General features: G+C 39.0%; 3 protein-coding genes across 3 annotated transcripts; all 3 read right to left on the bottom strand.

Annotated features, from left to right (window-relative positions):
- Nucleotides 1-221: 221 nt before the first annotated feature.
- On the bottom strand, nucleotides 222-27,932 carry pcsk7 (proprotein convertase subtilisin/kexin type 7). The gene is made up of 17 exons (XM_074680440.1): nucleotides 27,800-27,932; nucleotides 24,906-25,216; nucleotides 23,636-23,878; nucleotides 21,058-21,192; nucleotides 20,592-20,757; nucleotides 18,720-18,810; nucleotides 18,469-18,523; nucleotides 18,167-18,305; nucleotides 17,267-17,367; nucleotides 12,609-12,776; nucleotides 10,726-10,830; nucleotides 9,559-9,661; nucleotides 3,910-4,066; nucleotides 3,708-3,802; nucleotides 3,507-3,612; nucleotides 3,220-3,337; nucleotides 222-1,513 (listed from the first exon to the last, which is right to left on the bottom strand). The coding sequence occupies exons 2-17, from the start codon at nucleotides 25,155-25,157 to the stop codon at nucleotides 1,238-1,240; spliced, it is 2,310 nt and encodes a 769-aa protein (XP_074536541.1). The 5' UTR covers nucleotides 25,158-25,216; nucleotides 27,800-27,932; the 3' UTR covers nucleotides 222-1,237.
- A 1,907-nt stretch (nucleotides 27,933-29,839) lies between these two features.
- Nucleotides 29,840-49,074, bottom strand: bace1 (beta-secretase 1). Its single transcript, XM_074680040.1, has 9 exons — nucleotides 48,184-49,074; nucleotides 40,867-40,955; nucleotides 38,137-38,353; nucleotides 36,615-36,752; nucleotides 36,406-36,528; nucleotides 36,194-36,295; nucleotides 34,042-34,191; nucleotides 30,589-30,760; nucleotides 29,840-30,433 (listed from the first exon to the last, which is right to left on the bottom strand). The coding sequence occupies exons 1-9, from the start codon at nucleotides 48,514-48,516 to the stop codon at nucleotides 30,195-30,197; spliced, it is 1,563 nt and encodes a 520-aa protein (XP_074536141.1). The 5' UTR covers nucleotides 48,517-49,074; the 3' UTR covers nucleotides 29,840-30,194.
- Nucleotides 48,864-55,037, bottom strand: LOC141797805 (T-box transcription factor TBX1-like). Its single transcript, XM_074679490.1, has 9 exons — nucleotides 55,031-55,037; nucleotides 54,716-54,890; nucleotides 54,520-54,621; nucleotides 54,053-54,224; nucleotides 53,772-53,927; nucleotides 53,591-53,658; nucleotides 51,239-51,351; nucleotides 50,804-50,959; nucleotides 48,864-49,072 (listed from the first exon to the last, which is right to left on the bottom strand). The coding sequence occupies exons 1-9, from the start codon at nucleotides 55,035-55,037 to the stop codon at nucleotides 48,864-48,866; spliced, it is 1,158 nt and encodes a 385-aa protein (XP_074535591.1).
- Nucleotides 55,038-55,898: the final 861 nt, after the last annotated feature.

Here is a 55,898-nt window from a genome sequence, read left to right as displayed (position 1 = left end):
GAGTTTGAAGCCATGCTAGCTCACTGATTTCATAAAAATGAGTCCAGATCAAATATTTGCAAATGTAATGACATTCCAAATAACATTGGCTGTTTTTTCTGTGTGGCTAAAATGCTAATGCTAACAGGCTAAACTTCAATAGCAGATAGTTCATATTTAGAATGATGTCAGTATGCATTCACAAGTTTTGCTTCAAACCACCAACACTTTCTTTTTCCCACAACATGATTTTATTTCCATTCAGAACACCTGTGACTTGCACAGCAAAACACAGCTTCCAACATCTTCCCAAATGCCTTTACATAAAAAAATTAGATCTCTTTATTTTCATTCTTAAAAACACGTAAGAAATCATAAAACACAGTATAGATCTGTACAGCAGGCACACAATGTGTATATATTACACTTTATATAAAAATACATAAACAAGTTCCACACTTTGAAAACCCCACTTCAAGTTTTAAATCAGTAGTTTGTTGATAACCCACGGATAAAAATAAACCCCAACTTAAAAATAAGAAGCATAAAAATAACACCTCAGAGAATAAATCTGTTTCTTAAAATACATCAGCGCCCTCTGTCCTTAGTGTTTGAGGGCACTTTTTCATGGAAGACCTTGCATATTTCAAGCACACTCATGTCATAGCAAACACACAATGCACACACTCTCACACACACACAGCAGATTTTTACCTTTCTGTAGTGCACATCAGGTGATTATCTTTCCCTTAGTCGAGTTACTCTACAGGTGTCTGTATCCTGTTAGTGAGTACTTTTCAGAGGGACATATTAAAATACAGACCAGCGTGTTTACATGCTGTCTCTCATGGGAGTGTTCCTTTATCACAAGATATCAAACTGCTTAAGGTGCCTCTCAAATTATATGCAACCCTGACAGGAAATGTAACCCAACATCAGACAAATAATCCTCAATAGGAAGATTTACCTCCTCCTTTCTTTCTTTCCTTATGATGACAGTCGTTCAATGGATGGGAGTGTAAAAGCAAGCAGCACATTTGCCAGCATGGCACAAATGCAGATCTTCAAGGCAACAAGGCCACGATTGTGGGAATGCAGACTAGAAAAAAGACTTCACAGTCAACTCAGTCTGCAGTCCAGACTGAGACCCTCTCACCACCACAGGTAAGGTAGACCGGGGTCAGAGGCAGTACAGGAGTGTGGGTGTGAAGGAGTGATAGCCTGAGATGCCACAAGAGTTCAGTAACCTGGCTCAGTGCTATGTAGCTGTCCGCTCTCCATTTAAAAGTGCCACTTTGGCCTCAGAGTCCAGCACCGCATGCAGCTCCACCCCTGAGTCCCCATCTTCATCCTCCTCTTCCTCATTGTCAATTGCGTCCTCCGGTCCCCTCCCTCGGCGCCCTCTCTTGTTCCGGTGAGCGCCCCGTCTCCTGCCCATGCAGAAGAAGCCGCGCAGGTACACATGGGCCAGCGTGACCTCCAGGGTGTAGTAGAGAGACCAGAAGAGAGCGAAGCAGCCCAGCAAGAGCAGGAACTGGAGAGGAGGAAGAAAAGGAGGGTGAGAGGTTAATAACATCATTTGCCAACAGCTCGACGTGTGGATGCATCGCTAATGAAGAAAGAAATTACTTCTACTCCACCTTCCTGGATTAAATTGGGGGATAATGTAGGTAATTATGTCTTCACATGCAATTAAAAGAATGAGATCAGTTTAGCTAGAATCCACAATTTGATATCTCTGGGATCAATTAGCATGTCAGCTAAAAAGTCATCAAATCTACAATCAAATTAAGTCAGAGCTTTAAATATATTCATATTAAGTTATCTGTGCCAACTCTGAGATTTCCTCCAGACATTTAATAAAGTCTACAAATGTTCTCCTGAAGCCAAAAATGACAGAAACAGTCACTTTCCTGGATCCGGAATCCCTCTCTCAGGGTTAATAATTGTGTATAATCAGGCACCTGATTGGCAGCATCTGGGGGTACCAGAACGCTAATGCTGTGTTTACACGACACCAAAAATGGTCAAATCCGATAACATTTCATTGCATTTTGGCCTCGCGTTTCAATGAGACCGTGTTGCGTTTTGTCTGAAAATGGAAACTTTTGAAAACACTCTCCAGAGTTAAGAGTTTTCAAACCGCTACTCCATCCAGCCACGTATAAACACAGAGCAGAGCGTTTCAGGGTGAAACTCTGACGTCACCACATGCGCACTCGCAGTTTTAGATGAAGGTTGCACGTGCAGCCACAACTTCCAGTTAAGCCATTCCGGTCCAGTTGGTGGCGGTAATGCGCCTCAAGGTTGGATTGCCAACCGTCTCACGCAATAAAACGGCAGAAAAAGAAAGAACAACCACAACCACGATGGCTGATTTCCCAGTAGCATATATACACACATATATCCACATCGCCAACTACTGGCCAGGCATGGCCACTACATCATTGTGACCCGTCCTCTTGGAGTCGTATGAACGCGGATTGTTTTCACGCTGTTCTCATGTAGATGCGGGTGGCTTTTGGAAACGCCAAGGAAGAATCTTTTGCAGGAGTCTCTGTGTAAACGTGGCCTAGACCAACAGTCAACAGTGAAATCAGAATACGCTGGGGCTCCATTTAAAAGTGAAATAAACAGGCTTAGCGACATTATAAGAATTATCGCCAAGAAGTATTGTTGCAACAAAAAATAATCTACCAAACACAAATTGTTTTCTACTTTTTGTGCTCAGTTTACATAAAATGGAGCAGAATACTGCCCATTTTAGAAACTGAATTTTGGTTGTCATGATGGGGAAAAAAAAAGTAATAAAGTCACTCTAATAAGTACAAGAACATTGAAATCGAGCAAAAGAAGGCAAATCCCTTTGTTAGGCTCACAACTGTACAACATATGGCAACATTTACAATAAATCCTCCTTCAGCCTCCAAGAAAATGAGCTTACTGTAAGAGGAAAAGTCCAAATCCTGACTGTTGCATTTACTGTAAACGGTATTCAACGGTAAACTGAATCCAGTTTGTTTCATCTGACTTGTGGGAATATTTTTGACTCTGTTCTTTGTCTGTGGAGGAAGCAGTTCTGGGGATTTTGAGGGTGGACTTGTTTGACGAGGAGAGAAGAGGAGAGGAGAGGAGAGGAGAGGAGAGGAGAGGAGAGGAGAGGAGAGGAGAGGAGAGGAGAGGAGAGGAGAGGAGAGGAGAGGAGAGGAGAGAAGAGTAGAGAGGAGGTATTCAGTTTACCTTGAGGCTGTTGGAAGTGAAGGGGCTGATAATCTCTGAGGGGATGTCCAGGCCTGGTGGGCAGGGTAGAGAGAAGTTGCTGTCCAGATACTTGCCACTCATAGCTTCCTCTACCAGCCTGTCAATCAATGCATAAGCCAATAATATGTCAAGATTATGTGTCAAGTACTTTCTATTCAGATATTTTATATAAAAATGAAATATAAAAGTGTAAGAATACAGTAAAAGAAGCTCATTCCCAGAAAAAAGATGGCATGAGAAAGCATGAAAAGCCTGTCAAGTCTTACTTCTGTCTGTCTTTGACCTCTCTGAAAGTCATGGAGGAACCGTACAGAGTCAGAGCCCACTGCTTTAACACGCCCACGTCAGCACACTGTTTGGACGACGGCTCTTCTGCAGGAGAGGAGAGGAGAGGAGAGGGAGGGTCAGTGCAGCAGGGGAGGTTTACACAGTATTCAGAGGTGTCAGTTTGAGGACAGCTGCCTTACTGTGGTCTGATATCTTCAGCATGTACTGGCCTTCAGCTCTTTCTCCCCAGCAGCGCACGGTGGAGAAAGTCCAGTCCTGGTAGCCTGCAGGGTCTCTGTGGGTAAAACACAAAAATAAAACTTTGTTAGATTATTCAAATAATTAAAACACTAATCGTGTTCTGAGAATGAAATCGAGGCATGGGTTTATGTGTGTCTGTACCTGTCAATGGCGCGGCGTGCCCCGATGACTGAAGACATCCCACTGGGGCACACCAACACAACCTCCACGTTTCCTCGACAAGGGTGGGTGATCGTGACGGTGACAGCCACATGCTCCAGTGTTTCCATCCCAGAATGTTTGAGGTCAGACAAGGAGACTGAAGAAGAGGAGAGGAGAGAGCGCATCTTATTATGTGAGTGTGTAAGTATGTGTGTGTGTGTGTGTGTGTGTGTGTGTGTGTGTGTGTGTGTGTGTGTGTGTGTGTGTGTGTGTGTGTGTGTGTGTGGGACCATTTAACACCAGTTCATACAAGTCAGGAGTAGGAGTGTGTCCTGGGAGCTAGTCATGGGTGGGACTTTTTTTTCATCAAGTTATTTTTCAGGCTTGTTTTTCTTTAGTTGAAATCCACTAGACACAAAAATATTTGAAATAGTTATGAAATTACATATGTGGAAATATATCTGAGTGACAGCACCGCTTTGATACACAGAAACAATTTCTAGCAGGATCTAGAGTAAAAATGAAGCCACTTTTGCAAATAAGATGTTTGTTGAATTGCACAGGAAGTGACAGGGGAAGGGTTAGACCGCCAGCCAAGAAATACATCGAGGTAAGTCTAAAATTTAATCAGTTAGAAATATTCTGAAATTAAAAAAAAAATCCTCAGTCATTTTTATCTCCACCAGGCTCTGACTCTTTCTCCTTTACTTTCACTTCTTGAGGCTCTTATCAGCCGTTCAGCCTTCCTGACCACCTCACGTCCTCTGACTGGAAGTGTGCAGTAATTTCTCGGCATTTCCTGGATTCTGACTACTAATGAGCTGTGGTGTTCTCTAACCATGTACGGCTGCACACGTCCCCGGGGCAGGGAGGGACGCAAAGGGAGGACGGGGTGATGAGTGTAAACAGAGGTGTGGAGGGAAGGACAGATCATCAGATGAAGAGGAGGAGGAGGAGGAGGGTGGAGAGAGATGGTGAAGATATAAGACATGTAGAAAGTGAACATAAGTATAAGAGAAAATGAAACACAGGAGAGAGTTAGAGGGAAAGAAGAGGAAATAAAAAGATTTAGTGGAGTTGCTTCATCAAATACTGATGCTAGAAAAGCCCCCTGTGGATGCTCTGAGGCACAGGATGTGCATTTCAAAAGTCATCTGTGGGATGTCTGAAGGATTGTGTTCAACTTTTGGCGCACATCATTCATTCAATATGATATCCAAAGAATGAATAATGTGGCACAACTCTGGCTTAAGCTGAAGGTGGACTAGAGGTGAACTTTTCTTACTGATTAAACTCTACTGCAGGAAAATACAAGTCTTTTATCTCAACACACCCTAATCTGTCTTCTGTTAACTAGTCATGCTGCCATTGCTGTTTTCTCTGTGACAGCTTTTTAAGGTCAGTGGTCACTCAGAAAGCTGAGTCTGACGGCCACTGCTACACTGATGCTTACAACTAGCTGGTGAGCAAAGGCCCAGCAGAAAGAAGACAGCATGACGATTAGAGGTAGACCGATATATCGGCCGGCCGATATATCGGGCCGATATTTGGACATTTGTCTCTATCGGCCATCGGCCATATTTTCTTTTAAAAAGCCGATTTTTGATCCGTTGTATAAAATGACGCAATTTTTGATCAGGCACAAAAAAGATGAGCACCTCAAACTTGTGGAACCACTTGGATACATTACATACTTTTGTTCAAATTATATTAATAAGTTTAAATTTCTTTTTTGACATTTTAAGAAGAGTGTGAATGTTTACTACTGCTTGTTACATTGTGTGTTTACTCAGACAAAATATGTCATTGTTTTGAAAGCTGAATAAATGTTCAGAGGACTGGACACGACTTGTCGTAATAGATTTCTTTTAGTTGCTCAGAAATTGCTGTGTTTCACAAAAATGTGATAAATATATATTTATTTAACAATCGGCCTGAATATCAAATTGGAAAAATCGGCTATGCATATCGGCATCGGCTGCCCAAATTTGGAAAGCATCGGCATCGGCATCGGCCCCCAAAAAACCCATATCGGTCGACCTCTAATGACGATACAACTCGGGATAAGAAAACACACAAAGTGAATGTAATAAGCTAAATATGGCCTACATCTAGATTTTATTTCTATTTAAAAAAAAAACAATTGGCAAAAAAACATTATTTTTAATCAAACATAAATCAAAGTAATTATTGCTTGGGATGATTTAAAGATAATGCAGTCATGTAGTTTTCAATTTATGCATGTTGTAGCGTCATTGTTTTCACAATGCACCTATTAAGACTGTGGAAAAATGAGAAGAAAAAAAGAGGAATTTAACCAGGTGGATCATAAGCAGGAAGGAAAGGAAAGCTTCAAAATGCAAGAAGAAGAAGAAAAAGATCTTCTGGATCAGTACAGATTAATTATTTAGGGGGTCAAATACTTTGTTTTTTTGTCCCATAATCATCCAATCTAACCTCAGCTGAATGACTCACTGTGAACAATCCTGCCACGTCCACTAACCGGAGAGCCTCTTCTCCTTTCCCATCAGGAGGTCATAACAGTGAAAATAACTAAATGAAAATGGCATAAAAGCCAGATTACTGCACAGATTCTGACTTTTTGAGGCTATGGTCCTTAGAAATATCAACCGCCCCCGTCCATCCCTCTCCTTTTCCACCGCTGAAATTCTCATACATGCATTTATCACTTCCAGACTTGATTACAGCAATAGCATTTTTTACAGCCTCCCTTCGAATCTACTCAACAAACTGCAATGTATCCAAAACTCTGCTGCCAGTCTGCTCACATGACCACATGACCACATCACCCCTGTTTTCCAAAACCTTCACTCTGGCTCCCCATCAAATATCAAATTAATTTTAAAATCCTCCTCCTCACCTACAAAGCCCTCCACCAGGCTCATTCTTACATTTCCGACCTGCCCCCCAAACCTCCAATCCACTGAAGCCCATTTCCTCTCCCTACCTCCTGACACCAAGCACCGAACCTGGGGGGACCGAGCTTTTTCTGTCGCTGCCCCCACTCTCTGGAATGCTTTAATATAATATCACTACACATCCGTATCTGTCCTGACCTCCCCAGCTTTAAAACACTAACCAAAACCCACCTTTTTAAAAAAGCTTTTAATGAATGATTGTCTTTTAAATGCACTTTATTTTTCTGCTCTGCTTTTTTTCATTCATGTTTTGTGACTGTGTGTTGTTTTATATGCTGTTTTATCCATTGTAAAGTGTCTTTGAGTGTCTAGAAAGGCGCTTTTATAGATGAAATGTATTACTATTATTATTATTATTATTAACACTTGATCAGCCTGGTTGAATGCAGTTTCTAATAAATTACTAATCTCTGTGTCTCTTGCTTGTTTCTTCTTCTTTTTGCATTTTGAAGCTCTACTTGCAAACTGATAATAATCCATCATTGGGAAATACAATTTAGGGATGCACGATATTATTGGCACAATATCGGTATCAGCTGATAAAAGCTTAAAAACATGTTTATCGGTATCGGCAGATATGAAAATTTCTGCCGATATGCACAGCGGATAATGTGCTATTCAGTTAGGATTATCATTATTTTCCATCTGAAAAATAAGCTTCTTAAATAAATTGCAGCACTTTATTTATTTGCACTGCAGAGCTCTGTGTCTGTCACCAGGTTGTTACAGTAGCTCTAAAATAATCAAATGCAACTTGGTTATGTTTAAAAATGTATTGTACATTTAAAGTTCATGTGATCCAAAGAAATTATTTTTCTGTATTTCAATACTGAATGTCTTGAGTTTGAAAAAATAATACATTTCTTATTTATGGTAAGATAGAATGTTTTTTTGTCTTCCTTTATGTGTGTTTCTTAAACAAATAAAACCGTCACAATAAGAGTAACATATAAATGCCAGTACAGGATAGACTTAGCTTTCTTTACAGTGAAAAAAACAAACAAACTTGTGATTATCGGTATCGGTATCGGTATTGGTATCGGTATCGGCCAAAAGGGGTTTCGATATATCGGCATATCGGATATCTGCAAAAATCCAATATCGTGCATCCCTAATACAATTTCTTGTTATTTTCCCACAGTCTTAAGATTTTGTTCAGGAGTGTACTGTGAGCACTGTCTGCAGTACATGACACTGACACTCTCTTCTGAACAGAGTGAAGTTTGTTCAAAAACTGATTGACGCTACATGCTCCCTTAACTCTGTGTGGGGTTGTAGGGGAACTGCAGCTAACAGCATCTTTATGGTAGTTTATAATAGGCTTATCAGAGGAAAAAATAAAACAGAGGCAAAGTATTGTTTACATGTCATGCCTCTTGTGCTCCTGTGACCCCAGTATGCTGAGCAAAGATCACACGCTTGTCCAGCAATATCTCAACGTTATTTAGTTAAAACTTAAAAATAAACAACAACAAAAAGAAGCAGGCGTGAATTAAGAGATTGTATTTTGTGATGTTTTGTTTTGTAATGTTTGTATTTTTTCCATGAATAGAGAAAATGGGCCTTATACAATCCTTCTGAATGCAAATATGCAAACTTTAACTGTTCATCTGTACTAAATTTAAAGTTTCCGAAGAAAAATCAACAAAATCCCTCAGGGATGATGGTGGGGAACAATTTTGATCTGGACTCCTGAAAAAAATGTTGTGATCATAACCTCTGAACACACTTGGAAAAGCAAAAAGATTCAATGTTTTCTGAAGTTGTACATTCTGTCCTTCCTTGTGTGTTCTCCCTCAAAACCTTCAAAGAGCTTTCTTCTTACTTTCCCTTTATTACAACCCAAAGCATTGCCTCTTCAAAAGTATGACCTGATTGACGTACTCTTTTTTTTTATAACTAAAACACTCTGTAAATACATCATCTCCCAAAAAAGGATCAAAGGAAATTTCTCATGTGTGCATAAACACACGATTTATCTGTAGTAATGTGGGAAGCCAACAATCTGAAACGCTGATGAAGCAGAGCGTTAGCCAGAACACATAAAAACCACAGAAAACAAAGAGCACTGCTTAACTTTGTCAGTGACTAAAAGTCTTTGAGGAAAGGCCGAGTGAACCAAAGATTAGCAGGAAAAATATGTACTGCAGCTGATTGCTGGATAAGAACTTTGCTCTGCCCCCAAGAAACTCCTGTTGCATAAGACCACACAAACACACTTGTCTCTGGCTCTCCTCCTGACTGGGACCGGGCCATGAAAAAGTCCAACAGAGAATGAGGGAGGAGACAGAAAGAGTGAAGGAGTGAGAGGGAATAATTTCTGAGGTCACCATGAGTACAAGCAAAAGAGTGTAAGACAGGGGGAGACGGATCATATTTGCAGACAGACAAATATGAGAGAATTATGAGGTGAGATGTGGAAAAGAAACTGAAAAAAGGGAGAGGACTTGTCAAATAAAAACAGAGATCTGAGGAAAAAATAAAGAAGGAAAGGAAGAATAAAAAAAGGAGCTCTAGAAAAATCTCAAACAGTATTTGAATGTGGACGCAGGAACTCACAAACAGAAGAACGTTACCTAATATGGAGAAGCAGACTGACTGAAGAGCAGGCAGGCAGGGAGGGAGGGAGCGATGTGGTGCAGTATGTAAACTGGACAATCAGCTGTCCAACACAGAGCTGAGAGAGGGATAGAGGAACAGGCAGACTTACCTTTCCAGGTACGGATCAGCTGGTCAGGATACATTGGGATGGGGGCTTCCTCCTTTATCACTGAGCTCTGGTAGGACACGAGAAACGGCACAGACTCCCAGACCTGACAGGGTGAAAGGAGCAAAGGTTAGGGTCTAGTGCAGGGGTCTGCAACCTGCGGCTCTGGAGCCTCATGTGGCTCTTTGACTCCTTTGCAGTGGCTCCTTGTAGCTTTAAAAAAATATTATTGGAATTAAGATTTTTTTATTCTTCTTACAGACGGAATCAATGATTTAAGACATTGACACTAAACAAAATCATGATTTAACATTTTGTTGAGCTAAATATGCGTCACATCTGTCAATAAATCCTGCCACTGCTCTATTTCACCTCCTACAACATTAACAGCCCACCAACTTCCCATGCACCTGTGGCTAACCTCACATTTTACAGCCCTGGTAGGATAACTACATATCCAAAAAGACAAATCTGGAAGAAAATACAGATATCAATTCTGTGTGGATGGATTCATTTAACTGCCAATGAGCCTGCTTAGTGCATGCTTAATATGCGACAAGACATTAGCAAAAAAAACAAAAATGATGAGTTAAGTGACGCTATCAACATGCGCTATCATATTAAAGTATTATTGCAAAAATGTTGATGATTTTTGTATTTTTTCCCAATTTTTGTATAATTTCAAAATTATTTGAATTTTTGGTAATTTTCTTAAATTTTTGCAAATTTTTGATATCTCAAAAAAATTAAAATTTTGCAAATTTATGAAATTTCAACATCTTTTTTTATTTTTGGGGCAACATTTCAACCTGAAAATTTGTGCTATTTTTGCATTTTTTTTTTTATCCAAACACTTTGAAAGTTTTGCAAATTTTTGAAATACTTATAAAGTTATTGAAAACAATAAAAAAAGAGACATCACATGCGCAATTTAATAACAAATTACAAAAAAAATAATGTTTAGACAATTATTCACTAGATTTTCACTATGTATAGATTTTTGTACGGTAAATTTTCTTTAATGTGAAGACACAGTAGACTTAGTGGCTATGGAATGCCTTCAATTCAGGTGAACTGAGGCAAAATGGCTCCTGTGAAAGTAAAGTTTGCAGACTCCTGGTCTAGTGGTAACTTAAATCCAGTTTTAATAATCTTTATCAACGTACGTACCTTGGCAGCATTGACGAGTCTCCATGCATTGAGCAGGCCGAACCCGTGCTGGTGGCTGTGGTGGAAACCAGCTCCATTTTTCCCCCAGTCTGCACTTTTGTCACACTGTTTAACACATACAGGATAGCACATATGTGAGATTTACTTTTAGTATTGTTGTTAATAAAAACACATGTGTTCATCATGCATCGTCAACAGTCAGGCTCTGCCTCCATTTGTTTACAGTAAGTTCAGCTGAACCTACAGACTGAAACTACACATGGGGGTAATATTATGCTCCTTATTTAACTGATGCTTAAAAAAATAAATCTTCATTTCTAGAATCTGCACCAGCCTCAAAGTCTGTTTTGTTTTATTTTAGCTTCTATACAGAAAAATAACATCACTAATGTGTGCTCTACAGATATCACATGGTGAGGTGGTCTACAGTAAATGTTATGTACCAGGGCATTATTTAACATGACACAATAATCACATCATCAGTGCTGAGACAAGTTTTCATTTGATTGATTACTGGGCTGATTAGAAAAAAGAAATATTCATTTATCTTAATGAACTGCAAGTCAAAGCTTTAAACAAGAGTAAACAAAACTATTTAGAACAAAACTCATCAGATCAAAAACTTTACACTAGGGTGGCAGCAGCTGTAATTTCACAATTTCTTAAGCAAAACTAAAACAGCAAATACCAACTTTTCAGCAACAGGGCACAAAAATTGACCCAAACTGAAAGTTAATTGCAGGAGCTTTAACTGGAATAAGTGATATGCCATGAATAAACTTAGCTCAAATAGTAAGTAAATTTGTGTTTGGTGGGTTATTTCTCTGTTTTAACAAAGTTATTTGGCACCGTCGTAAAGCCTGTTTATTTCTCTTTTAAATGGGGCCACATTTGTAAGGGACATTCTTTGTGGGATGAGCAGCAGAGCTGGGTATGCTGGTTGCACCAGGAAAAATGTAACATATCTCTGTTATTGCCAAACAGCTCCCTCTGCTATTGACTGTTTTTGACCTGTGAGCATGAGCCCTGCCACAGGATTTAGTAGTTGTCTGCTCTATCAATGCAAAAAGATATTGAGATGTGCCAACCACATGCTCACAGATGCGATTACGGCTCATTTTCCACAAATGCAGCCAACATACTCAGCTCTGCTGCTTACCCCACAAATGCATGTTGCTTACTAATATAGCTTCATTTAAAGTAAAACGAACAGTCTTTCTTATGATATAAAGTTATTTCCAAGAAACACTGGTACAACAAAGAAATGATCTACCAAAGACTACTTTTTGTGGTAAGTTTATTTGTGGCTACTGAGCTTCTTGAGGACTTTGATTCTTCACTCTTTACATTTCTTAGCTCCTTTGTTGAGAAAGCAGCTGGAGAACCAGAACAGAAGTTGGGATTTCTAGACTCCAGATGGAGCCAGCTCTGCCATCTTAGCTAATTAAAAAAATTCAACCAAAGAATTATTATCAATCTAGTTTAACAGTCAATTTGAAACATTATTAGCGCTTCATTTTGCCATGTAGACCATTCGTTTTTCCATCACTCACAACTGCTACATATTCAGGGTCTCCTGCTGGCAGAGGAATAATCTGCTATTTGATAAGTGGTACACATGATTAAAAAAAGAAGAAGATACATAATCATTTGGTTGCAGTGAGCAAAGAAATGTTTTAAAGGCTGCCACAATCAAATATTTCCCCACTAAAATGTTAAAAGTGGTTGCCAAATGGCCTGTAACTGCTGACAGAAATACCTTCAACATGGCTCCTACATTCACCTCAAAGGTTATTCTGCAGAGTGTCTTAGAGTATGGATAACTGTCACAAGTTTCCAGGTGAGTATGTGTAACACATAACACATGATGCACCGAGGGCTACCTTTGTTGCAGTGAAGGTGATGATGTGCTGAACATCTCTCCAGCTGAGGCAGGGCCGAACCTGCAACATGAGGGCCACCATCCCTGCTGCCAGGGGGGCTGCAGCAGACGTGCCAGTGTGGCTCTCTGTACAGCCGGTCCCCTGCTGCAAAGACCAGTCTGATGTCACCTGCAGAGACAGAGAGAGGGGCTCAGAGGAGGGGACACAGCCTTGGAGACTTAGTACAAACAGTCTGATGGCGCAACAGCTCTGGCAGGAGGTCAGACACAAAGAGGTGCTCGAGGATCTATGTATACATTCCCCTGTGATTTAATACAATGCAACATAAACCTTTCACAGAGTATAATCAACACAATCTATTCACGTCTATCTGTAGCTGAAGTTGTTATAAAGGACAGGCTCCAGCTCCACACTGTTTGTGTACATTAAGGCATGGTGTGACAGGCGTTTAAAGGCAAAGAGAGGCTCAGTTTTACAGAGATGAAAGCAGGAAGACGGAGAAAGAATGAGGTAATAAAAGCAGAACAGTTCAAATGTAAATAGAGCATAGCAGCATAGATCAGCTTTAAATCTTGACAAGTAATGTGTCCTTAAAGCAAAGCAAGGATGAGGATTTATAGCAGAGATTGGATTTATATGCAAGAACAAAAAGGATTAATGTAGCAGCGTTTTACAGCTCTACATGTGTGGGATCCAGAGCAGTCAGATAAAAGGAGCATATGGACCTGAGATGTGCACCTCCTGCTGGTGCACACACAGTGACAGGCAGCAGAGAGCTGAGGATTTCCCAGTCCACTGCTTATATGTGTTTACATGCAGACAACCTGTGGAGATTTACAACAGCTGTTCAAGCTGCTGTACAGTGCTGTGTGTACACTGGGTTTATCAACAGAGGCCTGTTAAGGTCATTCAGAACAGCTGTAGACCCTTTTTATTCCCCTCCAATTAAGTTTTTGACATGACCCAGGTGGGTGGATGTATAAATCGAGCCCTGTAATAAGTGTTTGAAAGATGTCAGGAAGAACATCTGTTGAATAAGGGTGTTGAATTTTTTTTTTTTTTTTTCAGATTTTCTTTCAGGAACCAACAAAGTGTAGACTGATGTCACAATAAGCTTCTTGGGGAGTGTTTTCAGTTTAAAGAGGGGTTATTCTGTTTTTTTAAGGCTTTAAACTTCTCTCTGTTCCCCTGTGGTAACTTCACATGAGTTAAAGCCCCTCAAAAATATTTTTTTTTCTCACAGTGGTGTTTTGGAAAACCCTTATTTCAGCTTCTGTCTTACATGTTTTGTTTAAGCTGCTATCCCTTTAAGACTCCCCACTCCACAAATCTCTCTTCCCTCTGATTGGCCAGCGCTTTGGAGGCTTGATAAGGGTGCTATAGTGGAATTTAGTCTACGTCATCATGAAGATGTGCACGCATTTTGACTGCAGAAGCAGCGTTTAGCTCCATTCATTCATTCATTCAGTGTTACTGTTTTCGAAACACTAAAATCAGATGAATTAGCAGTATTCAAATGTACAGTTGTTCTGTGGTCAGTTTTTAGAAACGATACTACACAACAGAGGCAATGTCTATCAAGTTTTGAGGCTTACAGAGCAACCATTGTTTTGGAGTTAATAGCAACAATGTTAACTGATGACTCTCAGCTGAAGGTATCAGTGATTAACGGCAGAGAGTCACCAGTTAACAGGGTCACACTTTACACTGAAACACCAACAATGTCTGCGTGCGTGTAATTAAATGTGCTGTTTTTATCCAACCTCAGTTGACCAGGTTTGGCATTACAGTATAATATGAAATGATTAACCAGTCCATTAACCCTGAAATATACAACCATTAATGTTGTGATTTGGTGCAGTTCTCTGGACGTAGTTTCTGGTTCTTTTATCATGAACTGGGTCTCAGACTCAGCAGCCTGTGTGCTTTTTTTTGGTTTGGGAGGGTTTCTGATTTACTGACACGTTTACGTCCTGGTCTGTCACAGTCTGTTAAGTGTCCACGGATAATGCAGTCATGAGCATAGTGTGATAGTTGTGTGTTTAAATGCCTCTCTGGGTACATGCTGGATTTCTCTGCTAAAAAAACGTCTGTCTACCTGATATCTGTCCACTTGCTGATCTCTTCTGTCCACTCACTGCTATTCCACAAACCTGGGAGCAGTTTACCATCCGTCAAAGATATGATGTTATGCTAAAGAATGTGTTTTTTGGTGATTAACTCCCCACATCTGTTAACAAATCATTATACACAGTGCTTCTGCACCCAAGTTGTGCACGCATCAGCTGTTATTAATAAGAAAAATCATCTTTCTATAGGCAGCTGTAAGGCCTGCCCAGCAAACATGTTATGAACTAGTTAAGAGATCCTCATGTAATGACCTCATCCTTTCAGCACGTCTCGTGGTGATCCCACAAAGATGGTGTATTTTTAGAACAGCAGTTTACAGATGCAGGGATTTCTACATCATATCTAGATGTTTGGAAATCTGCACATTCTTAGTTTAAACACTAATCTACACCTGTTTTTAAAATAAACTCAAAGCTGCAGGTCGAGACACAGAGGAAGGATTTTTTTTTTAATTTCCTTCATGAAACAGAACTGATAATGATAAGTCAGTGTGGAGATTCCCACTCTCTGAGTAGAGGGGACTAAAGTTGTAGATCAACATATTCAAGTAGTTGCAAGTTTTGATTCTCAAATTAAATGCAAATCTATTGTATTAACCAGCCTCTAACTGCTTACAAAGGAGTCCAAAGTTATCTTGCTTTGAGGTTTCTTGCGATTTCTTTTGACTTGAACATCTGAAAAAAGCCACAGCTGATGCCACATTTCCAAAACTCAAAATTGAATATTCTAAAAATAATCCTTCAGTTTTCTGTTCCGTGTCTTTTCCAGGCTCTGCAGACTTAGATCACTTCAGTAAAATGCATTAGAGAAGGCAGCAGCTCTTGGTAAAGCCCAAGTGGCTACTTTCAAGTAATTTACTAATGGCCAGTGTGTGGTAAGAATTAGGCTGTGGGTTACCGGGGTTGGCTGCAGACGACAGGTCAGAGAGAGCCAACCCCGGTTAAGCTCTCCTCAGAAGGGCAATGACATCCCTTGTCCAAGCTGAGTTGCCATGGTGAAGTCCACAAATAGAGGCTAGTGGCTTCAATGGGCCCTCATTCATGTCATTATTCTTTGTTGTTTTGGATGGAAATAGCATCTGCTCCTTGTGATGTGGGGATGCTTTTTGACAAGCTTTCAGACATTTGTAACAATCACTAACATAAAAATTTTTACTTAAGGTTTATACAGTAGAATTTAAATATACAAATTCACTTTGAGGAGGTTGGGACACTGCGGGAAATGTTCACAAAAACAGGATTTGATGGTTTGCATATCATTTAAAGCATATTCAAATGAACAGAACAAAAGTGAAAACTAAACATTTTAACAGTTGAAACTGAAAAATTGTCATATCTGCTCACTTAGAATTAGATACTCTTCACATCAGTTTATTTAGTGTGGTCACAGGCCCAGAGAATTCATGAGCAGCCCTGGAACATGTGTACAAATGTTTCTCCTTTTATGATAAAGTATTGGTCTGCATGTAGATACAGAAACAAACTGTGGTAACAGACAATGCTTTTTACAGTGACTTCCACTACAGAGTCATGTCTATTTTTAAGATCATAGCCATCCAGTATCTGGGTTTTGAGCGCCTAGCCTGATTTAAACAAACATTTATCAGGATCTTTTAAACTCTTTAATAACACTTGTACTTCAGATTATGAAATCTCCAAATTCTTCTGATTTCAGGCTGAAGGAAATAATTCTAAAATTTTTAGAATATTTGCTTACAAACAACCTTTTTTTCTGAGACAAAGTGCCTCTCTGGAGCACCCTTTTGCTTACTCAGTCAATATGGTTCCCAATATGTGCTTACTCAACCTTAAGTAAGCACATAGTTTTTTTTTTTTCTAACATTTTTTAGTTTGATGACTTGTCCAGATGGGATACTACTTTTTAGCCAATATATGGATTAAATTATTTGAAATCCATTAAATTGGATTCAATTTGACTGATCAGCCTTTTTCGACTGACAGTTTAGTAACAGACTGCCTCCTTAGACAATAGATCTTACTTAAATTCAAACTTCACTTGTTTCAATCACTTTTTTGAAGCTTCAAATTAGCAGACCACTAACAATATTTGCAGCATTTCAAATTTCTAACATTTATAAAGTTTGAAGTTTCCTTCATTCCCTGTGATTGGATGAATTTCTGAGATTTCAGATGAGGGCAATTTTATCATTTCCTGTCTCCCTTCTTGTTATTTTTTTCTTCACATTCTCCAGCTAAACCATACTGCCTGTGTGTTTGAAGATAAGATATACTTAATTTATACTTCATTAATGATTCCGTTTTTTACACTCTGACCATGCTATACACACCCATATGCACAAACAGCACTTCTGCACAGATACATGCCGCACTGTCATCTGAGCAGTTGGGGGTCTGGTGCCTTGCTCAAGGGAATCCTCATCCTGAATTGCAATCTTGGTCCACACCTGGGCTTGAACCAGGGACCCACCAATCACCAAACTAAGTCCCTACAGACTGAGCTTCTGCCGCCCCATTGTATGTGTGTGTGTGTGTTTCAGTGTGACTTACAATGCTCCTCAGTTTGGTCCCTCCACTGCTGAAAGTGACAGCCAGCATGGACGCACACTCCTCAGCGTAGAAGGGCATCCTGCCATTCTCATCGACCGCTCCTGAAACACACACACACACGCATTAAGTGATAAATTCACGGTCCAGTCCCACACGTCAACACCACAGGCTGGACATAAGAAGGTGGATGTTGCCACTTGGATGTTAATCACTGGTTTGTGGCCTATTGGTTTCCAACCTTAAGGTTTGTATTTTGATCACTGCCTTGAATCTTTGGAGTTCAAACCGGAACCATGGTTGGTTAAGAGAATACCACACTGACCCTTTCTTAATGTCAGGGTCAGTATGAAGCAACTAATCATTTAAAGACAGCCATGACCCAAATATAGACTGCTTCACCCAAGATACAAACCATTATTTATCAATGAACCATGCCAGTGCATCACAAAATATTATCTTTCACTGATGTGTTTGTATTGCAGAAAACTCTGTGGGAACACTGAAGTGATATTAACCCAGAAACAGTCATCATTACAGAGTCCTCTTCCTCCTTCAGACTCTACCCCCTTCAGCTTTAACCAACCCAAATATTAAAGTTTGTGAATCACTTCCTACCCCAAAAAACCCAACCATGTAATCCAACATCCAGACACTTCCAAAAGAATGTCTGGACCTGGATGTTCTGAAGTTATCGTGAAAAAATGTCAGGAACTTATGTGTGAAAAGGTTATGGAGTCAGATGTCTTAGTGAAAACACTGGAGTCATCCAAATGTGGTCTTAAGAAAGAAGATTTCAAGCGTTTCCTTTTTGGACTCAGTCTTCAATCGAAAAAGGGAAATCTCCAGATCTTGTTTTTTTTTTGTTTTAGCTTATTGTCCTTATCCAAAACATGCTCCTACCAACTGTGATGGTGTAGATGGAGTTGGCGTATCCGTCATAGTTGCAGTTGTCGTTGTATTGACCTCCATTACCACTGGCAACCACAAAGATGCTGCCAAAGCCTTTCCTGCCTGCTATCACCCCGTGCTGCAGCGCTGCCTGTGGAATAAAAAAAACATAAACACATGAGGAGGGAAGTTTTTACTTTCTGAAAACAAGAACCGGTTAAAAAACTGGATGAGTTTCCTGCATGTCTGGTCTTCCTCAACTGGTCTGTTGTGGTGTGCTGCCCTCTGCAGGACGTAAAGGGGCTTTGACTTACTTTGCCCAGCGGATGTGGTCCATCCACAGTGTGTCCATCATCATCTGGACCCCAACTGAAGGAGACAAAAGTAAAAAAAGAAAACTGAGGCTGGATTTCGTTTGGCATTATGAAATTGTTTTTAAATCTCATAAATTTAATGGGGACATAGATTTATGGTTTTAAAAGACATAGGTGTGTCCACAACTGTGCCAGTGTTCTGTTTATCTCTGATTATTGACATGAATTATCTGACAACGTGACATCGTTACCTGCAGCTGTAGATGTCGTTGACCTGGTAGTGCTTGTTGAAGGCCACAGCTTCCAGGCTGTCAGTCAGGGGGCCGTCCAGGACTCTGATACCTGGACAGAAAACAACAAGTCAGAGATTTTACAACAGCTCTGACATACAGACACAGGATGCAGCTTCTTCTCCTGTTGCTGAAAGAAGTGAGGCCATAACACTGCTGGCATTTTACACTGATAACATTATGTGGTTGGTGGAGCCAAAATACTGATTCTTTCCCCTACTACTCATAGAAAGGAAGTGAAACAGAGGAATTGTAAAAGATCTTGTCAAAGAAATGTTGTTGATAATTATGCCATTTGTTACTGTGCTCTTTTCTTTGACAAATCATATATTTTGCTTTGGTTTTAAGTTTTGCTAAGTCAGATGATGTGTAATCATAGTTTAAAGTCAGTGTCTTTGATTGCCTCTGAATTTTCATATGAGAAGTTTAATATTTATGACTAAAAAGTCACAAGATTATTAAATACAATGCATATATACAATGAATATAAACCTTTTGTGTTTTGAAATAATTCAGTTGCAGCCAGGGCTAGACATTAACTTTTTTGCTCACCAGCCACTGTGGCTAGTAGTTTCCCACAGTCACTACCCACTCAGCATTTTCACTAGCCACAATTTTGTTGTTGGATAATTATGTTTAATATGATTAAAGCCTATGATGCCGTGCTATAAGTTACTAGAACTAGATGTGAAGCCTTTTTAAATGTCAGACCCAAATCAAGACGACATAAATGTTTAACGCCACAGGTCATTATCAGCTATACTGTTTTGAAACGGTTGTGTCAGATTGTGCTCCTTTAATAGGAAAATAACCAGTCTATTAAAAGAAAGTCATAAAAGGAGTAGTTTGTTATTGCATTTAATGAAAGTTGTTGAAAAGATAAAAACTAAACTAAAAAAACAAGCAAGATATGTTTGTTAAAATAAAAGATCCTATTTTAGGGTGAGTTGGAAGAATACGTCCTCTGCACCTCCACTGCGGTAGATGGCGCTGAAGAGCTACTCCGCTGTTTGTTGCCCAAATTATTTTATTCCTAAACTTGATGATCGTGGTTTTGATGCTGTAAACATCAGTCTTTTTTCTCTAATTTTGGGTCAGTTAGTTTAAAATCAAGTTAAGTTTAATTTTTACAGAGTAGTAGACTGATACAAAAATAATCGTTGCCCTGTTTTGTGCAATATTAGATTTTTTATGTGTAACAGTATTTTGAGTGACATTTATCAGTTTTACCACCTGACCACATCTTTCACACAATATTTTTTTGTAACTTTAGTTTAATATCACAGTAGTTTAAGTGACAAACTTGGTGCTCTTTAAGTTTTCAAATTAAGTGTCTGTAGGAAATAGTACATCTGACTTTTTTATTTCAAATACAATACAATAGAAAATAACACTGTTTTGAATCAAATAGTTAACTGTGTAGAATATCGCAATATATCACAATATTGTGACATCATGATATCTCATCGTGATCCAAGTATCGTGATGCGTGTTGCATTGTCAGGGTCTTGCAAATACTCACCCCTACATATTACTGCTTTGAAATTTGTACATTTGTCAATAACAGTTGGCATTGAAATATTATTCAATACAGACAAATGAAGGTAAGAACAACATGTGTGTGGCTTTTCTTGTTCTAATATCACCAGTATTTCCCCTATTTAAGGGTACAACATAGAGGCATATTGAACAGCAGAACATGATCATACAACATACTACCTTCAGTGTGCTCAATACAATACATACTGCATTCATATGTAGAATGTAGCAGTCAGTTTTGAATACAGCCAATGTGTCAAGCACAAGCTCTTATTAACAGTCTGTTGTGCTTACCTGCCACCTTACTGCCATAAGCCACTCCAACAGCACAGAAGCTGTTGTTTGGAACAGCTGCGATCTCTCCGGCACACCGCGTCCCGTGGTGGTTGTCACTGTGGATGTCTGGATGAGGCATGGGGTCAGGGTCGTTGGAGTTTAGGTCGTAGCTGCCTTCAGGACTCTGAGAAGGTAAAAAAAAAAAATTATGAACACTAAACACTTGTGGTGATAATCAGGCAGCTAACAGGTGAGAAGGAAACAGGATGAATTAAAACTTCATCTTAAACCTTTTAACCTGTGGAGGTGGAGGCTGGCTGACTGGAGAATGATGGACAAGCTGTCATCATACATTTTCTTGTGGACCTTTTTTGAACTATACACTTTCTTACTTTGGTTTTCTTGATTGCTGCTGTGACTCCTCCTGAATTTCCCCACAGGGAGAAATAAAGTTTTTTCTATAAGTACTCCTGACATGACTTACATAATTTGCCTGGATGTCCTGGTGAGTGTGCTCCACACCGTCATCCACCACCACCACCGTGACTCCTTGGCCAGTGATGTTTCGCTCCCACACTCCTGTTACATTGATGTCCAAACCTTTGTTGAGGTCATTGTGCTGTTAAAAAAAATTAGAAGAGTGCAGAAATGTTAAGGTTGTAGTAAGGGGAAAGCAAATTAAAGTGGATTAATCACTTTTTCCCATTTTCTGTTATATTTGTATCACAACGAGGTAAATGACGGTCATACTAAGCGCAAGTGCAGTGTAAAATTGAGATAATGGTGCACAGGAAGGAGTGCAACCAATAACTGGATATTTCAAGTTATACGATATACATCTTGATATTCTGATTTATTCTTTAAACCACTCTTAAAATTTCAAATTCAACTCTTTGATGCATAAAATGACACCAGTATAACGATTCGAGCAGACCCTCAAGTTGGACTTTTAAAAATTGCATTTACAAACCCTAGAACCCCAACTGATGAGATATACCAGCAACTTCTCCTCCTCCTTTCCTAATGCAAAAACACGCATGCACAGAGAGTTTTCAGGCTGGACAGGGAGGGAACTGTTTGCTGTGAGAGGAGCACCAGCAGAAAGTGAAGGAAGTGAAACTTGAAAAAGAATTATATACCGACGCCTCAGAACATTAACATGACAATTTGTACTTGGTAGTAATGATATAGTCATTTTATACATCTCACTTCCAACAACCTGTGATATACCCAGTTATTCAAATCTTTACCTCTAAGTACAGGCTAGTAAAAGTTATCTTGAGCCAACTGAGCAGTGTGTATATCAAAGAACCCTGGCCTATGGTTTGATGTTTTGTTTATTTTCTCTGCGTATCTAGTTCATCTAAGCTGAGGCAGATTTCTTGTGAAAAGAAAAGGGTTGCAGACATAGCTGTGGCGCAGTATTACAGATAAACACCACAAACTTATTAGCCACAGCAGTTCAGCAAGACAGCAGCAAGGCACAGCACAGACAGAGGTAAAGGCGGTCATGTCTCTGACACAAATCCCACTGGTTGTTGAACAACCATTCATCAACTGATTTGTTTGTCAGTACAATAACAGCTAAAATCTTTGTTCTGGTTTGAAGACAAAAACATGAACCCTGGCGTCTGCAGAATCAGTTCCCCTTTGAAAGGCAAGGTAAGAAAATTAAATAGCACACACTGTGCTTTCGTAAGCAGCCGTTTAACCAAGCCCTTTACGCACACAGGATACTTTGAGTAAATAAGTGATATTCTTGTGCCAGATAGAGTTTGCATTGCATGAAAGTGCTTCCGTATCACTTTAATAAACTAATACACAACAGTATAAAGTCTAATTACAGCGTGAAGGTTCAACAGAATCAGCTTAGGGTCAAAATTATAACCTAGGAAGTTACTGACTTTGGTTGGTGGTCATTTCTCAAGACAAAACCAAGGGAAAAAAATAGTCAGTGTGTCGCAGGATGGCAAAGGGACAGAAGTCAGAGCAATTACACCAATGTAGTTTAACCAGTTGTCAGATGCAGTTGTCAAATTGACAATGCAGACTACACGCTAGGTCTGTCTGTGCAGCCAAAAGTGCAACTCCCTCATAACTGATGAACCTGTTTAAATGACCTGAACTGAACTACGGGTGGTATCATTTTTCCTGGAGTGACAACATTTCTAGAATCACTGTGCATCATCTGTGTGTTAAATATCCTCCCAAGTCTCCTCTCAAGTCTTCTGTGTCATGAGTATCATATGATCAGCGACAACATTTACCAGTTCCAATCTGATACATTACACTCAGAGTTCACATGGTTTACTGTGGAAAAGCACTAAGTCTGTCAGAAACAGGCAATTTGACTCAAACAGCAAACACACAGCCCATAAGTGCCAAGACAGATTGAGTCAGAAATCAGAAAACTCTCTCTAACACATAATACAGTCAGTTTACTACAAATTTTAAGTAATTTAAACTCTGAACTAATATTTTTTCTGTTATCTACTGCTTTCATAAATCTGCCCAGAAAGAAAACGTGTCATCAGAATTTGTCCAAACCTGAAATTTCATTCTATTTTTCCTTAGCTTCAATACATTTAATGTTGTACAAATAGAAAACAGCATACTGTTAAATTAGCAGGACTTCAATTTTACTAATTAAGAATAATACATGGTCTGTAAAAAAAACAACAGCAGCAATTTAAAAAAGTTTGATTTTCTTATTCTTAGTTCTGAATTTCAGAAGAGAAAACAACTTATTTTCTTTTGTATGGTCATTGTTTCACTTTTAATTCACACACTTTAATCAAATTTCACACTGAAAAACAAAAAGCAAAACTCTCAGAAATGAAAGGAAAGCAAACCCACCTGTGAAATAACTAAAAAAAGTAAATTATAACATGAAGTGTCTCCAAGGCAGTGAGGCTCCCTACCTGCTAAACTTGTTTTTTACTCATCAGTGCTTGCATTCAGACCACTAAAATGATTTCTGCTACTTATAGCAGACAGACTTATTCACTGGATAAACAGAGAGAAGGTAGATGATGAAGACAGACAGCAGTCTAAACTCTCACCAGATGCCACTGTTTGGGGTAGTGGGGATCATTGAAGGCCATAGATCTCTTCGAGCGGCTGAGCACTCTCTCCTTGGAATACCAGAGGACGTCAGGGTGAGCTGCCAGGACATCGCCAGGCTGGACTCTTTTTCTCCACATGTCAGTCAGGGACCCACTCCCAGGCTTGGCAGAGCACAGCAGATAGTGTCCTTCCAGCTGTCCGATCTGGCCTTGGTTCTGCAGCCCAGCCTGCTCTGCTACCTGAAGGGTGGAGGGGATACCAATAATGAGGGGATATAAATGATCAGTACAAACAATCTGAGGTGGTTCTTCTAAACCTGTGCAACTTCCTCTGATCTCTTCAACAGAATTTTTGAAATTTAAATCACTCCTCTGGTTGGCTAAAGGGCTGTGGCACAGAACAAAAGAACTACATATTTGAAAAATTGCCTCCTTTGTTTGAAGAACATATGAAAGTGAAGAAAGCTGTGGATCCTAAACAGGAGCTGTTAAATCACTTAAATTAAGAATCCAAAAGCACCTCTCTGTGTCTTTCTTCATAGTATGTGACTGTTAGTAAACCCTTTGAGCAATAAAAGCAGAACAGTTTCAGAGGAGTTGAGCAATAGAAGACTGTCCACTAATTGTTTGCAGATGGCCCTTTTCTATTGAAATGTTTACAACATAAAAGTTAACCAGACATAATAAAATGACTCCAGTTGTGCCTGAGATAGGTTTGGACTGATGTGAGGTAATGGTGACCTGGATCTTTAAATCTAATTCTTATCATTCCATCTATGAGTCCAAAGGGACAAAAGTAAAAGTATTTCCTGGTGGTGTTGTCTTAGGCAAGATTTCTCAGAGAGAAACAGAAAATACCGGTTCCCTAATTTATGAAATAATTCTTTTGTAATTTCTGGAACTATGTTTGAGTAAGTGTTTCTCACTTACAATGTCACTGGGACTCTAAACTTTCACTTTTTTTGACAAATGTACTAAAAAAAACAACAACACATTTTTCAAAAATCCCCTTATCCCAGGCCTCTGAACGTTGACTAACATTTATTTGGTTCTTTTTCAGTTCAGGTTTACGCATAATTTGAAAAACTCTCTAAAGCATAAATGAGACATCAGATTATCCCCCAAAAAATGTGTCAGACCACAAATATTGTGTCAGAGACAATATATAAACTGAGGTTTTGCAAAATGGAACAACAAAACAACAGGAAGTTGGTCAGGAAGCCACATCCTGTGTGCAAGCAAAAAAAATGTGTAAGAAGCATTTTACCCTGCTGGCTATCGCATCCAAGTGCAAGGAGTGCTGATCATCGTCACCCTCTTCATGATGAGTGCTGGCTTGCAGACGGACAGCCCAGGCCTGGGACAGGCCACAGGAGGGCGACGGCCATGGTGAAGAAGATGAAGAAGAGGATGGGGAAGGAAGGGATGGGGAAACTGAGGGTAGAAGGGTCAAAAGCAAGAGGCTGAAAGAGGACAGAAAAATGAGGAGTAGGAACGTGGGAAAATAGGATGTTGCCATGGCAACAGAGGGAGACAAACAGGCTCAACCAGGCAAGCCTTCCTCATCTGAAGATGGACCTGCATGTGGGACAGAGACAGACAAACAGGCAGAAAAGAAGCTTGTGTAAGCAGAGATTAGTCTTGGAATGAGTGGCTGGTTGATTATCATCTGTGTACTGGATTCCGAGGACACTCATTAAATTCACAACAGCACACTACTGGAGTCCAGTTCAGAGCAAGCTGTGGCTGCAGCACCCTGGCTTTAAACTGTGGTTGTATCATAGTGCCCTCACTGAGTGCTGTGGAGTGGATTTTTCAGATAAATGCTCCTCGATTAGCAATGTTAGACTAGAACACAAACAAAAACCTCTGGAGTCAAGTGAACCATACCCTTGTTTTGACATAAAACAGGTGGAGTTTGCACAAATGCAGCTCAATTGAGCTGTCATAAAAAAAGTGGGTTAAGGATACCATTTAGCCAAAAGCAAGGCTAGATTCAACTGCATGGAGGATACTTTACATACCACGTCACTCCCAACCACAGTAAACAGGACATTTTACACCCTACATTCATTATTTGCAAGGACAGAATTCACTGTGGATGTTCAGGCACAGCGACCAGACAGAAGTCTGCTCATTAAATTTCAAAAAGACATATTTTTGGATATGCACCATGTTACACTGAGGGCCTGGGATCCAGAGGCAGCTATCTGTTTTCAATGGTTTATCCAGCCTAGATGTGGGATAGATGTTTTTTTTAGAGATTAAATAATCTGCACTACAAAAGATCAGGAGTTAGCTCATAATGAAAGTGAAAACTAACACATTTAAAAAAAATCTAAATTCCTCAAAATAAATGAAAAAAAATAAATAAAAAATAAAAAATAAAGCTAACTTAAGAAAAGTGTGCTTCTATAAATCTCAAAGGTTCTCAAATGAAATTAAATCAATGACAAAGTATCTCTGTGTGTATCCCACTGTCAGATCACAGGTATTGTTTTTGACACATCTCTTTATGTTTTCTTTTTCTTTTATGTTGTCTTTTTGTTGTTGTTGTTGTTGTAGCTTGAGCACACTATGAATTACAGGGCAAAAGATGATTATCTAATGCCCTGTAATTCATAGTAGAGCTGAAACGATTCCTCGAATGATTCGAGGTACTCAATTACAAAAAAAACACTCTAGGAATTATCTCCGTCCCGAGGAATCGTTTAATTTTAAAAAAGATCAAAGAGTGGTATTTGGAATAGAGCTGAGGCCATATTAAGAGAGTTTTCAGACCCCTTAAGCTACCTTTTATACAAAATAGCAACTAGCAACAAATCTAGCTTCTATTCTGGAGTTTGGAGACTAATGGGTGATTCTGCGAAACGGGTGCCATTTGGGTCCGCAACATTTGATGAGATGTACAAAGCACAAAAAATGTGTCAAAGTGTGTTTTTAAATTTTGGAGCTACCAAAGCAAGTGCTCTTATTGACATGTTCTATCAGAAAATTCTATTTCTTAAAGAGAAAAATTTTCATTTGAAAAATAACTGCTCTTTAATTAAACAAAATGTATTTTATCCGATTACTTGATTAATCGATGGGATTTTCAGTAGAATACTCGAATACTAAAATATTCGATAGCTGCAGCCCTAATTCATAGCGTGATATTTAGTGTAGTGCAATACCATACTTGGTTGCATATTTTGGCCTTTGACTGGGCAAGTATATCTGTTATGTAAAAAGATACAATAAAGGGACAACACTCACATACATCTAAGCATTTTCATATACTAACAAACCAGTGCTAAAAGTATTCAAAACTAAATTTAGATTGAAAATAACAGAAAAATTAAAGAATATTTTGAAACCACTGTTTTCTGTTCTTCGTTAGAACAATTAATAAATTACAGTGTACCTCATGAGGACACGCCTTACACTTGAACACAACCCATTATGGTTATTATTATCAATTTCATAAAAAAATATTCAAGCGTAAAGCTCTGTTGAACGGTAAATTATTGACGTCATGGGTATGTTCACCATCGTCTCAACATGTTTAGGTGAACGAATACATACCAGATGCTTGGCTGTCATATATGTGACTACATTACTGAATAACAACACGAATACAAACGAATTGGAAACACAGTAAGACAGATACTGTAGACTTCACGGGATACCCCAGCAGTTCACATTGACAACAACAACAACAAATAAGATTACACAGCTTCTCATATTCAGAACCCTTTAATGTGGCACATTTTTGGACCACATGCTTTGTGTCAGAATCTGCTGCACCTCGTGTAATCACAGCTGTTCCTTCCCTGCTTGGCTAGTGTTAGCTAGCTCTCAATATTGCTGATTGTTTAGTTTTTTATTTTGTCAGCTGCTCAGCTAGCAAGTTATGTAGCTAGCTGATGGGTTAATAATATAGTAAAATCATGACACGTGAAGTCAAAAACTATTAAAATGTGTAAACATGAGCTTAAATCGACCATGACAGAGTGCGGGGAACTTGGAGTGGGGACTCGTCTTTAAAACCGAGGCACTGTTGTTGTCATAATAAATAAGCCCATGCCCTGACTCTAATTTTGAGACAATTATTGAATAAAACAAATAGAGACATTCATCATATTAATGTACGACAGTCATACATGTTAAATCGTATCTTACCTTCTTTTAAACGTGATGTTCTCATCTGCTTCTTTCGATGTTTATGAGCAATGTTAAGCTTGTCATTTCACTTCCGCAATGACTACAACTCACTAACCAAACGTATTACGCAATGCCGTACGTACGTAAATGACGTGAGTGATACCTGATTGGTCCAAAGACAACACGTTTCACGTAGGTACTTCACCTTTCAAAATAAACCAACCTGGATAACAACTTTTACTCTTACTTTTTCGAAAATTTGAGGCCTTCTTTTAGATACCTATTTATCTAAATCAGTGCATCTTCTGTCAAATAATAATATTCTGTGTTGTCTTTGTTGTTGAATTTCTGTTTTCTCTTACAAAATATTCTGCGATTAATTTGTATAGTAAATATATATGATATAAAACTATATGACTTTTTTTTTTTTTGGCTTAACCTGCGGTTTTGCCAATCTTCACCAGTAATAGTGATGTAATGGCAACAGCTATGTCAATTGTATTTGTAAAACAAATCAGTATGGGTGAGCTCTGTGAGTTTCACAGGGTTTCACACTTAAAAAAAAATAATAAAAATAAAATGTTAAAGAATAAATGATAAAATCTATCAAATATCAGCTGCTAAGACAGTAAAAATAAATGTTTTACAGCAAACAAGTGTGCCAAGGATCTGATCATCTACTGCTGCTAATTAAAGCTAGGGCTGTCAACACTTGTTGATCTAATTTTGTTCATCTTCTTTTCCTGTACTTGATTTTTATTTAAAGTGAGGTTCAAGTCACAAAATAAGATATTATTACAACTGTTACATAGCTAGCCTATTCATACCTTGATCAATATTTATCAACTAGCTTAATTATGCATTATTTTGCAGAAAACCCTGGTTTCATCAAACAGCAAATAACCACTTCTGATGGGACAAAGGGAAGAAATTTAAAAAGATGGTATAATACAGTCTGTTTGATACTTGTTTGTTTTTTTTTACTTCCTTAAAGCTGTTTCCCAACATTAAATCAATTCATAGGGAACCTGGGGAAGTTATTTTAAAAAAGAAGAAAAGAAAATCACATCAGGTTACAGTTACAATAAGTACTTTATTGGTTCAACAGTGCTGCCAGCGCCTGACAGATAAATATACAGTTTTAAGTTTATCTATTTACAACTTGCTGAAGGACATTACAAACAGTCCTTTATAGACATACATAGCGTTCTTGAGTGTATAACATACTTTGGGCTGGTTTCCTTGTCCAAGCATATATGGTCCCCATTAAGAATGTGGTGAGTTAGGCTGTTTGCGAAGAAGCCCTATCAGGTCTGGGTTTGTTTATATGTAATGTGTTACATGTGCAAGTTATCAGATGATGCAGAGGTAAAACAGCAAAAAGTGTCTTTGTGTCTGTATGTGAGTGTGTGTGTGTCTGTCTGTGTGTGTTCCTGGAACAACCAAGGGTCTGGAACGCACAAAGTGTGTACAATAGTTATATTCAGGCTATCAATACAAGAGAAGAAAGTGACATCTGATATTGACTGTGTTCAGTAGTTTCAGTTAAACACGAAGCAAAACTGATTTTATGCAGTAAATGCTGTAACAGTTTCATTTTTTTTATCAACTTTGCCTCTTTATGTTTAAATTGCATTGCTGGCATTTGCAAAACTATTTAATAGGTGATATTCATTCTCAGAAGTGTCATTTCCATTAAATCTTTCGGTATACTCTTCACTTACAGAACAGCTGTGCACACATACAGGCATGCTCACACGTTTCAACATTCATTCATATAAGCCACAAACAGTAACACACATAATCACACACTCGTAAGGTCAAATCATACCATAGCAGACCATGCCAGACTATATCATAGAATCCCATCTCTGAGTGATATCCAGGTTGAGAATTTCTCCAACCAGCCACATTTCAAACTAGCTGCTTTCTTTTTAGTCTCTCAATTTTTATTTATTTTGCATGGAGCACAGCAACGTTAGGAGATAAACCTCTGAAACCTTCAAAGCCAGTTCATCTCTGTGGTCTTTTTTTACACTATTTAAAAGAAGAGCAGTTTTCCTTTCTTTCTTTCTTTCTTTCTTTCTTTCTTTCTTTCTTATCCCACCTTCCTCTCTCTCACAACACTAATCTGCAACAATAGCTTGAACAGGCTTAGCCGACGCTTGCGACATCAACTTTCTCAAGTTCATCTCTCTTGTTAGTAATGGCTGAAGTTTACGTTAAGTGCTCTTTAATTTCAGGGCAGCACAGTTCACCGTGTAAACACACTGTGTGTATAAACTCCTGAAAAAAGTTTGCAAAGCTCTGTTTAAACAGCACCAACATTATAACAATAAGCATTCTCTTTACCACGATCCTTCTCCTTCGTCCTGTGTTTATAATAAAAGTCTCAAATCCCCTTTTCATTCCTTCACTTAAGGAGTGATATGTCGTCAGCAAAGTCCCCATTCGGGTGGAGGCAGCGGGCGAAGCGCCACTGGCACACCATGAGACAAAGCGGCAGCATAAAGAGAGCGCAGATTCCCGCCATGATGTAGGCGATGGTCATCAGGGTGGACTCGTCTGTCTGAGGGATGTTGTAGCCGCAGTCCTCCAGGTCAACACCATGGAACGGGCCTTCAACTGAGGCTGTGCGGAACTCATCATGAACTGCAGATTAGAGAGGAGCATTGTCAGTGTATGAGTCACACAAAGAGGAGAACATACATTGTTTTCTTGAAGTATATATCTCAATTTAACCCTTTTTTTGTCTTTTCATTGGCAAAAACCACAAAAGATTTTCCTCCTTAACCCTTTCTTCTCACCATGACATGTGCTAACAGCAAAGCCAATACGTTTCTTTTCCCGGTCGAAAACCACATAAAAGCCCTCCATGATGACCGCCCCCATCACTGTACCAGTGCTGGATTGGGACACAGCAAACTTATAGCAGTCTTCTTGGGCAGATGCCACATCTTCTACGGGCCGCAGGTATTGCTGCAGAAACGAAAAATCAGGAAAAAAAAAGAGAGATGGAAAATTTAGAAGGTGACTCATGAATGGCTTCTTCTTTTATGTTACAGACTTTCTCATAGACATAGAAATCTATTCTTTGATGTATTTTCTTAAAAATCTTTATTAGTTATAAACTGAGAGAATTTTTTGATGGATATTTTAAAATGTCTTTGACAGCTTTAATTTGAAGTGCATTCATATTTTATAATCAGAGGAGAAACCTGTCAAGGTATGTGTGAAGCTGAGCTGTTTTTTTTTTCAGCTTACACAACCAGAGCAGCTACTTACATAACTAAGCATGTTTATAAAGAGCAGCCTGCTATGTTTGTTTTGGTGTCAGTGTTTGTATGCGAAGACCCACAATGAGTTTTCAGAGTTGCATTCAAAGGCAGAAGAGACTGTAGCCTTTTGGTTTTGTGGAGATGGGGCACAGGCACTTTCAACATGAGTTCCCACTGGTGCACAAAAGGGGACAACACCACTGTCTTTAAACAGAAGTCAGATTTGACCAAACATAAACTGTGTTCCAATTCAGGGGCTGCATTTCACAAAATGTTGCTTAAAAAGCTTTCTTAAATTGCCAAATTCTTTTATATCTGAGGGGTCTATGTCGGCTGTGAAGAAAAGGATTCTTCTTAACCTTAACGTGGCATAAAAAGATTGACAATATGACAATCCCACAAAAGTAAGGCCAAAACATTTAAAACTACTCATACAGGCTGAAGACAAAAAATGGTCAAGAATCTCACCTCCTCCATGTTGACATCTGGGTCAAACTTGCAAATTAAAGTACACGTCTGATAAATGTTCCTCAAACATCACAGCTCTTCATGCTGATTAATACTCAAATAATTATCTGTTTATTTAATTGTTCATGTTATAACTTATTTTTACTAGTTGTTTGATCATAAAAGCAGTGTTTAATGTCATGTCACAGTTCTGTTGACAAGTACGGTATCTGCTGAGTTGTGTGCAGTGGATAAGCAAAGCAGAGGAGAAACAGTGACACAAGACACAACAACCACTTTAATGAGAGACGTTTCCCAGCATCTCTTAGTGATCCAACAACGCAGCAGGGGGTAGGGGTGTGCTATATCATACCATCTACGAAAATACCGGCATCATTTTTTTGATGATATAAATTTGTCATTTTGCGATATTTACAGTGCAGAGTCCCATTGATGTATGGCGCCCCCTGTTGTGTAAAAAACAACAATGGCCAAGAGCAAAAGTAGCATAGCAGCATCAACTTCGTCCTCACATGAGGGTTTAGTGCCTAAAAGAGGAGCTACCTCAGTGATGTGGAGGTGGTGTGGCTGACCAAAGATCAGACATGCAGCAAAACACATTAAATGAAAAATGTGCAGGAGAACTATTACTGTGAAGGGTGGAAACACCACAAACATGTTCCTCCACCTAAAGCTGAAACACACGGCTGAATAGAACAAGGCTACGAAGACACGTGAGGAGGACCTGAAAGCTACGTTACAGTCAAGTGGTTTTTTTTTTTTGCCTCTACGACGGATGTGTGGTCGAGCCGAACATCCCACCCCATGACATCCATACCATTGCATGGTAATGAATTAGTATGTTAAGCTCATCTGGTCCTCCCTAAACTTTAGCGCCTTTACTCCATGCCTTCTCCTATCTGTTGGTGTCCTTAGAGAAAGAATGTGTTGTGTCGTAGAATTATGAATTTTTATTACCTGCTAAATTAACTTTTTCTTCTCCAAAATGTCAGATTTCCTCTGGATCTGACTTAATCACTATGTTTACATTTCAAGCTTGTGTAGTAGTAAACGATTGGAAAAGTGGCTTCCATACTGTGTGTGCAATAAAAAAAGCTGTTATTCAGAAGCAGAAACCACTAATGATAGGTTGTTCATTTTTTCCCATATTGTCATAAATATTGTTATCACAAATTTCCTTAAAATATGGTGATATAATTTTGAGGCTATAGCGCCCACCCCTAGCAGGGGGAGCAATTTTTTCAACCCTTGGAAGAGATTGAGACAATATTACACTGTTTATAACTGATGGCATGCATTAAGATAGTGAATCAACCTTATTCTCAGCTTATATACTGCATAACCTTAGTGAAGATTACTTTTATTACATGTTAAATGAAAATAATTCATGGTTGAAGTTGGTAAAGTAAATGTTAAAGCACAGTATGCCTGTTGTAATGTGGTCGTTGATGCTAGCTGATACCAGAGGAAAATGGTGAGCAATGATCTAAAGGTGTTCTTCAGAAAGTAATTGCATTATTTGTCCACCAGAGGACACTGCTACATGTCTGTATAGTCAGTGAAGCGCACCGTTCAGTACATGATACAGTCCCTGTTTACTATCCACTTTTAACCCAAGTGAGGCTCATCATTGACATTTTTCAACATGTGTTTTTTTATATAACATAAGAAAATAAGCCAGAGAAAACATGAACAAAATCTAAAAAATTAAACAAAAGCCAGAACATTCTTGTACAGAAAGAAGGAAAAACAAAGTCAGCTTTTAGTTTTTATCAGTTATTCCAGCTTTATTTTTTCATTTATGTTCAAGCTTAGGATAAGTGTTTTTTTCTGAGCACTGTGATTTAGAGCTCCATTTATTGATGAATTAAAAATGCAGGAAGAACCGAGTGAAAAGAGTCTTAAATTTTATCTCAAGCATTTAATTCTGCCATCAGTGCCAAGGGCACTAGCCTCCCACAGGTTTACACCACTGAACCTCTTTTCAAATGGTATTCATTCTTAAAGCATCAAGGCCTTTCTGTGTGACTCTGAATTAAAACCGTTTACAGACTTTTCAAAGCTTTATAGAAAGGCTTTAGAAAATATATTCAAAGGTTATTTGCTTTGAAATGTAGTCATTATTTCTTTCCTCGTGGGTCCTTGCCAGAGCCTTCATCTGTATTGAGAACGATCTGAAAGAGTGCCACTGAAAGATAGAGCGACTGGAAATTATGACCCTACTTCCTGTGAGGGGGCACAGGAAATGAAAGCTCTGCATTTATTCAGGATTTCAGGCAGTCAAAGAAATCACCTTGACCTCTGTGTTGCCCAACTTCTTGAAAACACTCTTTAGTAAAAATCAAAAGAGTCCAGACAAAGTGAAAAATATGAGCTACTGATCAACAGAATATCTGGTTAAGGTAATGTCACTTTCTATGGACCCATTTGAAAATGTTATCATCAAGCTGATCCACCACCTGAATGGAAGTTCAATCTAATGGAAGCAAAAAAACATCTAAATCAGAAAATTACCTGTGGTAGGATGGAGATTCTGAAGGACTGGTTGTGGTTTTCACTCATCAGATAGAGTGATATGACGGGGAAGATGTGCCAGGGTGTTGTGCCAGCCTGCCAACAAACAAGCTGCTCCCCAAGCCAGAACCCAGAGGGGAACTGCTCTGTCTGAAAAACAAGATCATAAAAAGCGATCACTTCCTTTTCTCAGAACAACTCATTTCAAAGAACATTTACACAAGGAGACTGGAAATAATCAAGTAAGTGAAGAGGAATAATTCCGGCGACTACTCCAGTGAACTCATTGTCACGGAGCGTTATCCTGCTGGAAGTAACCATCAGAAGATGGGTACACTGTGCTCATAAAGGGATGGACATGGTCAGCAACAATACTCAGGTAGGCTGTGGACTTTAAACCATGCTCAGTTGGTACTAAGGGGTCCAAAGTGAGCCAAGATAACACCCTCCACACCATTACACCAGCAGCAGCAGCAGGCTGAACCGTTGATACAAGGCAGGATGGATCCATGCTTTCACATTGTTCAAACTAAATTCTGACCCTACCACCTGAATGTGGACTCAAACAATACTCAGACCAACTCAACTGGTACCAAAAACCATGCCGTGTTCAAAGTCACTTAACCTGTTAGCCAGCAGTGGCCCACACTGGGGCCATTTTAACCTAGATTTTGAACACAGAGCCTAGTAGATTCTGCAAGATGTTTCAAATCACAATACTACCGTGTCAGCATTGCAGCACAGCCTCTACCCTATCAATTCACCGCAAAAGCCAAACTTCTAATTGAGTGTTTTTGTCTTATTTCAATTAAAAATTGTCTTGTTATACTTGATATGAGCCACATTCAACTTGTCAGTCCAGAAAGTAGAAGTGGGTGTATCGATCCAAATATCGATAACACCGATACCAACGTTGGTATCCATATCGAATGATCCCAGTGTAAAAAGATTAATACTTTAGTTTATTTTTTTCTTCTGCTTGCAGTTTTATTAACGTGGCGACCTAGCTGTATCTGTGTCTGTTTTTATACCGTAGTCTTCAACTCTGTACCTAAAAAAAAAAATTGTTTTAATTTTACCCTAAAGTGATCATTTTTGGCGCTTCATTTTCTTAAGAAAGAATCCCACACAAAACAGTGTTTTGTGGAAAATTTGTTTTGTTACCATTCAATTGTTCTGAACCTAAATGTTAATCATGACGCTAAAGTATTTTTTGTAGTCTCATTTAAACTTCACCAAAATCTGTCCAAGGTTTCAACAACATAATCCAAAGAAAAAAAAATCACAAAACCACCTTGAGGTCAGCAGTTTGTTAAATATCGGTTTCAGTATCAGTATTGGCAATACTAACCCTGTTTTTACTTGGCATCGGATCGATACCAACATTTCTTTTATCGCCCACCTTGACCAGAGAGCTGTATTGTTTTAAGTTATCTTAAGAAAAGAGGTCGGAATTGCTTGAAACAAGTAAAAAAAAATCTGCCAATGGAACAAGAAAAAAACTGCACAAAAATTTGCTTGAAACTAGAATAATGTCTTAATACAAGTAACTTTTCTCCTGTTCTATTGGCAGATTTTTTTTTTTACTTTTAACAAGCAATTCAGAGCTCATTTTGTCATTAATCAACTTGAAACAAGACATTTCTCTGGACTGGTCAGGTGAATGTGGCTCAAAGAAGAGACATTTTTACTAAAAATAACACAAAAACACTTGATAAGAACTCAGTTTTTTGCAGTGTTGACGTCTGATTTGAACAACTGGGTCGACGAAAGGTCGCTCCGTAGCCAGTAAGATCCATTGAGTGTGACATAGTGTGTACCTGTTGCAATGTCTTCTTTTTTTTCCACATTACATGACTGTCTTGGTTAATTGATATTGTCTACAAGGCTTTGTTCATGTCTCAGTCAAATGGCCTGCAATTGGGCCGCCGCTGGCTAGCAGGTTTCACTACACTGTGGTGACTTGGCTGTCAGGGGAAACAGCTTAAAGAGAATAAGGAAAACCAACTGACACAGCAGAGGTTTGTGAGAGGATAAGGAGTGGTGCCTTCCTCAAATTATGTATTTGTTCATTTTTAAGTAATAAGAAGGAAAAAACAAAAGAAACATAGAGAAAGGCATAGTACTGAGGATGTGAGGGTGTCTGACTGACCGAAGAAGCTGCCTCAATGGCCTTGACTGCTGCCTGGAAGACTTTTCTCGGCAGCCGCAGGTTGGTGGTGCCGCTGTCCACGATGCTCTTATCATAGTTGTACTGAAAAAGACATTAATAATCATTACCCTCTTTAAAGTTAACACAGCTTTTTGTTCAATTCTCTTATTCTTCTCAAAGGTTGCAGCCATCTCTACTCTGTCACATCTTACCTCCTTACAGTCCATGTTGAGGTCTTGTCCATTCACCTCAATACGAACAATGATGACCTCATAGTACCACTCCCTGCGGATAGGAGTGTACCAAAGCTCTCCTACATACAGCGATGGGTCGATCTAACAGCACAGGAATAAATGAAGCCCGTTACAATTTCAAAATACTTGCATATTTGTTTCTGGGTCTGTGTTTTGATGTGTCTCACCATGCTGCCGCCAACGGTCGCACTGCCCAGGGAGTAGTTTTGGGTGAAGCCAGCTCCACACAACTGGAGGGAGAATAAGTTGGGGACAGGAGTCTGACGGACCAAAGAGTCAAAGAAAGGCTCCAATGTCTCGTCAGGCTGTAGAGGGACACAGATACACAGAGTCAGAGAGAAAGATCGGGGGATGCACTCTGAGTCAGATCACATTACTTCTGAATGACAGAACCAAGCTGCTGTTTCTAACTTTAAGACTTAAATTTCCAGAAAACTCATCACATTTCATCCTGTCTCTTTTTGCTGATCAACTTTTTATTTTATTCATTTATTTTTTTGTTGATAGGTGCCAACAAAGTGGCTGCTCTTTCTTCCTTGTCCATTTCTTGTAGTTTTTTAATCTCTTTTCACCATCTTTGCATTTTGAGAGGGTCATTACTTTGTGTGGTTCATTTGTTGGTCTTGGACACCAAACTGGTTTTGTCTTTAGTGATATTTCTGCTGTTTCTGCTCCTGTGTTTGTCTGGAGATCCTACATGTAACCATGGCTGTATTGTTTAAATATGAGATCAGCTGTTAGCAGCCTGGAGCATGTCAATGCTAACTGGTGCAAGGCCTGATGTTTCCCCACAAGGTGAGGAGAAGGAAGTGAGGACGTTGTGCTGGTTCTCAGGCGTAAGCTAGGAGGCGACATCTACCTGTCCTTTTATCCGTTATTATTGGGAACGTAAGATCTATCTCCAATAAGATGGAGATGCTAGCCATGCTAACCCAGCAAGAGAAGGAATACCAGAGGGCAGACTAGCATCCTGCCAGCATGGATGTGGCCAAAGGAGCTACCACTGGACACCAATGCCAAATTGGAAGAACTTCACCTGCTGTGAGCAGACAGGATCTAGGAGAAAGAGACTGAACAGACTGCTGAAGAAGCTCAGTCCTGGACCCTGTTGAGGTGGAGGCTGGCTGAACCGGAGAATGATGGACAAGCTGTCATCATCTATTTTCTTATGGAACTTTTTGCACAATATACTCTGACTTTTGTTTTCTTGTATTGCTGCTGAATTTCCCCTTGGGGATAAATAATGTAATTTCTATTCTATTCTATTCTATTCTATTCTATTCTATTCTATTCTATTCTATTCTATACTTTCCAGTGATATTATTCCCATCATTTATGAAAGAGGCAGATCACACCATTTAAACTGAGAGCTCAAATGGGGCTGTGACAATGCACTTCAAAACATACATGAAAACAAATGTTAAAAAAAATTCAGAATATTTTTTTTCCAGTGAACGACACATTGTTTTTTTATCTATGACTCTATGCTATGGCAGAAACTTTAATGTCAAACTTTCTTTTTTTTACAATAACGTATTTCAAACTGTCTTCAACAGTTGCTGCTAGAGTACAAGCCCCCTCCTCTTCTCCTTACTCTCACTTTTAATTTTTTATCTACCAATTCCCTCACTGGAATCATTTGTTGGGAAATCTAAGAACTTAAGGCACACTGTTCCAAAAAGCTCTTACCCGAGCTATATCAGCATAAGCCAGACCCAGAATGCCTTCCCAGTTTGAACCATTGATGAAGAAGCGATCAGACTGGGTGATTGCAGCGATGTTAGCCCGCAGTGTGGCATTCGGCCCATGTGGCACAGAGACCAGGTCGGTGCCCAGTTCCCCCTCCCAGCGGCCCTGAGTGTAGGGAACGTACACGCTCCTACCCTCGTCACGGTATGAACTGGAGCTGTGGATGGGTTTACAGAGACAGAGAAACAATTACAAGGGTAGGAAATACAGAATGAAAGGTGTGGGTCTTAAATATAACAGAGACAGTGGTTACCAGTCAAAAATTACAAAATGATTAAACTGATGCAAAAAAGATTTATTCTTTAAAAAAAATCTTCACTTTATTTAACCAGTTCAGAACAACTTTCTGTTAAATATTGTCATGCTTCTTTGATTGATCTCTGCACTCGGATCAGTCCTTCATAATCCATATCTAACTTTATGTGTGTTTTTCCATGTCTGAAGAGTCTGTGGTGTCCCCTGTTTTATGAAGTAGTTCTTGTTCTCTGTCTAATTTAGTTTCAGTTGTTGCTCTCTGTTTTCCTTTGAGTTTGAAAAATTGGATTCTGATTGCACTAAACAAAGAAGTGAAGAAAAAAAACAAACAGGAAAAATAAACGAAGGTGACAGAGGCAGAACGGAGGTGAAACTAAAGAGTGAAATCAAACAGGAAGGAAAAACAAGGGCAGAGATGAAAGCAAATGAGATGCATGTTTATGGCATATTTACAAAAGCTGGGCATCAATCAAAAAAATTCAAAACCTGGACAATACTTAAAAAAAAAAAAACAGTTTTGTACAATTCTTGAGTCTTATTTTTCAGTTTTAGTATTTTTCCATTTGAGTAGTTTTCTTACATAAAAGAATAATGGTAATAATTGCCAGTGCAAAAAACAGTTGCAAACAAGTGACAGGTTAGTATGAGTAAACCTTAAATGTGTTTATAAAGATAAACGAAATTTCCTCTAATTTTTCCTGTTTTTTTTTTGTGTGTGTTTTTTATGTCAAAATGACAATCCTCCTCCTTTCTCCAGACTTGGGACCAGCAAAAATGACCAGAAGAGACAAGCATAAGCTTGATTTATTTTCAAGCAGACGTCTTCTGCTGCAGCTCAAAGGGACTGCTGCATGAGGGAGGGGGGGGGGCCCAGCATGCGCTGCTCGTTAAGAGGCACGTTTTCACATCAGTGTCTTAACTCCAAAAAAGTCACTACATTTGTCGCTAGTCAAAAAAAAAAAAGGGGTCTGAAAAGTCATTGAATATAGTGACAGAGCCGCTTAGTTGGCAACTCTGTTCTGCATGTTGCATCATCGCCCTCTCATACATTGACAGCTGGAACCTTAAACATGATAAAAATAATGGATGGATGATCAAAGGGTGGGCAAAGAAGGTATCAAACCTATAACAGACACGCATACCGCTAAAAGGAAAAATATTCAATATGAATAATAGCATTGGATACCCATCAAACTGAATCCATGAAACTTATGAATGGATTATAAACCTTTTTCAACAGACATCACAGTAGACTCTATTTATGAGAAGAGGCTATATTAATAAAAGTCTTTCAGGCTGCAGTCAAATATCTCAATGACAAGCCTTGGCTGACATCTCTGCTTACAAGGCAAATAATACCAAGCCTCTTTAGCATACAGAAAACTCTGTGTGAACACATGACCAACGGGAATTACCAGATACACCCCTGCTACACTGAGTTCCTTCAAGAACATCACCCCTATCATCTCATGGCACAAAAACTGTGTGCTGTGCTGTGATGCAATATTGGCCAGATGTGTTCTGGGCAGCATTTTCATCATGAGTTATTACAGAATGTGGCTTGCAACATACACAGACAAAGCCAAAAGAGAAAGCCAAGAGCTTCACAAGAGAAAGAGATGATAGAGAAGCACTGACTCACACTCTTCAGATTCATATCCCAGTGAAAAACTCAAAGAAATATGAAAATACAGGCAGTCTGACTCCAGACTATCAAACTCAACCTTTACTTTGAGGGACACAGCAGGGATTCTTTCCTTTTTTTACACCTACATGTATCTGTTCAAAGAATGTGGAAAAAGACATTTCAGAATCTGACAGTTTTAAGCTTTTGTAATTCAGATGAAAATGTTTGAGATTTACACATAATAAATAAGTGGACAGCTGATATGTTTCTTATGGTGTGTTGCTGTGTGCACTTGCAAATTTGCGCATCATAAGCCACGTATACATGGACCTAAATAATCCACTTGCTGTTTATTTGCTCAAACGGAAATAATTTAACCTCTGTATACACCTCATTCAGAAAGAAAAGTGCCAATCCAAATGGACATTTAATTGGTTTCACAGGGGTGGAATATTTCTTTCCCCAAACTGATTGAGGTATCATGTATCCACTCAAATGGAAAATTGTCATGGTGCGTTTTTTCAGTGCATACTCAGATATGACGTAAGACGCAACTAGAGACATTCCTCAATTTGTTTACATCTGTTTACATTTGTTTGCGCGTGCCCCATTGACTATTCCATTTGATTATAGCGGCGCATGTAGACCAGAGATTGGAATATTCCTTTCCATGTATACTGTTGTTTTCGGAAAAGTCATTCAGAAATATTCCATTCGGAAAGACAAAAAACTCCTCATGTAACCGTGGCTATAGAAGTAAAAATCAAGAAGAGCTAAAAGGTACTCACAGTGAGCGATGGTAGTATCTCCGCAGGAAAGGATGTGCAGCTGCTCCAACAGCAAAGTTACTGCTTCCTGTATCCACCAGGATATTCAGCTAATGCAACAAAGAAGAGAAAACAACAACAATCTGTATTAGAGGGGAGAATTAGCCAGCTAGAACCTCATGATACAATACGCTTCATGATACTAGGATCATGATACAATAATATTACCCAATATATCACAATATTGTGATACACTGTGATATTCTACCTAGTTAACTATTTGATTGAAAACATCTTTTCTTTTTTATTGTGTTTGAAATAATAAAAGTCAGATACAGTGTTTCACACAAACACTTAACTTAAAAACATTAAGTGTGTCAAGTTTGTCACTTAAATTATTGCAACATTAAAGGGGACATATCATGCTTGTTTCTCCTTTTCATTATGCCAGACTAGGATGCCTGTAAAGCATTTCTGCCCTCAGCACAAGTCATTTAGTTCCTTCATTTCCCTACAATAGCGTTCTCAATATCCTCAGTTTAGGCCATTCTGAAGATCTCGTTGAAACACTCCGTTTCGAGAATGACCTCCAGTAACCTCGCAACGTCACAGCCCTTTGTGCTCTGATTGGTCAGTTCTATCAGAGGGGCAGAGGGGGTAGAGCCAGGGGGCGGTTTTTGCAGCATGGCAGCCTTTACAAAATTGCCACATTGAATGGAGCAGACCGAGCGAGTTTGCTGTTTGCTAAAACTTCACCGTAAGGCTTTGATAGCACTAATAAAATGGCAGAGTGTAGGATACGTCCTTTTGTATTGGACCCCGAGTCAGACCCGGACAGTTCTGCAGCTCAGGAGGAAGAAAATCCACCTCAACACAGATCATCTCAGGACGCTTCAGTGTGGTGAGTCAAACCGGTACTGTAACATGAATAGTTTATACGTGGAAATATAGGCAGACTTCACCAATAAACTATTTCTATAACAGGGCTCCATCCTGCTCCTTCACTTTTCTCTGTCCGTTTTATCCATCACGCTGAAAGTGTAGTCTAAAGATCGCCTCTACCGTCAGTTCGTCACTATGTTATTACCGCAGCATTATTGTGGTCCAGGTTCACATTGCATGTCAGAACAAGCATGCAAATATCACAGTCTCACAAGTATTACAACGTCTGCTAAAACTACAGTGTTTTAACTGATAATTCACCATGTAAAGCCGAGCCAGAGTCCCTGCATCCAGCACTCAGTCAGTCGGCTCTTGGTGGGTGTATCCCTCGGTGGCGGTTGTGTGACTAACTGACATCACAGAGGAGCTGCTTCATCAGATTACTCCAATAAAAAGAAAGGATCCTCGACTCGTCACGGCGGTCGAAATCTCGCGGCCACATGGCAATGAACTATTGTCAGAGGCATCAAATCTCGTTCTAGGATATCAGAAAAAATACAATATCTCATTTTTTGAAAATTCAGGGGGTGTAAGGTCTTGTTTTTAAATGTATTATATTATATGTACGTATTATATCAGGCATCAGCATGATATGTCCCCTTTAAACTAATGTGGCAAGAGAATTATTGGTTAAAAACCAGTCAGTTGGTGAAACTAATAAATGTCACTTGATGTAACCAATCTTACTCATAAAAAAAAATATTTTACACAAAACAGGACGATGATTATTATTTTATCAGTCTACTACACTGTAAAAATTACATTTAAAATGATTTTAAACTAACTGACCCATGAATAGAGAGAAAACATTGATGTTTATGGCATCAAAACTAACATCATCAAGATTAGGAATAAAATATTTTGAATATATTTTGAGTTTATATCTATTACACAGTTTATGGTCAACACACAGCAGAGTACCTCTTTAGCGCCATCTGCCACAGTGGAGGTGTGGAAGATGTATTGTACTTCCGACTTACCTAAAATATGATTCTTTTATATTATCAAAAAATATCAATTTTAAGGGTTAAAATGTCTTTGTTTATCACATTTTTCAAACCTCTGTTCTGTATGTTTGAAAAAGGGAAGTTAAGGTTTATTGTGACACTAGTTATTGCAAATCTCAGTACAGTTTACTTAATAACTCCGTCTCAAAGCTCTTTCCTGAATCAGTTTCTGTGTTTTGTTTGGGGTTTTTCTATTAATATCCTTACATTTATACATGGATTGCATTACAAGTATATTTTTTACATGGTTGTCAGCTTCACCTCACCGATTTATATTTCACATTTCAGTCCATCCAGTATCCATTTCTCTTTCCTTGTAGTGTCCTGTGCTGTTTCCTGTTGCCCCAAACGCCCTTCTCCATCCCCTCTCTGTCTCCACTCCAGCACTTTACTCTTCTCAGGTTGCTCATTCTTCTTTCTCTGGCTTTCTCTCTCTCCCTTTCACAACCCTTATGTGCATCAATGTGAGGATCACATTCTGTGTCATCAGTCAAAACAGTTCCTAAAAGTGTGAATGGAGACACACAAAACCTCACATACCTGCATCACATTGAACGTCTCAATGATACTCCTGCCCTATGTTGTAAATCGCAGAGTCTATAATTGTTACTGATGCACTGCTGATGCACATTAGATTTCAAGATTCTTCTCTTATGATCAAGTATAAGCACAAAATGAAATATACTGCTTCATGAAAAATGGGGTGAATGCCTGAGTGGATAATATAGATGGACAGTATGGCACACAAAACACCCAAACAGATGAACAGACAGGCAGCCATGGAGCCACAGCAAGCTGTTCAATAATGGATTGGCTCTTAAAATACCCGGAGTGGTACTGTCTCAAGGGCTGGGCCTGAAAGCCCAGAATAAATACTGACTCTGTCCACCTCACTGTTTGATAGCGCATTCGTGCATCCATCTGTTCCTCACAAACATGTCTGCGTTCACCCTCTCTACAAACTCCTCTTGTGCCCGTTAAGACGCTCTGTACACAGAGATGTGCTGACTGCACAGGTTGGATGTCTTTTTCATGCACAAACACCAAAGGCTGCATCCTGACACACTGAGACCTTACGTGTGTCCCTGCTGTCTCGTGCTCCCTCTGTCTCCTACGCTCCCTCACACTCTTCCTGTCGTCCCTGGCAGAGCGCCCATCCGCTCCAGCTCTTATATTTGCCCTTCCCCCTCTGCTTTGGAGGAGAAATCAGCGTGTAGTTACCACAACAGAAGGCAACATATCTGAAAGTTATTCTGAGTGACCTCGGGTCATCTGCTTCACATTTGGAGTTAATGAAACCCATTTATTCACGTGTTGGAGGATACTTAGTGTGAATATCACATTATTATGCATTTCGCTCTGTGCATGGCACTAATTCATCCTGAGTGGCCTCAGATGCTCAATAACGTTAATACTTTCATTATAGGTAGTAATCAGCAAACACGCATCAGCCAATCAAAGAAACTCTAAGAATGTATTTGAAAACCCAGAAATATGAGATTCATACTACTGCAACAAAGACATCTGCATTTATAAATCAATAATGGCAATAACATGTATGCAACATTTCTTAATATACTACTCAATTACTAAAGTAATCTTTTACAGCAGCCCTATTTCATTTTAAGTGTATTATATTACCTAGACGTAGTGTCTTCTTGTGGTTTAGATACACACATGTTCTTAAATTAACTTTTTTTGTGCACTAATGTTCTGTAAATGCTTCTTAAGTGTGCTGCTAAGGTAATCAGTGGCGTTTTCTCCCGGAGGCCAAGGGAAGCCATGCTTCCTCTCTTTTTTTAGACTGTAGCTGTGATTTAATGAAAATATTCCTTTTTAACAGTTTCGATACTTCTTCTGTGTTTTGTCACTGTCATCTCTTCCTTATTCTTCTCCTCTAGTTATTGAGCATTTTACAATGTGTAAAACAGCGCCCTCGTAAATGTTCTGAGGCAAATGCGTGGGGAAAATACGATACTGCACGCTGTTGTCCGCAAGGAAGCCAAGCAGAGTTGGCGTCCCTTGGTGAAAAAAAACAAGAATGATTAACCAATCAGATGAGGCCGTGGTCATGACACTGCTCATCTGTGATTGACCAAGACTGTGCCAAGGGAAGCCACCCCGTCTTTGGCCTCAAACCAATCAAATCACAGTATCGTCATCATCGAGCCACTGAATGAAATCAGGGATGTTAGCACATTAGCAGTGTGCATGAAGCGGCCGGTTGTGTGTTTAAGTGGGCGGTTGAATGAATTAATAAGATGTTTAAGCTAAGTCAAGAGGACAATGTATGTGTGTGAATGAGTGAGTGAGAGTGGGAGAGTGAAAGGGTGTGTGTCGGTGTTCAAAGTAAGTAAAACGAGCGCACTCTGGGTTACATGAAATAGCGATATACAAACTGCAACATAGCCTTTTATGTACCCCACTCCCTAAAAAAATACAGATAAGAGGCTTTTGTCTCACTTGGCTTCCTCAAAAAAAATCTCCACGCCACGCCACTGAAGGTAATGGTTCTCCTAAGGGGTCGTGGTAATAAATAAGAGAGTCACAGACTCTGGACAAGCAAGGTAAAATGATAAGCATTAGAAACTTTGGGATGCACTAATCACAATTTTCTGGCCGATCGCCGATCTTTAAAAAGCCTGACCTGCCGATACCGATTTGGATTTTTATCTTTTATAACTGACAGCATATACCTTCAATGTTCCAATCTTATTTTATTGAAAATCATTGAACAATACCTGTGATACAATGAAATCTTAATGTTTTAATTCAAACAACCAATAAAGTGTCCTGAGTTTTAGGTCTTAGAGCAAAAAGGAACAAAGGCTTCCCGGAGGATCAGTTTCATATGTAAGGACGGGCCGATCGACGATCCCTGATCACCGACCCCCAAAAATTAAGGAAATTGGCATCAGTGCATGTCTTTAAGACTTAGACTACTTAGACTACAACTTCCTTTTATTGTCATTACGCAAATAACACAGCAGTGCACTTGGAATGAAATTTTGTTGCAATGGCTTCCAGGATTATAACAACACACAGTGATATTGTCCATAAATAAGTGTATAAAATATGAAATACTTTAGTGCCAGAATAAATGATATAAAAATAACAATGAATACAAGGGCTATGCAAGAGAAATTATTAACACTGTCATTTAAAAGTGACCTTTGACTATTGACAAAATATTTACAAAGTGTATTGCACTGTAAGATATTAGAAAAATCTGTCATATAAAATAAAAGAAGAAATATTGCACTGAATCACACAGTAGAGGTAGTATAAACTGTCCTATGATAAAAAAAAAAAAAAAAAAATTGCACACCCAAATTCCAAGGGTTAAGAAACCCATTACTACGATGTAATCACTAAATCAATGATAGACATTCTGTTTTAAAGTACAGACAGGAAGTCACAATACTTGCTTCATCTCAGGGTTGCTTAATCCCGGTTTGTTGCAAAAATTAGAAATCTGCTGGTGTCATTGCAATATATCCTTGAGGGACCTTTATTCTGTCAATCAGTATGTTTGGATTCCCAAAATTTCAGTTTGAAAACTACTTGCAGAGAGCATACTGTGTAAGGAAAAATGCGTTGTCATGTTCAACAAAACTTGCTCAGCAGCAAGGGCTCCATAGATTACAGGACACTCAGCTAGAAATGAACCAATCCAATCCTTTTATCGAGTATCTGTCCAATACAAACCCAAAAAGTAAGAATGGATATTGGAAACAAAGGGGGGCATCTGTCGGATAGATCTAGTCAACTTAATTCTATGCTCTTCTCTGGTTGTCTAGTTCATTAACATCATCCGCGCATTTTTGCTAGTAGGGGCTAAAATACAAACATAATATTCCTTTAAAACAATAAAACAGTCAATTTAAATATATATATATTTTTTGGTTCACAAAGTTAAAAAAAAACTGACATTTCCAAAACATAAGTAAAAGAGAATGTTAAATTAATACTGGTATTGCAACAGATCAGGAGCCGTATCGGCTGATACCAAAGCTCTATCATTGTTTGTATTGAGACTTAAAAAGTTGTGTTGGTGCACCTTTATTGCATTTATGCTAGTTTAATGATTTAATGAATTCATCTCAAAGATAATTTCAAAAGAAACAAGACTTTTGTGAATCCCTGCAAATTATTAGGACCAAGAACAGTTCAAAAGACAAACAGAAGGTGCAATAGTCAGTTCAGTGAGATATTGGTATTATTTGTCTTACAATATGTTTAAAGGCACAAAGAAATCTTTCTCATTTTATTATCTGAAGGCAGGAGTTTCTGATGGAAATTTATCGCAATATGTCTGATATCATAATGTGTCAAATCAAAACACTTCCTACAACACCTTGGCCAAGCCTGTGGACACTCCAGCAGGATGAGTAATAGCTGGCAGGTATAATACTCCAGCCACGTGTTGGAGGATACTTAGTGTGAATATCACAATAGTGTTCTTTGGAGCAGCAGTCCCTCCATCCATGCCCCTCCATCTCTTCCTTGTCTTTTTAGGATCCTTTCAAGTTTTCTTCTTCCTTCTCTCCTTTTCTTTCAAGCTCTTTTCACCCAGGCTTTTTCTCTTATCTTCCCTCCCATTCAGTCATTTTTCTGTTTCACTCTTTCTGTCACCTTGGCCTGCTCCTTCATCCCCTCTTTAACCACCTCATCACTTTCTCTCCCTCCCTCTATCCGTCGCCCTCTGTGTGCCAGCCTGTACACCGCAGCTGCACCCAGCTGGCACTCCTCACTCTGCAGAATTAATGGTTCCATTATCCATCCCATTCAGTGCTTTCGCTCACTTTCACAAACTTGCACGTACACACACGCACACAGGCCATCTGTCATTGCAGGGTCAGCAAGAGTATTGACGATGTATTTCATTTAGCTGATTAATTATTTGTGGATGAAAAGGATATTTATAGTTGAGAAACTGAACTACACGTGTCATAAAGGTGTGTTATAAGTTTATAATGTCACCTCTAAGATTCAGTGCTTGTCTGTGTGGTAGAAAAAATATTTTTAATCATACTTTTTGCTCAAAATGTTAGAAGTGGAAAAACCTAAATGGAAATATTGTTGAAATTTGGTGTTTTTTTGTTTTTTTGTTTTGTTTTTTTATGTAAAGCATTACTAAAACCGGTCACACAACAAGTTCAGTTTACCTGACATGTTTGCTACAGTGATTAGACAAATGATGAAAATTGCAATCTTGTTAAGAGATGTGGAAACAATCAATGGCGCTTGGGAGGAAACTTTGAAGAATAGTTGTTTTTTAAATATGTAGTAAATTCAATTAATATGACTGTATTATCGAGGATACTGAAAGAACAAAACGTGCAGGACTTAATTTAAAGTACAATCAGCAGGCTTGACAAGCCCTTACCTTCTGTGGAGGTGAGCCCACGGCCATCTCCACATAGTATCCCTGACCCGACTTTCCACGCAGATTGTCAATCATGTCCACGAAGCTCATACCGCCCGCTGCCGCTCCTCTCCGCTTGCGCACAGCGTGTTTTCCCGTGTTGCCGCGCTCCTGGCTCACGGCGGCTGCGGCAGCGGCAGGTGACAGAGGCGGTTTGACTTGCCGCAGTGGCACACGGATGGCTTGGAGCAGGCCTGAGGCGTCCGGTGCGGAGTGACCGTTACTGAGCAGACACAACATCGTCCATATGAACAGACCCGTCAGCCAGAAAGGCTGTAACGTCGATGCCTCCATGTTGAAACACGATAAAGTTGTATTTTAATGAGTAAGTTGTGGAGCTTTATTCAGTCTGACATCCTGTCTTCAGCGGCGGAGAGGAACAGATCAGGTGGCGATGATGATAAAATGACGGCTAAAACCATGATGGCAGTTGAACCACTAACATGAAGGTGGGCAGGGTCACTGATTTTCTCCGGTTTCCTACATGTAAAATGACGACAAAAGACACCACTACAAAAACGCAACATGTACGTACATAGTAGGCTACACTGGATATTGAATCACCCTGACAGTTAACCCAGGCAACCCTCGGTGTCAGAAAATTTGAGGCGACGGGTGAACTACAGGCTCCGGCTCTGAGCTCAGTAAATCAACAAACCGCAGGCCTGGGTCGTTTCCTCCTCAAATCCTTGTTTCCAACGACCAAATCCATCGTTGGTTGGCAGGCTGGACGACGGGCTACCGTAATCCGCATCCTTCCCCTCTCCAGACCCGTTCATCCTGTTCTCCGCCTTCCAGTCTTTCACCTCCTCCTCCTCCTCCTCCATCCACCCCGCTGCATCCTTCAGAGCTGCAAGCGAGCGAGAGAGCAGCACCACCGTCAGGCTAGAGGACGAAACGACCTGACTTCCTTTGAGTATTTTCAAAATAAGAGAGCCATACAAGAAACCAATAACTGATCAAACAGGCTGAGTATTTGAAGTCTTTCATAATTTACCCAAAAATTCATAGTACTTGAATTGAGAATACTTGGTATGACGTAGTAAAGATTTTAACTGTTCATGTCACATTTGTACTTTTTACTCAGTAGGATTTTGATATATAACTGTTTGTCTCGCAATTTGTCTTTTATGGCAGAATTTCTATATTGTAGTATAATTATCATTATTACCACTGCATGTCACCATTTAAATTTTCATCATTATAATTCAACATATTATCATTTGGTACTCTCAAATAGTTCTTTATTGTATTGTACCGTATATTGTATTGTACCGTATCAAATCCTGTTCCACAGTTTAGTATTATTTCATACACCAAAACCTACTACTTCTTATTTTATTATATCTTTTATCTTGCTATACCTATCATATTCTGACATATCATCTCATCATGTAGCATATTGTATCAGTTTGTTTCATTCCATACCATTTCATATCACATCATTCAGTCTCATATTGTATCTTGTATAGTCTGATGTTGTATTGTCTTGCTTTGATAGTACCATAGTACTATATTTTATCACATTCAGTCATATTCTATCATGAAGCATATCCCATTGTGTATTGTTGTGTCCTGTTGTATTTCATTGTATAATAATATCAGGAGCACGGCTTGGTTTGATAAGTCCACCTTGTTTATTTACTTTCCTATACTGGAACTAACTGTGCACCAATGTCTATACTGCTCATATTATCATTTATGTTTTCTATGTTTTTATGTCTAAACCAAATCGCCTTTCAAGGGACATATTGATAAAATGAATGAATGAATGAATGAATGAATGAATGAATAATATCATGTAGGTTAAAAAGTACACATGTAACCTATGATATAATGCCAGCTACTGCAGAAGAGTATGCTGCATGTAAACTTATATTCGGAAAAAAAATGTTAGTCTTGTGATTCAGAACTAAACCAAAAAGATAATCATGTGATGTCAATAAATGCATCTACCTTTGTGCTTTTTTAAATTATGTATTTTACTTTGAAGGCAAAAAAGCCACAGTGTCATGACCAAAACTACTTCCTTATGATTACCCCTAAAGTAAGCAGCATTTTGGGTAATGAAGTTCAGTGGTCCTTCCAGATCACGAGACCATACAGGCATTGCTACTCCCTTGTAGACAACAGGAGATAGCCTATTCTACTGATTACATTTAATTAACGTAACTTTACTTTAATATGTTTGAACAATCTGACCAAGACAATTCAAAACGTTTAATTTGTCACAAACCAGATGAATATACATTGGAGTTTTATACTTTTTCACACAGGAAATATCTCGATATTAACATTTTAAGTTATAATTATACATAGATGTATACTGCCAGTAATGTTTACAGGAACTTTTCAATTTTTTTTAAATTTCTCTCAGTGATACAACTTTAAACTAAAAAAATGATGATGATAAATAATGCACAATCTCCACAGTAATAATTTTGTGAAAGAGACATGAACTATTTACATTTATTATACAGCATACAATACAGTTACACACAAAATGAGGGAGCAAGCAGTGAAAACAGTTCTACTTTCTTTGTCTATAATGGACTGTTTCTCTCCTGAGATGATCCTGGACAGTCCCAGAAGGAGGAAACAGGGAGAAAAGATGCGGGTGCTAATGCACTCTCCCCATCTCTCCTTTCTATAGAGAGTCCAACAGAGTCCTTATAGTGATTAAACAGTCCACACTGCTCCTCTAACAACACAGCTGAGGCCTGGGGTCCTGGAGATGCTGGTGAACACACATGGAAAGGATAATTAAAGTTCAAAATGGCAAAAGTTGTTCTAAACTATACGTTTTATTTCATCTCCCATTTTACCAATCTGAATGTTTGGAGCATCTGGTCTGCAAATGTCTCCAAAGTATCAGATAAAAATATGCACAGGGAAAAAATAATAAATGAAGCATGAGATCATCAAATGGCCCCCAAAAAATCCCTGGGTAGATATTGTTGATTTGGATTATGTAGAAGGTTTTGATATATTATAAAGAGTGAAACAGAATACTCACTGTTTCTGAGTGTGTCTGACTCCTTTCTTCTCTGCTCTCCATGTTTGGCACTGAGGGGCTCAGCTCTGCCCTCTGGTGGGCACCACACTGCCAGGAGTCCAGAATTACTCACCCTACTGACACACACACACACACACATACACACACACACACACACACACACACACACACACACACACACACACACACACACACACACACACACACACACACACACACACACCATGACCATCACACCCATTCTATACATGGTCACATGTACAGAGTAATGCCTGTACACAAAAATGCAAACTCTCATAAATCAGTGCAGTTGAGACCCCTCACTGTTTTATCATTCACAGATAACAACCTGCCTCATGTGAACCATCTCTACATACAAAGGTCAGTGATTAGCTATCATTTACTTTGCTGCCTTATCACTGTGTACCAGCTGATAACACTGACTGATAAAGATGCACTGTGATCCTGTCATGATATAACTGATTTTTCCAGGTAAAGATGTGTTTCTTAATCAGGTCTAACTGGGTGACAGACAGGGGGAGGCGAAAGTACACATACTGGTGTGTAAGTACAAGTGTAAAAAGAGAAACAAATGAGAAGTGTGTTGAAATTATTTGACATCCACAGTAACTTTGCTCACATTAGTCAAAAACCAAACACCCCCAGTACAAAGGTTCCCCGGTGGTTGATAAATCATTATAAAATGCCCCCTGGATGCCATTTGAATGGAAAGCTCACAAAAAATAGACTTTTTAGGAGCCTCAACAGCTGATGAAATGTGAACAGGTATCCTTTTTATGCCCTTCTGGTGGCAAAAATTGAAACAGCAAGGCCCCTCAGATGCACCTCGGAAGAAAACACTGAAATAAACTGCCTTATTGGTCATGTTACCTGGTCTTTTTACCTTATCACACCCACTCATACCACTGTTGTGTACAGTTTATGACAAAGGTCAAAAGATCTGATTTTCATGCAGAGAAGTATTTTTTTAGGTTAATTATGTGCTTTTTGTTCTCCTTTCAAATAATCAATTTATGGTTTTATTATTTTTTTTAATTATTTTTATTTTTATTTTTTTTTACCACAAATTGAATCACAGACGGTGGGTATCAAGGATTTAAAAAAAATATTCAAACTCTGATATACTGTCAGGCCACCTTTCATAGGATAAGGGAAACTGTAAAAAAAAAAAAAAAATGGGGGTTTAGGCAAGTAAGAACAAAAAGAAATCTGAAAATTTGTTTCAAGTTGTGATCTGAAAGTCATATTCTGACTTCACTCAGAGGATTATGGGGAAAATGGTCATATTTTGGACATGAATCTCTGAATTTGAGATTTAGGTGAGAATTCTGAGTTTTCTTCCTCAAAACTTGGACACTAAAGTCAGCATGCTGTGAGGTCAGCATTTTTATTTATTTATTTGTTTATTTATTTGTTTATTTATTTATTTATTTATTTATTTATTTATTTATTTATTTGACTATTTATTCATTTATTTATTTATTTATTTATCTATGTGACTCTTATTTATTGATTATTTATCTATTTGACTCTTATCTATTTATTTATTTATTTATTTTCAAACAAAAAAAATTTTTCTTCTTCTTCTTCTTTTTTAAAAATAATTTTCAGTAGCCTCTTTTCCTGAAACTAAAATATGAATACAGAAATCTTGACTCTCACCTGCATGACTGTGTGTGCTACAGCCCCAGGGTGTACTGTTGATGCCCTTTTATTATTTTCAACATGCTGCTTCAACAGCCTAAGGTCCTGTAGGTGAGGTATTTCTCTTTTTAGTCACAAATAAATGTGTTGTTGGTGTTTTATTGAATTACACTATAGAATAAAAAGCAGCCACAACAATGCAAAACAAAATAACCAACAAAGTAATTCCTCTAAGCTGAGGATGTGAGGAGTAGAAGGTTAAGATACTTGTTGATAAAGATTAGGAAGTGAGTGTAAAAGTAAACTTTACATACATAGAGACTCTAAGGCTAAAGATCTTTCAGACACCTCTTCTCGGTGAAAATTCTCATCCAGCTTTCTTTTAGCAGTCAGTCATATTACTCAATGTAAATATTTGTGGTTGATATATCAAAGCTTTCTCTTGAGTGTGCTATCAATTATCTAGTCTGACACCTGCCCCTTAGGCCTTTTGTGGTAATAAAAATTACAAAATGAAAGCGATGGATCTCACTGTTGATGGTTTTGTTTGTTTGTTTTCTAGTCACAGAGAGGCATCAGTATTGAACTCAATCTGTTTTTCAAAGATCTCTCACATGAGCTTCTGTTACAGTAACAGAACATCTTTGCTTTGCTGCTACCATCCATGTATAACTGATAAACACTCACCGGTCCTGAGGGTCTGTAGTCCTGAAGCCTTTGGCAAATGGGTTGCTGGCAATTTTCAGCTGAGTGATCTTACCAAAAAAAAAAAAAAAAAAAAAAAGACAAAAGAAGGCTGGTTAGAAAGTGAAGAGAAAGAAAGTGTGGCTGTAAACCAGGGTAAAGTTTAGTCATGTTAGTGTCATACTCTGTGGTTCTGGTAGGCAGTGACAGCCATAAAGCGGGTCTCCAGGAAGGAAAAGGAGCAGAAGTTCCTGTGTGCGTTTAAGTGGCTGTTGGGAGCTGGATCTACATACACTACATGGAAGCGTGGCTGGTAGCGGTGCATTGAGTTCAGTATCATCTGGCAAGGAGGAAATATAAGACAGCATCACTCAAAGTTTTTAAAAGAGCGGGGAACCAAAGCAATGCATGTTCTGAGGTCTCTCTGCTCTGGAAGATGAAAACATGCAGGAGTCACCGACTTACGTGTCCGTTGTCATCGAGCAGGTTGTTAGTGAGCTTGAGAGTGTCAAAGGATACAGTCTGCTTCATCCACTGGGCTCCAGAGGCAGGTGAGTCTGGATGAAAATGCATCCTGCTCGGGGCAACAACATCTGCTCTCCCTGCCACCAACCAGGATGAGCTGTGGAAAGCGTATCTGACACATACACACAGTGTGTTTCAGACGTTTGAAGCAGAAGTAGATGATGAAGCTAAGGGTTACTGGTTCACAGCCATCCACACATGCACAGGGAGAACATGCAAGATGAAAACAGAAAGACTGCAGCCTGGATTTGCACCTGGAACCTTCTGTCTGTATAGCTCTAACACTAAAGACTGTACCACTGTGAAACCAACCAGCTCAGACCTACAAAAAGAGTACGTACTATGACAGATTTTACATGAATATCTTTAGACACTACATACATGGCTCCATGTACAGTATGTCTGACCTGTATCTTTTATTATCAACAGGGATAAAGTCCATGAGGAGGACGTATTCAGCTGCAGGATCCATCCCTGATATTTGCACCTGGAATGTGGGGAACATCCTCCTGCAATGTGAGGAAAATGTAAAACACAAACTTGATTTGACTCAGAAACGAACAGATGAGTGGTGTAAGATAAGGGAAACAGTGGTACTGTTACCTTCCAGCTTTAGTAACAATCATCTCCGTGCCCAGCTGGTCAAACTGCTGCCAAAGTGCATGCATCTCCAGCTGAACTCTGACCCCACTGACTTGGGGGGCCTTGGCGCCGGACAGAGCCCCCCTGTTGGTGCAGCAGTGCAGAGACAAGTCACAGCTCTGAGACAGCTGTGGACCTAGAGAGAAAAGGAGAAAGCACAGTGAAGGAGTCATGTGTGTTATGTTCTTTTCTTCTTTTGTTTCAAAGATTTTGTCTTCAATCCACTCAGCGCAGTTCGTATTTTGTTTAAAAAAAAAACAAAAAAAAAAAACTAACCATCCATAACGTAAAGTTTCACAGGAGAATTTATCAGATCCAGTATGCTGTTTTGAACTTTCCCCTTACCCTAACTACTCTATTGAGAAGTAACAACCTCTGTCATACTTCAAACCCATCCGAGAAGAAAAATTCATTTAAAAAAAATCTTTCCGACAAAGAACTAAAAGGATGAACATTCCTCTTTCAGAGCAAGATGCTGGATAACATGCACACCCAAATGTAAAAGTGACTGCCTAAGTCTGGGAACAAGCTTCTTTTATACACAACAAGGCTCACAGGGGACATCCATGCCTGCCTCATCCATTACAATACTCTTAGTGCCACTGACATGTGCACTAATCAAGGCCTGATGCACACGCTGCCCAAGAAATGTGAATCCAAGTATCTGCAAATACACACACGCACATGCACACACACACACAACCATTTTCATGTAGAGAGAAACCCTGCTGTCCTATTCTTTCTTATAGCCTAAAGCCTTAAGTGGAGCTTGTCCAACCAGTGGGACATTAACAACATCCTAATCAGCCCGGTGTTACTGGGTGTGGACAGATGAAGACAGCAACAAGCTGCTTTTATTATTCACAGGCAATAATCCTGGAGTAGAGTTTCAACACTGTACTAATTAGTCCAAACATTCTTCCATATTAGTAAATTTTACCCTTTCACACAGTTCAGTAATTGTATTGTATTTCCATTAAAGTATTCTGCCTTTTACTAATGTAAGTTCTTAAATACCATGTAGAAGGGTAGGATTAAATAAGCTGATGCTTCTTCCCACACTTTTACAAACATGTCAATATTGTTTCAATCGTATTAGGGGTTCTTTTAGTTGTTGCTGTTGTTTTTTTAAATTGTTTTTTAT

The sequence above is a fragment of the Halichoeres trimaculatus genome, unplaced genomic scaffold, assembly GCF_033239565.1.
Source record: "Halichoeres trimaculatus isolate MK-OKI-2021-1 unplaced genomic scaffold, fHalTri1.1 fHalTri1_scaffold_9, whole genome shotgun sequence".
NCBI lineage: Eukaryota > Metazoa > Chordata > Actinopteri > Labriformes > Labridae > Halichoeres > Halichoeres trimaculatus.
The sequence above is the reverse complement of the archived record's forward strand: the minus strand, read 5'-3'. Positions and strand labels throughout refer to the sequence as shown.

Coding starts and splice junctions, on each gene's coding strand:
- pcsk7 (XM_074680440.1), bottom strand. CDS start 25,157: ATGGCAACATCCTATTTTCCCACGTTCCTACTCCTCATTTTTCTGTCC. Junction 21,193..23,635: donor ACCCCAAACAGTGGCATCTG/GTGAGAGTTTAG, acceptor TTTTTTTAACAG/CACAATGACCTCAACAAAGG. Junction 17,368..18,166: donor CATCTACACCATCACAGTTG/GTAGGAGCATGT, acceptor TGTGTGTTTCAG/GAGCGGTCGATGAGAATGGC.
- bace1 (XM_074680040.1), bottom strand. CDS start 48,516: ATGGAGGCATCGACGTTACAGCCTTTCTGGCTGACGGGTCTGTTCATA. Junction 38,354..40,866: donor AGATACTACCATCGCTCACT/GTGAGTACCTTT, acceptor ACCCATCCACAG/CTCCAGTTCATACCGTGACG. Junction 36,753..38,136: donor CTTATGCTGATATAGCTCGG/GTAAGAGCTTTT, acceptor GTCCCTCTACAG/CCTGACGAGACATTGGAGCC.
- LOC141797805 (XM_074679490.1), bottom strand. Junction 53,659..53,771: donor CTGCCTACCAGAACCACAGA/GTATGACACTAA, acceptor TTTTTTGGTAAG/ATCACTCAGCTGAAAATTGC. Junction 50,960..51,238: donor GTCAGACACACTCAGAAACA/GTGAGTATTCTG, acceptor TGTGTTCACCAG/CATCTCCAGGACCCCAGGCC.